The 68,804-nt window shown below is 64.6% G+C and overlaps 1 long non-coding RNA gene across 1 annotated transcript; it reads left to right on the top strand.

The window, feature by feature from the left end:
• Window positions 1-46,250: 46,250 nt before the first annotated feature.
• Window positions 46,251-48,755, top strand: LOC129653548 (uncharacterized). Its single transcript, XR_008715157.1, has 5 exons — window positions 46,251-47,501; window positions 47,591-47,714; window positions 47,795-47,901; window positions 47,981-48,108; window positions 48,188-48,755. It is a non-coding gene; the product is annotated as an uncharacterized LOC129653548 (long non-coding RNA).
• Window positions 48,756-68,804: the final 20,049 nt, after the last annotated feature.

The following is a 68,804-nucleotide window of genomic DNA, read 5'->3' as shown; positions in this document are numbered from 1 at the left end:
ATCTGTCACATTTGTACATGACTACTGGAAAAAGTGTTTGAAATTGTCCATCAAAATTGGGGGGGAAAACCCCATATTCAAATATCTTTTCAGGGACTGAAAAATACAGGTGTGCGATGTCAGCAAGGTTGGGGGAATGAGGAGGCTGGCAGGACCCGAAGCTGCGACATCTGCCTGGAGGCAGGGACGAGGCGGCGTCTGAGCCGAGAGTGCTGCTCCATGGCCCTGCTCAGCCTGTTGGGGGCTGCGATGCTCGAACATGTGAGTCCCGTCGGTGGTCTCGCCCTGGAGGAAGGTGCCAAGGCAGCCAGCTTCGACCACCTCGCGCTCCCCAGCCAGAGGGTCCCGATCCCTAGAGGTCAGGCATCTGATTCCATCTTTCTTGGACCAAAATTAGTCCTCATTCAAGTGCTCCCTCAAGTCAACGAACGCGGGTGCCCGCAGAGCATGCGGACAGGAAGGCAGCCCCGCGCGGGGGCAGCAGGCTCTGTGGGAGTCAGTGCTTGCCCTCAGGATGCTCTTCTGGATTCAGTGCCTGTTTCCAGCAACAAGCCGCCCTGTGGCTGCGGTGAGAGCCTCCAACCTGCCGGCTGTGGCCGGACTTCAGGATCCCCTCTACTTGAGGGCAGCGACGCAGGTCCCAGGTGCCCAGGGCCAAGACACTCCCCCTGAGAGTGCTTCACAGCTCTCCCAGCTGGTCTCTGCTCGATCACTCCCAGCCGCGGGGCACTCACTGCCTTGGCAGCACTTTCCTGCGTTGAGGGGCCATGGCTCTCGGCCGGCCCTTCTGTCTATGGAGCTGAAATCTGCTGCCCAGGGTGCCATCCCCACCCCTCTTATCGTGGGTCCTACGTCCAGAAGGGTGTCCTGTGTCTCCTCAGTCTGAGCCACCCCCTAAAGGCTGGGTATGCGTCCTTCCCTAGGACTCCAGCTGAGTGACAGGCCTGTGGGGGTGGAGTCCTGCCCCCCCCCGCCTCCCCCCCGTCGCTTGGCCCTGGTGCCAACCCCTGCTGCCCAGAGCATCCCGGCTTCTCTCCCGCCCTCACCCTCAGAGGCTCCTCTTGCTTCTGGCCTGGAGTTGGTGGTGGGTCCGGCTGGGCCCTGTCAATGGGACCTGGGAGGCCGCTGGAAGGGGCCGGACCCTTGACCCCCCAGGTCACCCCTTTCCCAGGGCCTTCCCTTGGGGAGCCAGGCTGGCGGCCGCCCCAGGCCCTGGCCAAGGACAGAGAGGATGCCACACCACGGAGCGAGGCCAAACAGTGCACCGGCGGCCTGGCCATGGCCGTCTGGGACCCAGCACCCCATCAAGGCCCCCAGGCGGAAGTGGGTGGTGCAGGCAGGGGCCAGTCCCAGAGTTCTCAGGACCAGGGTCTCCTCTGAACCTGAGAAAACAGGGCTCCTGGTCACAGAGTGGCCCTCACTGATGGGCCTCGCAGACGAAAATCTGAGCCGAAAGTGAGGTATGGGCTTGGGGCTCCGAGATACTGCCAGCCACCCTGTGTCCCTCTGTGGAGCTGGCGGCAGCCAGTCAATGCGGGCTCCCAGAGAAAACACTCAGACACACAGACACATGCGGGCAGCACACACCAGCACACCCAAGCACCCCAGAACTGGTTCAGCACAATATTTGCTCTGAGCCCAAACCAGACCCCAGGCTGGCTGCATCCCCTGGGGCCACACATGGGGAGGGCGGGTTGGTCCCCAGAGAGACCCCCCCCTTCCCCACAGTGCACACAGGCCCGCAGGGAGACCCCAGCCTGGACCCTGCATGTTCACTGAGGCAGTGGGGGGTGGACAGGACCCTGGACGTGGAGCCTTCTGGATGTGAGACGGTGGAGCGGCCTGTCTGGGGTCGAGGGAGGGACCCGCAGACCCGGGCAGCCTGGTGCATAAAGACGAGGCGGCGGCTCCTTTCTGGAAGGCTCCATCCCATTTCAGGCATCCCCTGTTGGGTGTGGCGGCCAGCAGCCCCCAGCCTCACGGGGAGACTGACCACAGGGAAGCCGCCTCACTTTCATGCCCTCCAAGGCGCACGGGCCCGGCCATGCAGTGTCTGACCTCAGGGGGCCTCGCCAGGCCCCAAACAGAGAAAGGCTCTGGATCTTTACGGGAGTCACAGAGCCCTGGGGGCCTCTGGCTGACTCAGCCCACTCAGCTATCAAAGAGCCCAGGGCTCCCTCAGGTGCGCCCTCTGCACCCACTGTAGGAGCCCCTGTTCCCCGGAAGCACCTTCCAGAGCAGGCAGAGAAAGCCCGGGTCTGCAGAGCCCGAAGGCCCCTTCTAGGAAGGAGAGTCCAGCAGGCTGGTGAGCATCTCAAGGCCGAGCCGGGAAGCGCCTTTGCTGGATCCATGTGCACCTTCACAGGCAGGGCCCGGAGGATCGGGTCTGAGCTCAAGGCTGCAGGGTCCCCACTCCCAGCCTCTGTCCTGCCCCTTCGCCAGGCAGGGTCCGCCCGGAGGGACGCGCTCTCCTGATGGGGAAGTGGCCCGGGGCTGTGCCAGGCGCCTTCCAGAAGCGGCTGCAGAGCCCACACTGCTCCGCCGTGTCCAGACCTGCCCTCAACCCCTTGGACCACAAGGTGAGGCTGAGACCCCTGAGCCTCTAGGGGGCCCCTCCTTGTCCCAGACGGATGCTCTGAGGCCTGTAGACCTAGAGGGCACTGGATGGACCAGGGCCAGCACACAGAGCATCCAGCTGGGGAAGCCTGCGCCAGTGCACGGGGGAGATCCGGGAGCTCCCAGACCGGGGCCCTCAGGACGTGAGGACAGCACCCCAGGAGGGCCAGGGTGCCCAGGATGCTGGGCACGGGTGTGTGCCAGCCCCACCCCAGCCTGGCCATGGGGAGACAGGACAGAGGGCGGAGGCCAAGCCCAGGAGGCGCAGACTCGTTCTAGTCCACGTTCCTCCACCCCTCAATCACTCCCTCAGCCATTCACTGAGTCACTCGTTCAATTGCTTGCTCACTCGTTAACATGCTCGTTCACTCACTCACTCACTCACTCATTCTCTCACTCACTATTTCATTAACTCACTTATTCACTCACACATTCGTTAAGTCCTTCATTCATTTGCTTGCTCACTCATTCACTCAGTCACTCACTCATTCATTCATTGGGTAACACATTCACTCACTCACTCACTCGCTCACTCACCCTGTACTCAGCCTCAGTGGACACCAGACACTGTTCCAGATGCTGAGATAGAGCTGTGATCAAAACAAACTCCTCTTGTGAGGAGCTTGCGTTCCAGGAGCAGAACCTTGGGACCCCCACCCACGCTTAACACCTGGATTGTGCCAGGTGTGGCTGTGGGATGGGGCTTCCCCTCCATCCTGGGGCAGCCTTGCCTCCAGCTGCGCCCAAGGAACAGAGAAGGACGCCCTCACCAGCTCCGTGCTCCGCTCAGAGCCTCGCTGACCTACCCTGTGCCCCCGCTGTGCACCACCCCCAAGGCGGGCACACACAGGAAGGGGAGACAGGCTCAGGATGAATGAGACAGATCAAAGGCACAGATAAGGCCACGCAGAGCAGGGTCTGGAAGCATTTAGGGCCTGGGGAGGAGGGGCTGCCGCCCTGGGAGCTCCATCTCCAGGCCAGCCTCAGCTGACTGCGCCCGGCTCCCATCACCAGCACAGAGAAGCCACGCCGGGGTATGGCACCCTGTCGGCAGGGTGAGGGCATCCAAAGCCTGCTGTCCAGCTCTGTAGCCAAGTCAAACCCCCACAAGCCCTGGGGGAGCCCCTACCCCCAAGCCTCAGTTTCCCCACCTGTCAATGGTGCCGTGCCCCCACCGGACCCCCACTGGGTTAGGGGCTCCCACGGAAGTTCTGTGGACAGATGGGGTGGCCTGGGGAGGGAGTGGGTGGGAGGACAGGGGATGGAAGGGTGTCGGGGGCTCAGGGCAGAGGCCCAACCTCCCTGGCTCCATCCCTGGGGCACTTCTGTCCTGGGCATCCTCTGGGCACTGCTGGGCACCGCTGGGGTGCCTGCCTCCTGCAGACAGCCACCCCTAGGGCCGCCTCTCCTGAGCTGCAGACTCACCTGCATGTCCACTCCACGTGCCCTGGAGCCAGAACCACCGCCGCCCTCGCTCGCACCTGGGGCAGCGCCATCCAGCCACCCCAGCCGGGGTCTGGGGCCCCTTCATGCCCGCTCTCCCTGGGGCTCAGGTCGAATCGAGCCCGCCCTCCTGATGAATTCTCACCTGTGTCTCCTCTTCCCTGGAAGCTCCTGCCTACGGCCTGCCCACGGGCCGCTGTGCCCTCTGGCCCCCTTCCCCCACCTTCAGACACACGGGCATGTTGCACGGCGCACTGTCTCGCCCCGTCCGAGGCCCAGTCCCTCTTTGTCTCTTGCACCTGGACCATCGCGCGGGCTCCTGACTCTGCTCTCTGGGGATCTCCCGGGGCCTGGCTAAGAGGCAGAGTTCTGTCTGTGGGCCAGCCTGGCTGCCCAGCTTGGAATTCATGCCTGCCGCCCCAGCACAGCCCGGAGGCTGGATTCGCCCAGTGCCCAGCACCTACTTCAGGCCACTGTCATCCTTCTCTCCAGCAACTCCAGCCCCCTCCCAGCCAGTGTCCACTATGCCCCTTCTGGTCTGCACTTCCTAGGTCCACACCCTCCATGTGGCCCCCAGGTTCCTGCCCGATGGACCCTGCCGGCCCCTCCAGGGAGCAGACGCTCACACCCTGGGCAGTGGGAGCCACGGAGAGCTTTCACCCGCGGCCAAGGTGCCGCCACATCTTCCCTGGGGCAGGGGCTGGGTGTGGGGGCGGGACCTCCTGTGGGCCTCAATGCCCTGAGCACCCGGGTCCCTCTGTGTGGATCTGAGCCACAAACTGCTGCCCCCTGCCCTGCCCACCCCCGTCTGCACCCTACCTGCCTCCCTCATCCTCATCCTCCTCTGGGCGGTCTCCCGGGTCTCCAGGGACCTGGAGGCCAAGGCTGGCCCTGGCGCCTTCCTGCCCTCCTCCTCAGCCCTCTCGCTGGCTCCATCCTTGACCCCCAGACGCGCCATGTCCTCTGCACTTGGCCTGCTCCTCTTCCTGTCCTTGCTGGTGGATGTCGCCCACCGGCAGAGCTCCAGGTCTCCCCGGCCAGTCCGCTGTCCCCTCCAGTCTTCAGCCCTGAGCCTGACCCAGCATGTGGCCAAGGGACGTCCCAGGGGACGGCCCACGAGCAGCTCGGTTTCCACCTGTCAGAATGAGGGGTTCCCTCTCTTCCTCTGGACGATGGAAGGGGGACAGGTGACCTGTGGGAGGAGCCTGGGTCCCGGAGTCCCACCTGGAGGCCCCGCTGAACACCCACCTGAGCAGTTACGCGAGCTGGAGGAAGGAGGTGGACTGTCTGAGAGGGTAGCTGGCTCCCCTGACGGGTTTCCCCCTGCGAGGCCTCGCCAACGGCTCGGTGCGCGGCTGACCGAGCGCTGCAGGCCCCGCAGGCCAGGGCGGCCTGATCCGCGGTCGCCGGGATGGGTGCAGTCACTTCTGTGGCCCTCAGTCGGCGTTGTCAGTCACACAAGTTCTTAATTTTTTCTTCCTAAGGCTACTTTTTCTTGTGTTTTCTAAAAAGGCTGAGTTTTGTGTTTTTTTTCAGGCTATGAAAATAATGTATCTTTGCAGAATGCACCTTGGACGGTGGCGAAGGAAACTGGAGAAGAAGAAATACTGCTCAGAACACGGAGGTGAGTGAGGCCTCCCACCAGTGCCGTCTCGGCCCTGTCTCATCTCCGTCACTCGAGCGGTGGTTCCGGCATTTGAAACGTTGGGGTGAGGAGGGGGCTGACGGCAGGCAGACAATGGAACTCGGGGTTATGACTGAGTTACTCGACGGAAGGGCCATGAAAACCCGAGGGCAACGCGCACACGCTAGGGACTTGAGCAAGAAAGCAGTCCCTTGTGGCTCCCAGAGAGAGGTGAGCTCCAGGGTGACCATCAGGTGTCCAAGCTGCTGGTGCGGGGCTGCCGCCACGGCCCTGCTCAGGAAAACCTGGGACCCCAACGGTGGAGCCGGGACGGCTGGATGGACGCCCCCAGGATGCTGAGTTTCCAGCCTGAGCCTGACGGGCGCTCTGAGCCTGCGTGGAAGCAGACCCCTTCCCTGTGAGGAGCCGGGTCCTTTCCTGGCTTCCAAGCCTGCTGCAAGCCTGGCATCACCGCATGACCCAGCCTGCAACCTGTGAGACCTTACCAGAGGGGAGGGAGAGTCAGACAGGGACAGACGGCGAGGACACGAGCCCTGAGTATCAGCAGTGGGAGGGTGACACCCACGTGGCTGAGCGTGTAGGGGAGCACGGGCTCGCCCGGCCGCGAGGGCCGACGGGACACGCACTGCCAACCAGGCTGGCGGCTCCCGTTTCCTATAAATCCGTTTACGATGCTGTTTTAGTTTCTGGTGTGCAGCAAAGTGATTTAGGTAAATATATGCTTTTTGTACTCTTTTCCATTACAGGTTATCACAAGAAACTGAATACAGTCCCCTGTGCGGTCCAGCAGGTCCCTGCTTTTGGTGTGTTTTATACGTACGAGTGTGTATCTGCTGATCCCAAGCTCCTACTGTATCCCGCTCCCTTCCTTTCCCCCTTGGTAACCTCAATTTCCGTTTCTATGTCTGTGAGTCTCTCTCTTTTGTATCATTTTCTAGATTCTACATGTAATTGATACCATAGGCTGTCTGTCTGTCTCTGTCTGACTTACTTCCTTAGTATGATACCCTCCAGGCCCATCCATGTTGCTGCAAATGCCATTGTTTCATTTTTTATAGGTGAGTAATACTCCACTGTGCGTGTGTGTGTGTTGTATGTGTGTGTGCGTGCACGTGTGTGTGCGTGTGCATGTGTGTGTGTTGTGTGTGTGTGTGCACATGTGTGTGTTACTCGCTCAGCAGTGTGCGACTCTTTGAGACCCCATGGACACAGCCTGCCAGGCTCCTCTGTGCATGGAATTCTCTAGGCAAGAATACTGGTGTGGGTTGCCATTCTCGTGACATATATACATCATGTCTTCTTTATCCACTCATCTGTCGGTGGACGATTAGGTGCTTCCGTGTCTTGGCTACTGTAAACAGGCTGCTATGAAGACAGGGGTGCGTGTATCTTTTCGATCATGGTTTTGTGCAGATATAAACCCAGGAGCGGGACTGCTAGGTCGCTGTTGTTGCTGTGCAGCCTCTAAGTCGTGTCCAACTCTTTGTGACCCCGTGGACTGCAGCACACCAGACTTCCCTCTCCTTCACTATCTCCCGGAGTTTGCTTAAACTTGTTTCCATCGCGTTGGTGATGCTATCTAACTATCTCATTCTCTGCACCCCCTTCTTTTGCCTTCCGTCTTTCCCAGCATCAGGGTCTTCTCCTATGAGCTGGCTCTTTGCATCAAGTGGCCCAAGTATTGGAGATTCAGCTTCAGCATCAGTCCTTCTAATGAATATTCAGGGCTGATTTCCTTTAGGATTGACTGGTTTAATCTCCTTGCTGTCCAAGGGACTCTCAAGTCTTCTCCAACACCACAATTCAAAAGCATCAATGCTTTGTGCTTGGCCTTCTTTATAGTCCAACTCTCACATCTATACACGACTACTGGAGAAATCATAATTTTGACTATATAGACCTTTGTGGGAAAAATGGTATCTCTGCTTTTAATGTGCTTTCTGAGTTTGTCATAGCTTTTCTTCCATGGAGCGCCTTTTAATCTCACAACATCACTCACTGGCCGCAGTGATTTTGGAGCCAAGAAAACACAGTCGGTCCCTAACCTTCCTTACTGGACCTTTCAGAGTGCCCTCATAGATCCAGTTGTTGGGATTACTAACTGCCAAGTGTCTCAATGTCAACTATAAATTCAGAGACCGTGAAAAGGACCGCTGAGTGGGTCTATGAGCCCAGTAGACCTGTGTAGCTGGACGTTGACCTGACTCTGTCTATTTATTGACCCCATGGGTCTCCTCGTTAACAGGGACCCATGGCAGCTCTTCAAGATCAGGGTATTGGTGATCTGTATTTAACACCCCCACAAGCACACAGCCTCTTGAGTGAATGGCCTTGGTTACTCAGGGGAACAGTCGAGGGACCCCAACAGCAGCGCTTACCGTGATGTACGGGACCTTCCCCTCTCCAAGCAGCAGGTTCTGGGTCTGAAAACAAACGCAAATGCAGCTGCAGGGCTGTGGCTGGGGGCTGTCACACCTTCAGCCTCTTTCAAGTCCATCCCTGATCCCTTTTGAGAGCAGCTCCGCCGAGATACAGACCACTTGTGGTCATTTGCAACTCACCGCCAGACAGGCTTGACACGTGTCAAACTCACACACACGTATGTCATGTAACCTGCAGCCACAGCTGGGTGGCATGCACACACGTGGCTCCCAAGGTGTCCTCGTGCCCCTCCTCCACCTGCCCCACTGCAAACGCTGACTGTTGCGTTTTCCGGAGCCTTCTGTCCTTGGAACCAGGCAGGGAACCCTCCTGTTCCTTTGGCTTCTTGCATTCCACACTGCCCCTGCCAGTCTGGGCTTCCCTGGTGGCTCAGCTGGTAAAGAATCCGCCTGCAATGCAGGAGGCCTGGGTTCCATCCCTGAGTTGGGAGGATCCCCTGGAGAAGGGAAAGGCTGCCCACTCCACTATTTTGGCCTGGAGAATTCCATGCACTGTATAGTCTGTGGGCTCCAAAGAGTCAGACACGCCTGAGCGACTTTTGCTGCGGCTGCTACCGCCTTCCTGAGCACTTCACCCATTCCTTCTCACTGCCCAGCGGACTGTGTCCCACAGAGTCACCCCTGTTTGCTTTCATGTTTTTCTGCTGATGGGCATTTAAGTTGTTTCCAGTTTGGGATTTTTCCAAATAAAGGTCTCATGAGCATCCACTTGCAACTCTTCGTGTGGACATGCTTTCTTCCTCTTGGGTAAACATTGAGGTGGTGGGTGTTTGGGGTGTATACGGGAGGTGGGGGGTGGTTGGGGTGTATACGGGAGGTGGGGGTGGTTGGGTGTATACGGGAGGTGGGGGGTGGCTGGGGTGTATATGGGAGGTGGGGGGTGGTTGGGTGTATACGGGAGGTGGGGGGTGGTTGGGGTGTATATGGGAGGTGGGGGTGGCTGGGGTGTATATGGGAGGTGGGGATGGTTGGGGTATATATGAGGGTGGGGGGTGATTGGGGTATATATGGGAGGTGGGGATGGTTGGGGTATATATGAGAGTGGGGGGTGGTTGGGGTGTATATGGGAGGTGGGGGTGGTTGGGGTGTATGTGGGAGGTGAGGAGTGGTTGGGTGTATATGGGAGGTGGGGGGTGGGTTGGGTGTATATGGGAGGTGGGGATGGTTGGGGTATATATGAGAGTGGGGGATGGTTGGAGTGTATATGGGAGGTGGGGGTGGTTGGGGTGTATGTGGGAGGTGAGGGGTGGTTGGGGTGTATATGGGAGGTGAGGAGTGGTTGGGTGTATATGGGAGGTGGGGAGTGGGTTGGGTGTATATGGGAGGTGGGGATGGTTGGGGTATATATGAGGGTGGGGGCTGGTTGGGGTGTATATGGGAGGTGAGGAGTGGTTGGGTGTATATGGGAGGTGGGGGTGGGTGTATATGGGAGGTGGGGGGTGGGTGGGTGTATATGGGAGGTAGGAGGTGGTAGGGTGTATATGCTAGATGGGGAGTGGTTAGGGCATATATATGGTAGATGTGTATTTGACTTTTTATGAAACTGTACACTTGGGGCTTTCCTGGTAGAAGAGTGGAAAGAAACCACCTACCAATGCTGGGGACAGGTTTGATCTCTGGTCCAGGAAGATCCCACACACCAGGGCAACTAAGCCTGTGTACCACAGCGACTGAAGCCTGCATGTTTCAGGGCCTGAGAGTCAGAACTCATGGGCCTCTGTGCCACTCCTCCTGACACCCAAGCGCCCCAAGCCAGCAAGTGGCAACTACCCAGCTCATGTGCTGTGGCTACTGAAGCCCATGCTCCTGGAGCCTGGGCTCTGCAATGAGAGAGGCCACCGCAGTGAGAGGCTACTGAAGCCCGTGCGCCTGGAGCCTGGGCTCTGCAACAAGAGAGGCCACCGCAGTGCGAAGCCCGAGCATGGCAACTCCAGAGTGGCCCCTGCTCTCTGCAACTAGAGAAGAAAGCCCGCATGCAGCAGTGAAGACCCAGCACAGCCAAGAGTAAACGAATACACACAGTGCTGTGTGCACGTCGATCTCAGGCAAAGGTTTAAGACATATTTTTTTAAAAAAAGAAGCTGCACATTGGAACATAAATGGATGCAGCCACCGTGGAGAACAGTGAAAGCTCCCTAACAGAATCACCATGCGATCCAGCAATCCCACTCTTGGACATACATCCAGAGAAAACTCTAATTCGAAAAGATACACGCAGCCCAGTAGCAGCGGTATTTACAACAGCCAAAACACAGAAGCAACCTAAGTGTTCATCAACAGAGGACTGGGTAAAGAAGATGCAGTGTATGTACACAATGGAATATCACGCAGCCATTAAAAGGAACGAAACAACGCCATTTGCAACAGTGTGGATGGACCTAGGGATGATCAGGCTAAGTGAAGTAAGTCAGACAAAGACAGCACCATGTGAGACCACTTATATGTGGAACCTCAACCGTGACACAAATGAGCATCTCTGTGGAACAGAAGTAGACACACAGGGATAGAGAACAGATTCGAGGTTACCAAGGGGAGGGGCACGGGGAGCCATGGGTCCCAGGAGGCGCTAGAGGTGAGGACCCGCCTGCCGACGCAGGAGACGTTCCGAGACGTAGGTTTGATCCCTGGGTCGGCAAGATCCCCTGGAGAAGGAAATGGCAACCCAATCGAGTATGCTTGCCTGGAGAATCCCACGGACAGAGGAGCCTGGTGGGTACAGCCCGTGGGGTCACCGAGTCAGACACGGCTGAGCGACTAAATGATACCAGTAGAGATGGAGTAAGCGATCGTGAGCCGCCCGCGAACAGTCGTGAGTGATTCCTAAGTGCCGGCCAGGAAGGACGAGCAGGAGGGTGACACGAGCCCTGCGACGCTCAAGGTCTGACCCGCAGGGGCTTTTAGGGGCCCGGTGGCTGGGGACATGTCTGGACCCTTCAGAACGCACGTCACTTCCCCTGTGAAGTCGGTCTCACGCGGCCCGGTGGGGCTCATCTCTGCAGAGAGTGCAGTCCCCACCAGGGGTTTCTGTGGCGTGTCTGGGGCGGCATGGAAGCCCCAGTGGGGAGTAGCGTGGCCTGGACCAGGAGACGGCCCTGCACACCCTGAGGCTGACACAGCACCCGCCGGAGAGGGCTGGGATGTTCTGCCCACGGCCCAGCTAGAGGGGCTCCTTGGTGAACATCAAAGGCCTTCGTCAGGAAATGCACGGATCGCTGAACTGAGGGGTAGAAGCAGGGGGCCACCGCCCACTCGCCACCCCACTCAAAGCCTGCCCAGGGCTGGGGCTGTGTCCCCAGCTCTGGCCTGGGCACGGCTGCCCCCAGGGCCCCAGGTCCTCATGTCCAAGGGCCAGGAGAGAAGCCCTGCTCAGCGGGAGGAGACAGGGCGGCCACTGCCCCGCATGGCCCTCCACACGTGCAGGACTCGGGTGGGCGGGGGTGCCTCCTGGTCCTCCCGGCCCAAGGGTAACCATGAAGGGGCAGGGGCGGCAGCCCCAGCCTCAGAAGGGCGTGCTCCGGTGCTCAGACCGCCCAGCCGAGGGGTGGAGCGAGCTTAGGAGCAGGGTGGTCTCGGTTGGGGGCCGCCGCAGCTGAAGGTCACACAGAGGGCAGCCTAAACAGAAGGGGTTTATTTCTCACAAAGCTGGAGGCCGCAAGTCCAAGTTGAAGGTGCCAGTGTAGGGAGACTGGTCAGGGCCCTCTTTCTGGTTCACAGACGGCACCTGCTAGCTGAGTCCTCTCTTGTGGGGAGGGGGCTTGGTGGGTCCCTTTCTCAAGGGCTCTTATCCCATTACGGGGGTTCCTGGCGTGGGTGAGAGGCCCTGAACCGCTCTCCCTCGGATGGGGGCTTTGGGAGGAGCAGGAAGAGGTAAGCTCAGCAGTGGAGGGAAGGCAGAGATGGGCTGGGGTCGGGCCACAGGGAGGCCGGAGGTCCAGACCACAGGTGGGTGGGCGGGAGTCAGAAAAGGAAGGAAGGGCCCAGAGGAGTGTGACGGTGGAGGGCGTGTGCGGAGCATTAATAACGGAGAACGGGTGTGAGTTACGGAGAATGAGGGGCGGCGAATGGAGCATCAGGAATGGAGTACGGAGTATGGAGAACAGGAAGTGGAGCATGGAGTAATAGTCGTGGCGTATGGAATATAGAGCATGGGGACAGGCGTGTAGTTAGTGGAGGAGGAGCATGGGGAATAAGGGACGGAGAATGAGACATTAAGAATGGAGTATGGATTGCAGCGTGCTATTAGCAGAGATGGAGAGTGGAGCATTGACTGGAATATGGAGTATGAAGAAGAGGGATGGAGAACGGGGTGTTGGTAACGGGACCTGCTAGCTGAGTCCTCTCTTGTGGGGAGGGGGCTTGGTGGGTCCCTTTCTCAAGGGCTCTTGACGGGGTGCAGAGAATGGAGCGCAGAGTGCCAGTGGTGGGCCGTGAAGTACTGGGGACGGAGCACTGAGTGGAGCAGCAGTATGGAGAGTAAGGGACGGAGCAGGGAGTACTGACCACGGACTTGGGCGTGGAGCACGGAGAATAAGGGATAAGGACTGGACTGTAGAGCATTAACAATGGAGTGTAAAGTACAGAGCATGACTAGTGGAGAATAGAGTGTGGATTATGGAGAGCAAAGCATGGAAAATGGAGTGTAGAGCATTAGTAATGGAGTGCGAAGTATGGAGAATGGAGTACTGAATGAAGTAGGAGTGTGGAGAACAGGAAATGGAGCATGGACTATTAATAATGGAGTGTGGAGTACGGAGAATAGAGTGTGGGGGATTAATGCTGGAGTGTGGAGGATTAATGCTGGAGTGTGGAGAACAGAGTACCCCCGCCAGGTGGCTCATAGGGTCCCTAGAGGTGGCGATCTGCTTTAGAAGCAGTGGCCCCCGGAAGGAACTTGAGGGCACTGTGCTCAGTCAGACGGGCAAACGCTCCATGATCTCAGCCACCTGTGGAGTCTAAAACAACTCAGGTACAAGGAAGAAACTGGGTTGTCCCAGGCTTGCCCAAATGGGCAAAGAGATCCCAGGTCAGGGGGCCCTTGATCAGCCAGGTCAGGGCCACAGATCGTAGGGCAGTTGAGGATGTGTGCAGGGTGACCATGCTCCTGCCCCGGAGTGGACACCACGTGGGCACTGCCATGAGGGAACAGAGGTGGGGTGGGGGTCACTGGGCCCTGGGCGAGCCGGAGGACAGTGGGGACCAGGGGCCAGAGGGGCGGGGTCAGCGCGGGGCTCCTGGGGGGCTGGGGCAAGGAGGGAGGCCCGGTCCCGGCACTCAGGGCTCGGGTTCCGGAAGGATGCTGGGTGCGCAAGAGAGAATCACCCAGAACGGAGGCAGGAGGAGCGTCAGAGGGCAGAGGTGAGCAGGCGGTAAGTGCCCAGGGCTGAGGGGAGACCTGAGGTTGGGAGGAGCACAGACTCTGTGCCCGGAAGGTGACGTGAGCCTTGAGGCTGGGAGGTCTCAGGGAACAAGGAAATGGTCTGGAAGCCCACTGGGGAGTGAAGAGGAGGCTTGCCCGCCTCCAGGCCGAGGGCCCCAGCCTCCACTGAGGCCCCTCACCCTCCTGAAGGCTGGGCAAACCTAGGTGTCCACTTGGCCGCAGAAGGAGCCAAGGTTCAGGAGAGGTGGGGCGACCCGCTCTCTGCGCCTTACAGACCCTGCTGCCAGCAGACACCCTACCTTCAGCCTCTTCTGCCGGGGCCCCTCTCCCTATCGGAGCCTCCCTCCCCACCCTCTCCATCTCTGGCTCCCAAGCCTCTGGGCGGGTTTCCACCAGCCAGATCCTGTCGAGGAGGACGGAGACTTGAGAAACTGGGACCTCGACGGCCCCTCCTAAAACCGCCTTAGCACACCCAGCCTTGCACGCCTCCACGTGACTCCGACCTTGGGGCGCGCCTCCCCACCCAGCCCACAGACACGCACCCGCCTGCCCAGCCCCGGGCCGGCCCCGCCGAGCCTGCACAGAGCAGCCACAGCTGACTGGCGGGGCAGGTGCCTGCAGCCCCCCGTGGGGCTCAGAGTGCCTATCAACCTGCCTGAGGCGGGAGGCTGGGCACTGGAGCAGGGTGGGGGGGGCACCTGCAAGCCATCACCCTGGGCCCAGGTGAAGGCCGCGGGAGGGGAGGGGGCGTTGCACAAGCCAGGAAGCAAAGGTTGGGGAAAAACAAATGTTATAAGTCAGCTTTCCATCCCTTCCACGAAAAGGCCCTCCATCCAGCCTCGTGGCAAGCAGGGCAGCCTGCCAAGGTTGCTCGCCCACACGCATCAGGTCCCTTCCAGGCCACCCCCCAGCCCTGAGTCTTGGTCCCACCCCGCCAGCAGTTCTCTCCTGAGGGGAAGGCTCTGGGGCCCCAGGAGCTGTCCGTTCCCTGTGCGGCCTGGGGCCGAGCCTGGCCACCTGCCGTCAAGCCGAGTGACGGTGACAGGCTGGGGAGCATGTCACGGGGTGGGAGTGGGGGCACGCCCTTCTCCTGCGCACCCGCGACCCGACCCTCCCGCCACAGGGAGGCCCCCCCGGGGGTTCCCCAGGGCCAGGCAGCCCCCAGACCACAGACAGGCTAAGACCTGGCCAGGACCCGCGAGCAGATGGGGAAACTGAGGCCGGGGAGGAGGGGTGGGAGGGCGCAGGGAGCACCCCGGCCCTGGGAACCAGCCCTCGATCCCGGGCTGGGAGTTGGGGCTGGCCTGGCGCTGCTGGTGCCCCCCAGCCTGCCCCCTCCTCTGTGCCCTCGTCCCGGGCCGTGCCAGGGTGGGGAGGGCTCTGGCAGGCGGAGCTGGTGTGACCGTCAGGGCAGACCCCACTGGGCTGGACTGGAGTCCGGCTGAGACAGCATCTGCTTCAAGACCTTGGGCATGCTGAGAAGGGTGGAGGTCGGCTGGGGGCTCCTGCCCCCACCCCAGGTCGCAGCCCCTCAGGTGGGCTGGGTCTGGCCCAGGTCCATGGAGTTCCCCCACCGGGCCTCCCTGGCTCCAGGCTCACCCCTGCTCAGGAACCTTCTATGGCTCCCCAACACCTGCTGGGGGACTGCCCTCCTGCCCCTTAAGTGGGGAGGGGCCCCAGCCACTGCACCCATTACCACCCCATTGCCCCAGGTCCCAGCATTGAGGCAGAAGGGGCACGGGGCCTGCTCCCACCCCGTGGGCTCCACCCAAGGTGTCCAGCGGCCTCTGGGAAGATCCCCAGAGAAATGGAGCCCCAGGTCCAGAGCCCGGTCCTTCCCTGGGGCAGGGGGGACGTCAGTGGGGAGGCCTCCTGCTGGGAGGGTCAGCAGAGTGCAGCTGAGTCTGACAAGCCTGGGAGTGAGGGGGAGCTGTGCCCACATCCCTAGCAGGCCAGGAGACTCTGGGAGCCCCACAGGGCCGTGGGAGCGTCCTGGGGACCTGCCCGACAGAGCTGAGCTAGGGGCTCAGCCCAGGAATGCCCCCCGCCCCCCGCCTTCCTGTCCTGCTCTGGCTGCTCTGTCCTTGCCCAGCAACCTCCTCAGACCCCCGCCCAGGGCCTCCAGCACTCGGGCCTCCCCACCCAGCCTCTCCCACGCTGCCTCTTCCAGGCTCCAGCCGCAGCCACACCCTGGCCCCCTCTCAGGCCTTTCCAGAGCTGCCCAGTCCCTCCTTCCTGCCCCCCAACCTCCACCCCGGTGGTGCCCGTGGAGCCCCCTTCCACCAGCACAGACTGGGTGGAGCTGCGGGCCTCGGGGTCTCAGTCCCGGCTGGGCCTCGGGAGGGGCCTCCACTACCCGACCCTGAGGCTTGGCCCCGTGCGGGGGGAGGGTGGCGGGGATGTGGTCAGAGGGCAGAGGCTGCAGGGCTGCTGGGGGGTGGGGGAGATGCTTGTCAGGAAGCCCTGGGTTTGGGGAGCAGCTGGGAGGAGTGGGCAGGGGTCCTCACACTGGGGAGGGAACTGGGGGTCCCCCATAAACTGGCTCAGCCCAAAAACCTCAGCCCACACGTGTCCTTCCCCTGCAAACAGCTGAAATGTTGTTGTCTCCTGCGCCCCCGTGAGGTCAGCGGACCTCATGACACCCACTTTGGCCTCTGAGGTGGGGTGTTTGGGGGGGTGCAGCATGGGGGACCCCTGCCCCTGTCCCAACCAGCCCCCAAGCCGGGCCTTCCTTCCTGGTTTCTCTGCCTGGGCGGCCCAGAGGCCTGAAAAGAAGGCAGCTCTTTCCAGGTGAGGCCCCGCCCCCTCTCCCTTCCTTGAAACTGGGGACCCTCTTGCCGGCCACAGAGACCCCTCAGCTCCTGGGCCCAGCAGGCCGGCTGCACAGTCCTAAGGGGAGCCCCAGGCCTGGTCTGGGCAGGACTCCAGCTGCAGGCTGGGCCCTGCCCGTGGTTCTCGTGTGGGCTGAAGCTTTCAGGGACACAGCACGACCTCTGATCTCCCGGGAGCAGAGCCTGGGGGTCACAGTGCTCAGCGTGTGAACGCTGAGCCCCGGCTGCAGGATGAGGCTCCCAGGAGACTGGTCTTGAGCTTTTCAGGCCGGCCGGCAGGCCTCAGTCTAAACAGAGGACGCTGATAAGAGGGTGGTGGCCAGGAGGCCCAGGCCACCCACCTCCACACGGCCTCCTGGGTGCTGCAGGCCTCCAGGGAGGGACACTCAGGAAGGACCGCCTGTGTGTTGGCCATTCAGCCCCAGCGGGGGAACAGGCCTGTGCCTGGGGGGCCTGGGCCCCAGGAGCCCGTTCCCTGAGCCTTGGATCACGGGGTGCGGCCCAGAGACAAGCAGACCAGGTCCCTGCAACGGGGAGTCACTAGGGAGAAAGAGGGGGCCACAGGCACCTCAGGCCCCGTGAGCTGCCGGCGGCGCCCTGAGCGCTCCGCCCGACTGGTAGGGCCTGAGGAAGCAGAGGCTGGATGCTGTCAGGGGGTGGGAGGAGGGGCGCTGGTCACACACGCCCACCTCCCCCAGGGCCAGGGGCCGCAGGACACGCAGCCCCCCACGGTGTGAACCGGGAGTATAGCAGCCCCTCCCTTCTGGGGGGTCTCAGCACAGAGGAGGGGCTTCCCTCATCCCCAGGGAGCCCCCTTCAGATCAGACTGTGCTTGGGGGCAGGGTGGAGATGGGTCCGTTGGAGGGGAGCCTCCAGGCAGGCAGGAACCCCGGACTCTGGCGAGGGGCATGTCAGAGTCCCTCAAGGAGGGGTGAGAGGAAGTCCTGAAGTGCCCCCCGGCTCCGTCAGCTGACCCTGCGAGGCTGGGGTCAATGGAAGCCACATGCCTTCCCAGAAGAGGGGCTCTGCGCCCCCCTCCCTGCCCCCCAAGCCCAGTCGTGCTCCACCGCCCCCCTCCCACCCCTCGGCCACCTCATGCCTGTCCCTCCGGTGCTGGTGGCCTCCAGGTGAGGCCACCTGTATCTTTTGCTTGGCCTCTCCCTGGCAGCCCAAGGTCCCTCCTCCTCGGCCGGTGGGTGAGGTCTGCTTGGTGGGGTCCTTCCATGCCTCCCTCCCTGGCTGGGCCCCTCCTCCCACCTCCTGGCGCAGGAAGGTGGAGGGACAGCTGGAGCAGGCCCACCAGGCGGGCCCTGGGAGAGGGTGTCCCGGCCACATGCTCAGAAGCACCCAGGAGCATCCCCAGGGGCTCCGACCTGCCCTGACAGCCCTAGGCAGATGTTGGTGGTGGGGCGGCCTCCTGGGGGCCTCCAGCCGGGCTGCCCGACCGTCCACCCAGAAGCCTGTGTTCCAGCTGCAGAGCCAGGCTCCCCACCAGCAGCGGCTGTGGACCCCCCCGACCCCAGGGCCCCAGGACCCAAGATCAGGACTCTGCAGGCCCACCTCCAGGGCCTTGCTGTAGCCCGCCCGCCCAGACACTCAGGATCCACTCCTGGGCTGACGGTAGCTCCACCTTGCCCTGTGTCTGGCCAACCCCAGGGGCAAGGGTGTGCCTCCCAAGATGCCCGCCCCCGTGGCAGAGCCTTCTGTGGCCGCACAGCCCCCTACACCCAGCTTCCAGGCACGGCCCAGGGGTCAGCTCCACATCACTTCCAAGAAGAGTACCCTAGACCCTACTGGCACCTTCGGGGCGACCTGCCATCCGCCTGTCCATGGGGCTTCCCAAGTGGTGCGGTGGTAAAGAACCCGCCTGCCCACGCAGGAGACGTAAGAGACGCGGGTTCAATCCCCAGGTCAGGAAGATCCCCTGGAGAAGGGAATGGCAGCCCACTCCAGTATTCTTGTCTGGAGAATCCGTTGGACAGAGGAGCCTGGCGGGCTACAGTGCATGGGGTCACAGAGACAGACACGACTGAAGAGACTTAGCATGCACGCAGGCACGTGGGCTTGGAAGGCCCGAGTGGCCTTCCCTCCAGCACCAGGGAGTCCCTGGGACCTCCTTGGTTGTTAGTACCGGGAGGAAGCAGAGTATCCCCCACCCACACACCTCTCCAGGGCCATGTCTGGTGACGTCGCAGACCTGGACAGGCCTCATGTGGCCACAGCTTGGGCTTTGCCCTCCTGGAGCTCAGGCCTCCCTGCCGGACCCTGCTACCCTGGCCACTTCCCTGGCAGACCTGTTTTTCCAGGCCAAGGTCACCGCTGATGAGGGCTTCAGCTGGACAATAATGCAGCATTATCTATCTGAGGACCCCAGCCTGCCCGAGGATCCCAGCCCTTTGGCCTCCACCTGGGGAGGGGGCATCCGCAGGGGCTGTGGGCTGGCACAGACCCTTCAGCCCTGAGCTTGAGCCCTAGTAAGGAGGGCCCCCACCTGGGTGGGATGGCCCCCAGGGATCTGCCTTCCCCAGGGCTGCAGGGTCCTCAGGCCCTGACCTTCCTTCTGGTGACCCCGGATCCTAGAGCAGGTTAAGGGTCCAGGCGCCCTCTGAGTGGAGTTACCTCCTCCATCAGACATGATTGCGTCCCCCACCAGGGACAAGACTGACCTACCCTGAGTGGCCTGGAGCACCCATGCCCAGGAGTCTCTGCTGCTCTAACGGGGAACAGGAAGGCCTTCCCCACGGGGGAAGCAGGCCCAGGACTGGGTCCCTGGCTGGGACCACAAGAGCCCCCAGCACTGCCCCATGTTTGTCCTGCACGGGTTCTGCAGCTCTGGGGTCGGGGGGACTGAGCAAACGCTGCAGACTCAGGTGCGACTCAGGCTGGAGACCCTGGCATTCAGGCACCAGGGCGGCCAGCCCAGGAACGACAGCCAGACGGCTCCAATCTCAGCTGGAGCCCCCGCACCCAGCTGGCCACCCACCGCTCCAGCGGGCACCCCCAGCCCGGCCGGCCGCTCTCCTCTGCCCAGCCTGCGGCACCCTCCTCCCCCTCCACCCCCCGCCTATCCTCGGTCCCTCCTCCCCGGGGGGGCCCACGGTCTCCGGGCTGTTCTGCCCTGGTCCTCATCTCCTGCCCCCGCTCAGCATGTCCACAGCCTCACATCCCTCCTGGCCCACCAGCCCCTCCTGGAGACCCCCGATGGGACCCGTGCCAGCCCCTCCACACGGCCCGCGACCCTACGGGACTGTCCCTCCCGTGGCCTCCGAGGCGGCTTCCTTCTGGGCCCAGCGGGATAAACACAGGAAACAGGATTAGCGAGGAAGGGGAAGCGGCCCCCGAAAAGGCCTCTGCGGGCCGGGCCGGGTCGGAAATACCTATCCTTGAGAAACAGCTGGCGTCGTGGACCAGGGACAGCCTTCCCGGGGCCGCATAGATGGGGGCGGTCAGGAGGGAGAGGGGGGCGCAGGCAGATGGGCCCTGCTGGGCCGTGGAGCCCACCGAAGAGCGGGCCTAGGGTGGAGCCTGGGCTGGGGGATACAGTGGGAGTATCCCCAGAGAGGCGGCCACCCCAGCAGGACAAGTGAGAGTGGGGAGCACGGCGCTGCGGCCCCTTGACGGCCCCACCCCCAGCGCCCGGGGCCTGCGGCCCAGCCGGCCAGCGCGCTCCGCCCGCGGGGGGCACGGCCCAGCCGGCCAGCGCGCTCCGCCCGCGGGGGGCACGGCCCGGCTGGCCAGCGCACTCTGCCCGCGGGGGGCACGGCCCGGCCGGCCAGCACGCTCCGCCCGCGGGGGGCACGGGACCCTCTTGCCATAGCAGCAGCTGCTCTTCCTGCTGCCCTGGAGCCAACGTGGCTGGTGGTGGGTGGCCTGGGTCCTCTGTCCCCACCTGCTTCTCTCCCTGCAGCTTCATGGGTCGAGGCCTTGGCTGTGGGCATCTCCCAGGTGTGGGCCTGGCCTTGCCTGCCACCTGTGGGTGGGCACCTCTGGCTGAGTCTGAGAGGCCTGGGAGCCCCACCCAGCCGCCTGGGGCCCTAAGTCTCCTCCTGGCAGCCCTGGGTCTGCCCAGGGGAGAGTTCTGGAAGGGCTCTGGGCTCCCCACTGGCCTGACCTGAGAGTATCTGCCGAGCCACCCCCCACGCAGAGAAAGCAGTGGGTCCTCCCTCAGCTGGTCCCTAACAGTGGGAACCCCAGAATCCCTCCGCTGGAAGCAGTGGGGCTCTGGGTGGCCAGCATTTGGGTTGGGCAGGTGGAGGCCCGTGTGCAGACTGCAAGGTGGGGGCAGGGGATGACCAGGAATTATAGGCTGGAGAGAGGAGGGGGGAGGTGGGGGGAGAAGGGGGAGGGTAGGGGGAGGAGGGGGAGGGGAGGATGGAGAAGTCGGGAGGAGGGGCCTCTGGGGGGTCAGCAGGAGGGCGAGTCCATACAGCGTCCTCAAGTCCGGACACCACTTGCCTCGCTGGGGTCCAGGCCAGGGGCACAGAATGTGGCCCTTGGAGGGGGGCCCTTTCAGCTTTGTGGGCTCCCGGAGGTTCTGGCTCCCCCTGTGTTCCTGGCCTTGGAGGGGGGTGCGTCCTTACGCTCCGGGCTCCGTGTTCCCAGACAGGCTGGTGGGGCTCCGCTCAGACCCACTCGTGGTCCCCTCTGGTCCCACAGGTGGCCTGGGACTCAAGCGGGTGAGCCCCCGAGCGAGGCACCCAGGGCAGCTGGTGGGCAGGCTCTGTCTTCCCCATCCCCACTTCTGCAGGCCTGTGGGCCCGCCCTGCCCAAGGAGGGTGCAGCAAGAGAGGGGCGAGGAGGAGCGGGGCAGAGTGGAATTCGGGGTGCCGAGCCTGGGCTGGCCTGGGGACCCAGAGGGCCGCCTCCAGGGAGTCATTTCTGGGTCTGGCTCAGAGCCTATGTTGCTGCTGCTGTCCCTACAGCCACTGCTCCTCACTGCCACCTGGAAGAGGCCAGGCCGCTCCTTTGGCCTTTTCTCCCTGCAAAAGACTTTGAGGGATTTCTTAGAAAGAGCAATTAGAGAGCTGCAGGCCTGGCACTCTGGGAGGCTCCCAGGCCAGCCCAGCCCGCGTCCTCCCCGCCAGGAACCCAGGGTCCCAGGGAGCCAAGGACGCAGGCGGCCGGCCTACCCAAACTCGGCTCACCCAGGAGAAAGGAGTCTCTTTCCTCTCTAGCGGGCAAAGGCCCTGCGTGGAGGGACCCAAGGCAGTCTCTGAGTGCACACCATGGATCCTTGGTAGACCAGCAAGCCCAGACTAGCAGGGGCTTCACAGCTGCCCAATAGGATAGCCCACCCCTGGCTTCAGTTCCCCCAGGGCTCGTGGGTCCTCCTTGGGACCAACCCCTCCAGCAGTGGGAACCACAGCGTCTTGGGCTTTGGCTTCAGCTGGGTGGCAGAGGCCAGCATGGGGTGGGGGTGGGTGCATGGGTCTCCCAGGAGCAGAGGGACCAGGAGGCTTCCAGAGGACAGGCCAGCGGGGGTCTCCCCTAAACAAGTGGGACGTGTGGTGTCTGCCCCAGAGAGCTTGGGCTGCGATGTGCTGGTTTCCAGGCACAGGGGGTGAGCCTGGTTGGGCAGGGACCTCCCCCTTGAAGCTTCCCAGGGATGGGATTGACTTGTTGAGGGGCTGCGAGTGAGCAGGAAGCCCCCAGGGACAGAGCAGCCATCAGGCGCCCTGCCTGTCCCCACACTCCAGTCCTGCGGGCTTTGAGGACCAAGCTGGGAGACAGAACATGTCTGACGTGCCACACAGCAGGGTCCACGGCCTCACGAGCCCGGGCCCCCTCCCTGGGCCTCCTTCCACAGGCACCCAGGAGCCCCTGCCCACTGCGGGGTCCCCGGGGCTGGGATGCTGAGCCCGGGAGGATGCCGCACCTCTGCGCTCAGACCGGACTTGGGTCCCACAGTCTCCAGGGCTCCCGGGCCGCTGCCCTCCTGCCAGACACTGAGCCACCTGCCCCGGGCTGGCAGGGCCTGCAGGACTCCCCTTGTCCTCCAGTGCCAGACCCGCACGTACAGTCCCCCCCGGAGCAGAGCCCAGGAAACCAAGGCCTGCACGTACGCCCTGTGCGAAGGCCCTGGGGCCTCAAGGGCAGCGAGACTGGCCCCCGAGGCTGAAGGGATCTGGCAGAGCTGCCCGGCTCCGGGGAAGCCACTCATCACGGCTGCAGCTCCGCGGTCAGCGCCCCAGCCAGGCTCCCGCCCCCACCCACGCTCTGCTTGCTGGCGGCTCCAGCTTCTCGGCTCCAGAAGGCTCTCTGAGCCTTCTGTGCAAAGCAAGGCCCCTCAAACCCACCCAGCACTCCCCCGTGACTGCCCTGCGCTGTGCCGACCACAGGGGAAGGAGGCCGAGAGCCTGGGCGGCCACTCTGAGAAGTCCTGGCAGTTGACCCCTACCCTGTGCCCACAGCGCTTGGGCACCCCGAGATGAGTCACTTCACAGAAAGATCCCTGCCCCCGCCCGCCACGGCCCCTGTCAGGAGCGTTTCAGGGGCGCCTTATCGTGGCAGCCTTTCAAGGGTGCTGTGGGGACGCTGGCGGTGCGCCCAGTCTGGGGGCTTCCAGTGGGAGGTTTCAGAGATGCTCCGGCCGGGCACCCTTGGCAGAGCGGCCGCTTCCTGGTGGGCACCGCACGCTCCTGGGTTCCAGGCGGGTGCTGGGGAGAGGTCCCTACGCTAAGCCCACATGCTCTCCTGGCCCAGGGCTGACTCTGCCCTTCAACCGGAGGGGACCCCTGGACGGACGGAGGCTGAAGCTGCAGGTTTGCCTGGGGCCCCCGGGGCCGGACTCCTAGGGAAGGGTCTGTCCCCGCTGAAATCCACACCCTGGGGCCCAACTGGCCTGACTTCTGCCCACGCCCCCACCCAGCCCCGGTCTCACCTGCTCGAGGCAGGCAGCTGGTGGGGGGAGCACTGGGACCCTGGCACCTGCTCCTCCCCTGCTGAAGGCCCCCAGAATGCTCCATCAGCTCTTGAAATAGGGCTCCAAAAAGCCCCCTTCCCACAGCCCTGCACCCCCTCGATGGGGCACCAGCCCCCCCAGGCCTAACAGAAGGGAAGAGGGGGCCCTGGTGGGAGGGTTGGGGGAGGATTAAGGCACGTGAGGAGGAGGTGGGCCCTGGAGCCCCCAGCAGCCCCAGCCTGCAGGCCCAGCCTGGCTGTGCTGGGCCAGGACAAAATCTCCAGGCTCGGTGGTCACTAGTCTCAGCCTTTCCTTCCCAAGACTCCTGGCCAGCTCTCCTGGCCTTGTCAACAGCAATGGCGACCGCAGAGCCAAGGCCAGGGAGCGCTGGCCCCCAAACCACGCCTGGCACCCCAGGAAGGGCGCACACGCCACTGCCCGGCACTGTGGCGTCCCTGGGAGTCCCGGCCAGCTGGCCTGGCCTCCACCGAGGAAGACTGCATGCTCCCTGTGGGCAGAGCCCCCACGGGTCCAGAACCGGAGCCTGGGAGCCCCTGAGCAGAAGGAGAGGGCCCGAGGTGACCCCTCTGCCCTGCCCCTGCTGTCCGTCCCGGGGACTCGGGGCTCCCAGCTGGCGCCTGTGGGGCAGTGGGGGCCGCTGCCCTCCCCGTCGGGAAGAGGGTGGAGAGCTGCTCCGGAGCAGCTTCCATCTACGGCCTGAGCGCCCGTGCAGCGCCCGTGCAGTGCCCGTGCTGAGCGGCCTCCCAGCGGGGGGCTCGGGGGCGCTGCGGGGGACAGGCCCAGAGAAGGCCCCACACCCAGCAGGGGCAACAGGGGTCTGGGGGCAGGCCGGGGCTGCCGCTCACAGGAGGCAGAGACCAGAGGGGACAGCTGGCAGGGAGGGACCGTGAGGCCGTCCCCTGCTGAGGACAGGACTTGAGGTGAGGCTGGGGCTGCGAGCCTTCCAGACCCAGGCTGGCCAGAGCCCACCGCTCTCCCAGCGGCCCCTCCGGCCCCCCGGCATCAGAGGAGAGCTTGGTGGTCCTGGCTTAGCAGGGCGGAAGCCTGGGCTCCCAGGCTTTGCAGGAAAAGAAGCCCCGGGTCCTCAGCCAGGGCCTTGTGGACAAAGGGCGCAGGCCCTAGCGTCCCACTGGGTCCCACGTCATCCTGGGCACCACACCACTGAGACCACCCTGCCCTGTCCGTGAGTGCCAGCCCCCTACTCTCCTGGCCCTGAAAGCTGGGGCGAGTGGGGAGAGTACAGGAGGAGGGGCTGGAGTGGGTGGGGGGACCCTGAGCAGGCGCTGCCTCCTGTGTTTCCTGGGGTCACCCAGCTGCTCGTGCCCTTTCTGGGGTCTCAGCTGGCCCCAGGGCTCACATCTCTGCCTCTCTGGGAAGAGAGCTGAGCTGCCAGGCTGGGAATAGCTGTGCCCTGAAGCGGCACTCGGGAATACCTGGGCATCGGGGCTGGCCACCCCAGCGCAAGGCTTGGGCACTGGGAGTGTCCCTCCTGCCCCGTGTCCTGGCTGTCCCTCAGCCCTGTCTCCCTGCTGCCCGGGGTCTGTGGGCAGGCCGGGTGCCCACCAGGCCAGCAGCTGGGGTGGGGGGCTCCTGCCTCCTCTTCCCACACAGACAGTGGGGGCCTCCCAGGGCAGACCAGGCGGGCGGGGCCAGAGCTGGGGCGGGAATGAGGTGGTGGGCCGGGGGAGACGCCAGGCCGGGGGGCCGCAAGGAGCAGCTTCGGACTGCGGAAAGGACGCCCTGCGGGCAGCCACACTCTGCGCGTGATGTCTCTCCTGGAGGCCCCGGCCTCGCAAGCTCTCACTTGCTGAAGCTTCTCACTTTCAACTGCTTCCCGTCTCCCTTGTTTGCTTTCCTTGCTCGGGGCGAGTGACCCGGAGCCTGCTCTGCACAGCTTGGCTCCTTGGGAGGGCGCTTCCTGGCACGCCCGGCGGGTCGCGCCCAGCTGTCCTGCAGCTGAGGTCAGTGGGGGCCCTGGAGGCACTGCCCACTTGCTCGGAGACCCCCCTCAGGAGAAGCAAAGGCAGGCCGGCTGCAGGGAGTGTGCCGAGAGCAGGGGGCTTTGCCGTGTGCGCCACTCGGCTCTGAGGCAGCAGGCAAATGCCTCCCTCTCGGGCCTCGGTTTCCCCATCGGTCAAGTTTGGGGTGGGGCTGGCCCTCTCTGGGCCTCTGGTACACAGGTGCCAGCACTGAGCACCCACATTGCCCTCCTTTCTGACCCTGTCACACACACCCCCCCTCCCCCCGCCCAGGAGCCCCCTGCCCACGAGGACCTACCTCCACACCGGCCCATGCGTCCTCCCCGCCCTGGCCAGCCCTCCCTGCCAGTGTGCACCTCTGCCCGAGACCCAGTTCTGCCCTGCCCCCTCCTCACTATCCCCTGGGGTGGCTGCACAGCGGGAACCCTGCACGGACCGCCCTCTCCCTGCAAATGTGCACCTGGTCCCCACGGTCAGCCCTCTGTGACGACTGCCCTTCCCACCAGTCAGGGGACCTTCTCACGGCCAGCCACCCACTGGCATCCCAGGCTGGGGTGCAGGCTTTGTGGCTAGAGTCCCACCCATGTTGGCCAGGACAGCCCCACCAGGCCAGGGCAGGGCCCCAACAGCCACCTGGGGATAGGAAGGTGGTTCCAAGAAGCCAGGAGTCAGAGCACTGACTGAGGATGGGAAAAGGGGGTGCCTGACATTTCCCAGGAGTCTCTCGTGGGACCCCCATGGGTGGCGTGGTTATTCATGCCAGTTGGGTGGCAGGAGCTGGAAGCTAGGTCAGAGGGCAGAAGACAGGGTCATGCTTACCCTGGGAGATGACGGTCCCCACTGGCGGGGATGAGAGATCATCCCCTGCATCTGGGCAGCAAGCAGTTGCAGCGGGCAGCCTTTCTGGCCCAGGAGGCTTAGAAGGGGTGGATTTTGGAAAGCCTTGAAGACACTGCACAGACACACAGGCAAGGTGTCTGCAGGTTGGTCTAGACCAGCTGTCCACAGGAGGCCAAGGCTTTCTGTCGACATAGCTCTCCTGAGGCCCTCTTGAGTGACCAGACTTGCCAGCCCTCCCTCAGGGGAAGGTGGTCGGCGGGGCAGGTTGAACAGACCCTTGATCTCTGCTGGACATGCACAGAGCAAGCAGGGCCTCAGTCACTGGAACCCCACCACCCACTGAACTGGTCCCTAGAAATGTGTCTGTTGGCTAAAGAGGGGCGTCTGGGGTGACGAAGCCTTTGGGGTAAAAGGACACAGTAGTGGCTCTGGGCTCACAGGCCCCTGTGCCCACCTGTGCCCACCTGGGGAGGGGAGGCGCCTGTGCCCACCTGGGGAGGGGAGGCGCCTGTGCCCACCTGGGGGGGGAGGTGCCTGTGCCCACCTGGGGAGGGGAGGCCCCTGTGCCCACCTGGGAGAGGAGGTGCCTGTGCCCACCTGGGGAGGGGAGGAGCCTGTGCCCACCTGGGGAGGGGAGGAGCCTGTGCCCACCTGGGGAGGGGAGGAGCCTGTGCCCACCTGGGGAGGGGAGGAGCCTGTGCCCACCTGGGGGAGGGGAGGAGCCTGTGCCCACCTGGGGAGGGGAGGAGCCTGTGCCCACCTGGGGGAGGGGAGGAGCCTGTGCCCACCTGGGGGAGGGGAGGAGCCTGTGCCCACCTGGGGAGGGGAGGAGCCTGTGCCCACCTGGGGGAGGGGAGGAGCCTGTGCCCACCTGGGGAGGGGAGGCCCCTGTGCCCACCTGGGGAGGGGAGGAGCCTGTGCCCACCTGGGGAGGGGAGGAGCCTGTGCCCACCTGGGGAGGGGAGGCCCCTGTGCCCACCTGGGGAGGGGAGGTGCCTGAGCCCACCTGGTGGAGGGGAGGAGCCTGTGCCCACCTGGGGAGGGGAGGAGCCTGTGCCCACCTGGCGGAGGGGAGGAGCCTGTGCCCACCTGGCGGAGGGGAGGAGCCTGTGCCCACCTGGGGGAGGGGAGGAGCCTGTGCCCACCTGGCGGAGGGGAGGAGCCTGTGCAGGACCACACCTGTGAGGCACAACCAGACCCCCACACACACACCCTTGGTTTTCTGGCCACCCTGATCGGGTTGGCAGCTAGGAGAAGTTTTTATTTCTCTCCTTTGGCCAAGTAGACACATGTGACCTTGACCATCCTTCACGCCATCCAGTGGGAAACTTGAGCCGCCAAGGCCGCAGGAAACGTGAGCACCCTGGAGAACACGGGCCAGGTGTCAGAGGGAGGAACGCCTGGACGTGGGAGGCCGGGGCAGGAGGACGAGAGAGAAGAGGAGGACAGACACCCAGCCTTGTGCGGGGCTGGAGGCCATGCCAGCTGTCCGCTGGAGGTGAGCCTGGGGAGGAGCCCCCCGCCCCCAAGGGGTCTCTGTGCAGCCTGGTCACCGGCTGGCCAACCAGCTGGACCAGCTCCCCAGCGCCTCCCAGGGCCTCCTGTCCACACTCCTTCACTGGTGGGGTCCCACCTCTAGCCCCCTGGATGCCCTGCCCCTTGGGAGCAGGTGCTGAAGCACAACCTCAGCTCAGGGCCCCAGACTGCCCCCCAGGAACAGGGGCAGCCCCAGGGGTGGATGAAGGCCCCGTCTGCCTCTTGGGGCTGGTAGCCCAGCCTGGGGTCCAAAACCCTGGGCTGGGGGCGGGGGGTGGTCCCTGCCAGGAAGGCACATAAGGGAAAATGGGGTCTGGAATTATTTTCTTTGAAAAAAAATAAATTGAAGAGAAAACTTGCCTTAAAAGGGGAGAGACTGATGTCCATGGTTTCCTGCACTTGGTCTGGGGCCAATCAGGTGGTTTCAGGAGAAATGGTCCTCTCCTTGCTCTGTTAAATGTGGCCAAGCACAAGCTACATTTGCAAACCACAGGAGACCCGCGGGCAGCAGAGCCCACGACTGGCTGGGCCACATGCAGGATGGGCCCCAGGGAGGACCAGGGCCAGGGCCAGAAGGCAGCCCTGCAGAGGACCCAGCACCCTCGCCACTCAAGCTGCCCGTCAGCGTGGGGGAGCCAAGAAGCCGGGATGGGGAGGGGGTGCTGGGAGCCCTCACACAGCCCCTTGCCTCCAGGTGGGGCTGGGGAGGCCCTGCTGAGTCCAGGCCTGAGCCTGGCTCCCCCCGCCCCATCTCCCGACCCCGCCAAAGTACAGCCCACCATCTTCCACTGTCCTGGCCCTGTGATGTCCCTCCTCCCCGGAGAGGGGGGCAAGGGCCACGTCTCAGCCAGGGGACCACGGCTCAGGACGGTGACACGTGGGAACCGGGCCCCCACTCGTGGTAGGGGGTCGGCCCTCATCCATCCCGTCCCCTGTGATGCTGGCTCTCCAGGCCTGTGCCTCGCCTCCCAAGGAAGCGCGTGAGTGCACACGTGCACAGACACACTTGAGTGCACACACCTCCACACACACGGCTCGAGTGCACCCACCAGCAGGAACCCCTCCGGCCACATGTGACTGCGGACGTCTTGACAGATTAAAATGAACTGAGCCACGTCTGGGGGTCCCTAGGCCTGACAGCACAGACCCAGAACCCCCAACCACGTAAGAATCTTGCTTGGGAATGAGGTTTGTGTGTCTGTCCCCAGGATGCTCAAGGCGGTGAAGGGTGCTGAGAAATCAAGAACCTGGATCCTGCATGACGTCCCTTCTCTGTAGGCCCTGTCCAGCCAAGCAGGTCTCCTCTCTGTCTCTGACAGGTGCTGGGCACTTGGAGGAGGCCCAGTCAGGACTGGCCGCCTGGGTGGGAGAGAGGAGGCCGAGATGAACGACAGAGCCTCCCAAGTTCATGGGCACAGGGGTGTGGGGCTGCTCAAGAACTCACAATGGCTGGTTCTCCTCCCTTCTCTGTGTCCAGGGATGCCTGCTGTATCTTGAAACCAGCACGATGGGACTATTTAAACTATTTACACCAGAGTGATGGGCCAACACCTCAATTCAGGCGCCCTGTGGCCACAATCCTGTCTTCACTGAGCACATCGGGACCCCGCGTTCTCTGGGAGGCAGTGTTCCTGAAGACCAGAAGCTGGCAGCTATTCCCAAGAATTTTACTAAAGGGACAGTATTTGCTCCAGGTCAGACAAGGACAGGAGAGCTGACGCCATGGAGGAAGGCCGTCGGCCCTGGGTCGACATCCGAGGGCCAGAGCGCTCCACAGTGGTGGCGCTGGGGGTCCCTTCCACCTGTCACTCCACCACCAGCCCCCAAGACCCCACTGAGAGTCCATCTGCACTCTCTGTACAGAGGAATCGTAATAGGAGGTTCACCATAAAAGGTGTCCTCCCAGGACAGCTTCCATGAGATGGACCAGGTTGGAACCAGCAGGGTGGGGGCAAGGCTTAATCCCTGGAGGTCTCCCGCAGGGCTTCCAGCTTCGCATCTCCCACCTGCTGGCCGTCGCCCTGGGCCCGGCACCCCGCTCCCGTCTCAGCTTGTCAGCTTCTGGGGGCTCAGGGCCACTGCCTTCTGTGCCTGGGGGCTACGTGAAGGCTGGGGGCCTCCCAGAGTGAAGCTTCTGCAAGCCTGTCCCCGTCCCCACAGCTGATGCTCTGAGTCAGAGGAGGGAGTTGACTCTTGTGGTTGGGGGACACGCCACGTGGAGGGAAGAGGCCACCGCCCACCTCACTCCCGGGAGGCTGGTCACAGGAGTCCCCGCTGCCCACCTGGGAGCCCTGGGCGAGGGGCAGCCCGTTCTCTCCTCCCTCAGCGCCTTCTGCGTCGGTCACTGGCCTGAGATGTCCGGGTCCAGCTGAGCCAGTCTTGGCAAGGGCCAAGCCTGCCGCGGGGAGGCTGGGGGCCGTGGCCGCCCCTGGGCCTGGGGAGCCCCTCCCAGGCTGCACTGCCGCACATGCCGCTATCACCGGGCGCCATTCACAGGGGCGCTCTGTACACGCAGGGTCTACAGCCCCTTTTACTGTCATATAAAGGGCAGGGGGAGAAGGCTCCAACCGCAGTGGAACCTCTGCCAACGAGGCTGGTGTCGTGAGAATCCCAGCCGCTTCGATCCACGCACCTCGGCCTTGAACCTGAGGGACGGGGGTCGCACGGCTGAGCTGCAGGCCAGGCTCCCCGGGGTGCCTTCACCCAAGCTCGGTGGAGGGGGACGAGGGCCCCGAGAGCGCCCTGCGCTTGAGCTTTCGCCAAGGCCAGAAGCCCTTAGTCCGGGCTTCCTTCCCAGCACATGGGGCTCCATGCAGCCCAGGCACCCAGATCACAGGGTCTCATCTCCCTGCAACTGCCCTTGCTGGAGCCCCCCAGGTCTCGGGAGGACCCTAACACCCACATCTGGAAGAGGGGTGCGGCAGCAGCCTGGGCCCCCTCACCTCCGTGCTAGCCAGCACCCCAGCTCAACAGAAGTCAAGACAGCGGAGAAGAAGGACGTGCACCCAGCGTCTCCTGCGAGAACTCCAAAATCGCAACTCGCTGCTGAACAACCTAGAGGAGGATGTTGGAACCTAAGAAATACCGATACTGCATATCCAAGACAACGGAGAAGCCGCAACAGAAGGCTCGGAGGGGCACAGAATGTGAAAATCAAACTCACGATCCCGGGCCCGCTTGAGGCTGCCACCCCCGTACTTCTGGGCTTGGGGCTGAAGGACAGATGGGGAGGCAGAGACCCAGGCCAAGACAGACCCAGGGCAGAGGGCAGCGGGCCTCCACGCTGGACTCCGCCCCAGGGACTGGCCCTGGCATCCCTGCGGGCTCCTCTCACTGGAGGCAGCCTGCGGGCAGGGGGCGCCTACCAAGCTGTCCCTTGGGCTGGAGGGCAGAGGCCACCGAGGCTCCCTCTGGAAAGATCCAGAGAGGCGGCCGGCCCACAGGCCGAGGAAGACGGGACTGGCGGATGTGCGGGGGCATCTCTCCTCGGGTCTGTCTTGCACTAGCCAGCACCCCGGACCAACTGTGGTCAAGGCGGCAGAGGAGAAGGGCATGAATTCACCTTCTATGAGAAGTCCCGCATCGCAACTGGCTGCTCAACAACCGAGGGGAGGATGCTGGAACCTACCAAAAACAGACACCCCACGTCCAAGGCAAAGGAGAAGCCACCACAGGAGGCTCGAGGGGCGCAGCGATGGGAAAATCCAACTCCACACCTACCGGAAAGCGTGGCGTGCTGCAGCTATGGGGAGGAGAGTGGAACACGACTTGGCGGCTGAATCCCAGCAACGGCCCCTCAGGGCAAAGCGGGGGCCGGGGGCCTGAAGCCAAGCGCTTCTCCCCTGGCCTGTGGCCTCAGAGCAGTCCTGGAGTCTGACCCCTGACAGCCGTGTCCCTCAGGTCGCCCTGGCCCTGGGGCTGGAGGGCAGAGACCACTAGGAGTCCCTTGGGACAATCCTGAGTGGTGGCTGGCCCAGAGCAGAGGAAGGCGGTTCGGTGGTGTGCAGGGGAGCCCCTGGGTGGGGGTGTCTGGGAGCTCGGAGTGAGGAAGGTAGGCGGTTCAGCTCCAGGCCGTCTGGGCAAGATGGCCCCTGGCTGGCTGTGTTTGTGAGGCCCATTTCCGGGGACCTGGGGGCTGCAGCAAGGGCAACAGCAGAGCGTCCTCCTCCCGGGGGGTCATCCACGCTAAACTCACCAGACTCTGACAGTTGTCTCGTGCGCTTAAGACATCAAAGCTCTCCCGAGTTCAAAGACGTCAGAGGGCAGAGGTCACGTGCCCCGCGTGCCCTCCGTGTAACCTCAGTCCCAGTGGGAGACACAGGGTCTCCCTGTGGCCTGGCCAGCCCCTGCCTTGTTCTTGCAAAAGCAAAGGAAAACAAAGATCCTCCCTGAGCAAGCCCCCACCTCAAATAAACTGGGCCCCCGCACAGCGGGCCGGCTGCAGGGGTTGTTTGAACCCCAGGCACACCGCAAAGAAAAATAAATTCCTTGCTTTATGATGAGAAGGAGGGAAGGGGGCACAGGGTGAAGGAGGGAGATGGGAGGTGGGTGTTTGCTTGGTTTTCCTTCTCAGTTTTCAGGCCCTTGTGGCCTGGGTGCCAAGACCCCAGCCTAGCCCTGCTCGGATACCAACCCCCGGGCCCTGGGCCCTGGCAGGGCAGAAGGAAGAAGATGAGGGTGGGTGGCAGAGGGCTGAGGGGTAGGTGTGAAGCTGGCCATCGGCCCAGCCACCCACCTAAAGCCCCCAGAGGAGGAAGGTCCCGAGGAGAGCCAGGGCTGGGCTGGGCGTCAGGGGAGCAGGACCACAGGCTGCCGCATTGCAGAGGGCATGTGGAGACAGGGCTGGGCCAGAGTGAAGGGACTGCTGCAGAGCCCGGGGACGGGACTGAGCTGAATGGCAGCACACAGTCTTGCGGGCAGAGCTGGGCTGCCCAGCACCCGGCCCTGACAGGGGAGCTGGTAGGACGGCCGCTCTCTGCTCCCAGTGGCCCAGGCCTGGCCAGACTCGTCCAGGGGTTCCAGGCCTGGGGCCTCTTTTCTTGGTACATTCAGGGCCTGATGGGAGGGCAGCTGCAGAGGGAAATGGCAACCCACTCCAGTATTCTTGCCTGGGAAGTCCCATGGACAGAGGAGCCTGAAGGGCTGCACTCCATGGGGTCACAAAAAGGTCGGAAATGACTTACCAAGTGAGCATGCGTGCTCAAGTGGGCAGCGGGTCCCCCTCCGGGAGTTACTCCCTGGGTATCTCACACCATGGGACATCTCTGAGCCCTGCAGAGCATGAACAGACCTGAGCGAGGGGCAGAAGACCCCTCCCTACTTCACCTCAGATGGCCCTTGAGGATGGGGTCCATGCCCAAGCCCTATCCCCAGCCGCTAGGCCCCAGGAGGACGTTTTCAGTGTGGGCACTCTGAGCACTGCCCATGCAGAGCCAGCCCAGCTGCTCTCCACTGGCCTCCAGTACAGCCAGCTCACTCCAGGCCTGACCAGGCCAGAGTCCCAAGGCCCCAGCAGGAGTCCCAAAGAGCACCCAGTGCCTGTGGGGGGAGGACTTGGCTGCCCTGTGGTGGCCAGCAGCTTATGTGTCCAGGGAGACATCCCGGACAGCATGGAGCCTCCCTTCTGGGGGGAAACTGTGTCCAAGTTGCCTGCACCCCAGGGCAAAATCCCCGGGGGACAAGCACGTGGGGCTACTGGAGGCCCCCTGGACCAGGGCTCCCCTGAAGGCCGGTCCTCCGGCCCAGCAACTCCAAGCTAGCAGGAGGCCCTGGCGTGATTGCTCAGAGAAGGGGTGGGCAGCCTCCACCCATGCCTGGGTGGCTGCTGGGGGTGCGTGGGGCAGCGGTGGGAAGACTTTGAAGACCCCCAAAGGCCCTGCTGCGGGAGTGAATTCTGGGAGCAGTCCGCCAGAGGAGGGTGCCCGGCTGGAAGGCGGGGCCTTTGGGGACCGTGAAGACACGTGACGGAAGCAGCCCCCAGGCCATACATTGCGAGGCTTCTTCGAGAAGGGACATGCATGCCCTCTACCGCACACGTGACAGGCGGCCACTGTGCACTCCCATCCACTCTGAGGAGGCGCCGGCCCTCCTGCCCAGGGGACAAGATAAGGATCCTGAGCTCTGCCTCCTCGAGAGCCAGCTGGGCTGGCTCTGCATGGGCAGTGCTCAGGGTGCGCGCCCTGGACACGTCCTCCTGGGGCCTAGGGGCTCGGGATAGGGCTTGGGCGTGGACCTCAGTGAGGCCGGGGGAGCATCCCACATGCCTGGGCAGGCTCTGCTCCCTCACCGGCCCTGGGACTCGGGGTCCTCATCTGAACACCAGGGGGGCGGACCCTGCAGAGGCCCCTGTCCAGACCCGGAAACACCATCACCAGGTGCCCAGAGGAGGGGCTGGAGGCGTCAGTGCCGGGGCAGGGTGAGACTGGAGAAAAGACTGGTGGGCACTGTGGCGGGGGTCCACCAGGGCGCTAGAGCACAGAGGGGTTCTGGGGGCCGAGGGTGTGCTTGGTCACCCCAAAGCAGGCTCACCAAGTCCTCTGAGGGTGGGCGCATCTGTGGCAGGTCTGCAGAGGGGGACTTTCCCACTTGCCAACCAGCAGGGCAGCCAAGACACGGCGGGGGACCCGAGACAGGGCAGGAAGGTCGCTGGGCAGGTCTGCATGGCTGTCCCTACAAAGTCCTACAGACCCACGCAACCTGCAGACTTCTGTTTCCTCCCAGCCCTGGAAGCTGGAACCCCAGCCCCAGGTATGGGCCGGGCTGGTCCTCCTGAAGCCTCTCTCCTGGGTGTGCAGACGGCCGCCACCTCTCAGGGTCATGCCTTGGCGGGTGTGTGTGTATCCTGACCTCCTCTTCTCGTGAGGACCCCCATCCTGTGGAATTAGCCTACCTTAGTGACCTCCCTTGAATGGATTCCCTCTGTCAAGAACTCCGTCTCCAAACTCAGCCTCAGTCCGAGATCCTGGAGGTCAGGACTCCAACATGGGAATTTGGTGGGGGACACAGGTCAGCCCATGACAGTCCCCACCACAAGACCTGTTGCCAGAGAAGATGGTGAGGCCACTGCTGGGGCCCGGGAAGGCGAGAGGGTGCCGTGTCTGTGCAGCTTGGGGAGGAGAGGAGCCTGGAAGCTGGGAGGAGAGGAGGGCTGGGGGTCTGGGAGCTGGGCCTGGGAGGGGGCTCCAAGCCCTGGGAACCAAGCCAGGGCCAGGTGCGTGGCCGCGGGGAGGAGAGGGGAGCCTGCTGAGCCTCAAGGCCCAGGAACAGGAGAAGCCGGGGGCGTGGGGATGGCAGAGTGGGTGGAGGGTGGGCCCAGCAGGGGACTGGAGGTGCTGTGGGAGCCTGCTGAGTGCCAGGGGCCCTGGGTGGAGGTGGAGGGGCCGCCCCGGGACTCAGACCCTCTTACACGAGCCCTGGGGTCCCGGCCAGCAGATGGGGGGCCGGCCTGGGTACGGGGGCGGGCCCGGTGTGCGCCCAGCCGGCCTCTCCCCTCAGCAGCCCCCAGGCACCCCCAAGGGGCCCCGTGTGGGCTTGGACAAAGGAAGCAACTCACGAGGACCTTTCCTCCACAAGAGCTCATCAGCTCATCAGCAGAGCCCAGATGGAAAAACCCGCCTCCGTGGAGCGCCTCAGGGCTGGGAATGATTTCTTTCTGGAAATATGTGGCCTGAGGGGTGAGGCAGAGGACAGCCCGGGATGCTCCTAACAGAAACGGGGGTCTCCACCGGCTGACAGCCCCTCCTCCCCGGGACCCTCGTCTCCTCACCGACCCCCTCTACCCCCCACCCCACCACTGGCTGCCCTAACTCTCTGTGCCGTGGGGCAGAGGGTCTGAGCCCAGGTCCCAGGAGGGCTTACTGTGCCCAAACCAGCAGAGCCACGGAGACGGGCGGCCTCCATGCATGCCCCCTACCGTCTCCTCTGCCACCTCAATCCACCACCCCCGTGCTCTCCCAGGAGCAGCAGGTCCTGCTCCCGAGGCGGGCTGGTCCCTGTCAGGTGGGGGCTCTGCTCCAGGAGTCTGTGGGGCCCAGGTCCCCGCAGCCTTGTGGCTCCACACACCCAGTGATGCTGGAGACGCTCCCCATCTCGCTGGGGCAGAGGAAGAGAGGCAGAGGGTCCCTCTGCAGACCCGGGACGGAGGCGCACCGCCCCTGCCGCCCACACATCCTGTCCTTCTCCCTGCGGGGCGCTCACCTTGCATGGGACTGGGGCCCCTTCTGCCTGCACGCCCCAGCCCTCTGCTCCCTGGCCAGACCTCCCACCATCCCCGCGAGGCAGCCACCTGGTCTTTGCAGGCGGGCCGGGACCCCACCTTCATCTTGGACCATGACCATACCCCGCCCGCCACTCCAGGGCTCCCAGCCTGGCCCCTCTGCTCATGGTGGGCAGGGAGCCTCCTTCCCTGAGTCTGTTCTCAGGGGGCTCACAGTCCGTGCAGAAGAAAAGACTTAAATGGGGCATTAAAGTGCCAAGCACAGGCCCCCCCAACCCTAGCTGTGAGAAGGGCAGGAGACAAGAGCCTGAAGGGGGCCACCGGGGCAGGTCCGAGGCCTCCCCGAATCTGGGCCTGAGTGTCACACGCTTGGGGCAGAGAAGGAGCTCAGATGGGCGAGGACCAGAGCCGGCAGGCCCTGGCGTGGATGTGGGAAGGGAGACAGGGCAAGAAACCCCACTCCCGTGTCAGCCCCAGGGGCAGGGAGGACAGAGGGGAAGCTGGGCCTCGAGGCGGCTGCGGGCCCGCCTGGCCTCCCAGCCCCCGGCCCCTACGTGTAGCCTCAGTCTTCAGGAATGTCCTGTCCTTGGCGGGAGCTGCCAAGGCAAATGGACAGGGCCCAGGGCGGGGGCCAGGCAGGTGGCTGGCGGCTCTGACGTTTTCCTGGCCCGGGCCCGCGTCCCCCGTGGACGCTGCTCCAAGGCCGTGGGGCGCTCCTGCATCTGGGGGTGTGGGAGCGCAGCCAGGCCTCCGGCCATCTGCTGAGGCTCCCCCTTGGAGGGCCGTGCTGAGATGTCTGAAATATTTGTTTTGTAAAGGATTAACTTCCAGATGATTCTAGAAGGGGCTGGGAACAATGGTCCTGGCTGCAGCAGGAAGGCCCTTAATCCCCGCTTGGAATCTGGAGCAGGGCAGCACCTCCGTACCTTGAAAAGATGGAGCCATCTTCTCTTCCTCTCTTGCAGCTCAAAACCCCTCAGTCACTCGTTCACCCATTCGTTCAACAAACATCTCTGCTGCGACACAGACCTGCAGGAAGGGCTCAGGGCCCCGCCTGGCCAAGTCCCCCTGCTTTGCCCACCCTGCGGCCTCTCTCACACACGCCCCCTGCATCCTGGTCCCAGTGCCCACGAAAGGGTCAGCGTCCCCTCTGCCCACTCCCTTCCCATCGCCCTTGGGGGGTCCCTTGGGGGAGGAGAGAGGCTGGATGCCTCTCCTCCGTGAGGCTGCTGTGCGGAGAGGTCTCTAGTCCCTGGTGTCTGCTCTGCGGGGTCCACGGGCCCTTGCCGGGAGGCAGGGTCCCCGGGGGGTGAAGGACGGAGGTCGAGGAGAAGACCCTGCTGGACCAGCCAGGTGGGGGCCAGTCTGTGAGGGAGCGGGGAGAGGTCCAGAGGACAGGCTGTCTCTGTGGGCAGGTCGGGGGCGGTGGTCAGGGTCCCGGCACTGGTCAGTGGAGAAGACCATCGGCGCAGTGGCCAGCAGTGTGGTCCTTGGCTTTGCATCCCCTGAGGATGGACTGTCTGGTCTAAGCGCCACGCTGTGGGCTGAGGATGGAGTGAGTGTTCTACCATGGACGCAGATCAAACGACAGGGGCACTTTTTAGGGACCTGACTTTGGCAGTGATGGAGGCCTGGGCGGTCTAGGAGGCACTGCTGCCCCTGGTCTGGGCTGGGGCCTGAGGCCGGCAGGGCAGGCACTTGAGAGAGAAGACAAACAGGGCGTGGGAGGGGGCCGGGGTGGATTCTGCCCACTGGGTCCTGCATGGTTACCCACCCTTGCTGCACGGGAACTGGACTTCTGGGCCATAGGAATTAAGGGAGGGTGGGCATGAGGACTGAGCTAGGCCATGAGGTCCATCTCCGGGACCCTTGCTGGGACCACTGAGAAAGGAGCCTTCTTTGCACTGAAGCCTGTCCATCTCCTGGGGCGGCGGCAATAGAACAAGCTAAAAGAAAACTCAAGGAGAGCATCTTCCACGTGTAAGCTTGCAAAGGAGGAACAGGCTGTTTGGTTTCCAGCAGTTCATCAAAATGTCTAGTTTCATCATCCTAGCAGCACGTGGGACTTCTACCTCCGATAAGGGAATGCTTATGCTCTGCATCTCCGAAAGGCCCCCATCTCTTTCCAGATGTGGGGATGGCCATTTGTTTTGTGACCTTGGTTCTTTGATGGGTTCACAAAAATCTGTCTGTCCAGCTTTCTTCTTGTGGTCAGCATGGGACTTAAGTTGTTCAAGCTCTTAGGTTTAAGCGCAGCTTAAACAACAGGAGTTCATCCCCCCAACCCCAGTCCTGGAGGCGGGAAGTCCCCAGGCCTGCAACCTCTCCCCTAAAGGCTTAGGGGAGGGTCCTTCCTGCCCCTTCCAGGCATGCCTGGGCTTGTGGCTGCGTCACCCCAGTCTCTGCCTCCATCCTCTACTGGCCCCCTCCGTGCCATTGCTCTCTTCTGTCACTTCTAAGGACACTTGCCATTGGATTTAGGGCCACCTGGGTAACCCAGGATGACCTCCACTGAGATCCTTCATCACAGCTGTGAAGATTCTTTTCCCAATAAGGTCACACTCACGAGTCTGGGGATTTGTTGTTCACTCACTCAGTCATGTCCAACTCTGCAACCCCATGGACCACAGCTCGCCAGGCTTCCCTGTCCATCATTATCTCCTGGAACTTGCTCAAACTCATGTCTATTGAGTCAGTGATGCCATCCAACCATCTCATCCTCTGTCGTCCCCTTCTCCTCCTGCCCTCAATTTTTCCCAGCATCAGGGTCTTTTCCAATGAGTCAGTTTGGGGATGAGGATGTGGACATGTCCTCTGAGGGCCTCTTTGGCTCACTAGAGATGCTGTGCTGCAGTGGACACCATGGCCTGGGGATGGACAGTCTCTGAAAGCAGGAGTAAATGGGCATCAGGGCGGGGAGCTGCACAGGGGCTTGTGAGGGGCCAGCTCTAGGATCCGGCTGAAGCCAGTATGACTTGAGAGCCTGCCTCTTGCAGTCGAGTCTGATGGGTCTCGGTGTGGGTCACAGAGGGAGAAAGAAAAGGATGGGGTGGGGGTCAGCTGCCTAGGAAGGGGTCCTGGGGGGCCTGCCTGATGCCTGACCAGGACACTCTGCCCGTGGGACCAACAGCCGTAGGGAAAACTTGCCCACCCTCATTTAGGCAGCAGAGATGCCCTCCAAGGGTCAGAACAAGTGGTCTTTCTTTCAACCGAGCCCCACTTCCAGGAGAGGGTGGGCTGGGTGTCGTGCAGTGAGGGGGCTGGGTGTCGTGCAGTGAGGAGGCTGGGGAGAGGCTACCACTGGGTCCTGTGGGCACCAAGGACCAGGCCTGTGTGGGCAGCAGCTGAGGAAGAGGAGAGAAGGTTCTGAGCAGGAGTAGGAGGCGGGAGCCAGGGCTCACGAAGGCGTTAGGACAGCCCTGTGACTGTGCCTGGGCATGGCGGCTGGGTGGCCATGCAGGCAGGTGAGTGAGGTGCGGGTCTGTGCTGCCTGCGCGCACAGCGAGGCAGCGGCTCCAGGCCCAGACGGTGGCGGACGGTCCGCTGGACTGGACACCACACAGGAGACAGGGCATTGCGTCCTGAGGAGCCTGCAGGCCAGGGTGGAGGAGCCCGTGCCCCTGGCTGGCTGGCTCAGCTCCCTAAGACTGCATCGCCCGGCCTCTCCTGCCTTCTGCGTGCCCAGCCCTGGGGGTGGCATCCCTTTGGGCCCCTGGGGAGGAAGGTGCATGGGTTGGCATGGCCACACAGCTGCAGGCTCGAAGGCCAGCACCGCGTAGGAACTGGCTGAGGAAGCTGGCCAGGCCTCCCTGGGGCAATATGAGATCTGAGTGGGAGGGTGCTGGGGGATGACATCCGGGTTAAAGGGCATGGTCACAGCGTGGAGGCTAGGGAGGCCAGAGTGGCCGAGGGCATATCCTGGAGCCTTGGCAGCCACAGTGAGAAGGGAGCAAGGGGTCCTTGATATATGCTGGAGGTCAGTCCAGTGGGCGCCGGTACCCAGAGAGGAGGTTGGCACTCGGTGGAAGAGTGTCATGGAGTACTGCCAACGGAATGCGGGTGTAGGGAGAGGGCAGGGAGGTGGTTCAGCCCATGGAGATGCAGTGAATACCTCCTCGATGACTGGATTTGGAAGATGAGGGGAGCAAGAGTGATGAGGGTGGGACCACTTCCATGAAAGAAAGACTGAGAGAGGCGGAGTGGAGGAACGAGTGGCCGTGACTGGGGCTGGTGGGCTGGAGGCACACGCGGGGTGCTAGGCGGCACACTGGGCACCAGTGAGTCCTGAGGCTTGAGTGTCCGGGAGTCTGAGGGCCTGGGAGGCGGGGTGCAGGCAGTCGGCACGGCTGTGCGTGGGCCGCGGGGCGCGAGGGGTGAGGGCAGCCGAGGCCTGCACGTTCCTGTGCCATCCTTGGCTGTGCCCCAGCCTGAGGGCCCAGCTGACCCTCAGTCCTGAACCCTCCGCCACGCCCGCCCCCCTCCCATTCTCCTGCTCTCCGCCCCTCCGGACTCAGTGACTTGCCTTTGTTCTCATGAACGAAGCCACTGGCCCCCACCCCAGGGAGTCACTCTCAGCTATCAGGGAAGCCCGCCGGGCGCCAGCAACAGAGAAGGCCGCTGTGCTCCCGGCCTCACGCCCCAGGGCTGAGTGAGGGCCTCTCTCTGACACCCCCCCCGGGCACTCAGGTGGCAAGCCCCTCTCCACCCACCCTTAAGACTGTGGGTGCCTGCAGGCGACGCCCCTGCGCGGCACCAGTTAGCACCGTCCTCCAGTTTCTGTGTCAGCAGCGGTTCCTGTGTGTGGCCTGCCCCGGAAGGAGTACTGAGCTCGAGGGCGGATGTGCACTCCTACCTGGCGGCTGAGGGGTGCACGCTGGGTCCCCAGGACACGGCTCGGCGGTGGCAGTCTAGGCTCCGTTTATTTTTCCACTGGTTTGGCAACTAGACTGGAGCAGCTTGGGGCCCAGGGGCCAGCAAGTAGCCCTGTGCGGCCCGCACTCAGGTGAGGGGCGGAGGGTGGCGCTGCCTCCGTGCTGGCACGGTCTGCGTCCTGCTCCTGGGCACGCGGCGGCGTTGGAGACACACGTGGTGGGACGCCGGTCCAGCCTGGGGCTGGAGGCACCGGCAGCACACGTGCGAGACTGTCAGGGAGAGGAGGTCTGGCCACGACAGCCCACCGCCCTGGACTGGCCACGCCCGAGGCCGCGTCTGCTGGCGCTCTCCAAGCCCCTGTGGGTGCCGGCCCGCGCACCGAGAGCAGCACCCTCTGTTGCCACGGCCAAGACCAGCCTAGCGCCAGAGGTCCCGGAGCCCTGGCAGCCTCTCCATTGGGGAGCCCGCCCTAGCTTTGGAGACTGGAAGCTAAAGTCTAGCCTGTCCTCCCAGTCCTTCCACAGAGATGCAAATAACCCATTAGGATGCAAATAGCTGCCGGCTCTCTCGGCAAATACCTCCATTCCCCCAAGGGCATCAGTGAGCAGAAACAGTGGCCACCCACCCCAGAAAAGTGTGAATCTAAACCAGAAGGACCCCCGGATGGGCCCCGGCTCGGTGACGGGAGAGTGGACAGAAGGGCCCACAGGAGTGCCCCAGGTCTGCCCAGGAGCCCACGTGATACAGCGAGCCTGACCGCCAGGGACAGCGGGTCTGGAGCGCGAGCACCAGCACCCACAGGAGGCTGAGGGCAGGTGCACGGGGCAGAAAGCGAGGCCCTGCCCCGTGGCGGACGTGACCGGGAGCCCCTGGGGAGGCCTGTCCAGGGACAGGAGACCCTGTCCAGGTCCAGAGGGGTTCTGGGGGCTGCCACATCCAGCGCAGAGTGTTTCGGGGTCTTCTCCCTTGGTCTTGGGCTGATCTCCCAGCCCCATTGCCTCTGCGAGGGGTACTGAGAGGCTGTGGGTGTGGAGACAGACGCGGCCGCGGGGCGGCAGTGCAGGCTCACTCATCGCCACCGAGGTGGCCGCGGCGGGGTCTGCCCACCACGGGATCCGCCCGCGCGGCATCCCGGGTCCGCCCAGGCCGGATACCACAGTGGTCCACAGGGTCATCAGGGAGATGGGAAGCCTGTCCGAGCTACCCCATTCCACCCCAAGTCAGCCCGAGCGGCACTGTTGAAGGTGGGAGAGGAGACGGAGCACTCGGGACAATGAGGGATCCCTATGCCTGGGGCAACACGGAGCCACCTTCAGAGAGAGACTTTTTCTATGCGGCCTTCGGCAGCCCAGGGTGCTGGGTGCCGCTTTGCCGAGGGTGGGAGGATTTCACAGCTCTTCTCTCTTTGTCTTGAGCTGACCCTGCCGGCCCATCACAGCCCTGAGACAGAAACCAGCGGCTGTGAGTGTGGGGACAGAAGCGGCCGCGAGGTGGCGGTGCGGGCTCACACATCAGCGGCCGGGGTTCGCCCACGCGGCATCCCGGGTCCAGACGTGCGGCCATATACCGCGGTGGCCCCGAGGGTCACGTGGGAGACAGGGGGCTCATCTGAGCCTCCTGAGGTGCCAGGTCGGGCCACACTGCAGCTTCAGCTACACTCACAGCCCCCGCCTCCCCACCGAAGTCCCAAGGGGTGGGACCTATGTCTTGTCTCCAGGCTGGAGGATGGCAGCCTGTGGCTCTAAAGCCTGGACTCTGTGCTTCCAGTCCAGCCTACTGCCTCCCCACCCCAGACAGACCTCCAAAATTCTAGGTCTTTTATTGAGCCGCATCCTCCTTCAAGGGGAACATCAGACCCTAACAGCCGGTCATTAGCATCTCCATGCTGTTCACTGTTTGAAATGCTGAAGGTCTGGGCGTGTTGCTGCCTCTGGGTTCAGCCGCGGCTGGTCTGCGGGTTGCTGAGCACCCCCCAGTGTGGGTTTCATCGGGCACCCTAGTCCTGGGGTCGTTAAGGGGTGGGCATCTGGGCTGGGTAAGCGTGCTCGGTGGCTGTTTAGTTCCACACACTGTGCTCTGGGACCCACGCAAGACCTTGGAGGCGTGTTTCCCAATTGACAGGAGCTGCCCTGGAGCCCATGAGCTGTTGGGTGTGGACCCCACTGCACCCTAGTCATGGCCCCAGGTCACCAAGGTGGGGGACAAGTGGGGGTAGGGGAATAAAGGGCCTCACATCCAGGGTGGCAGGGATCTGATGGGGAGCCTGGGTGAGGCACAGCCCTAGCTCCAGAGGGACCCCTCCTGCGCCAGTCCCTTGGTGACACAGGGCACTGTGAAGAGGATACCGGGGTCCTTGCCGCTGTATCAGGGGCCACCTCCCTATCTAATCCCACCCCAAAATAGGGCTGTGTCGTTGTGGGTGTGGAGACAGACGCGGCCGCGGGGCGGCAGTGCAGGCTCATGCATCACCACCGAGGTGGCCGCGGCGGGGTCTGCCCACCACGGGATCCGCCCGCGCGGCATCCCGGGTCCACACCGGCCGGATACCACAGTGGTCCACAGGGTCATCTGGGGGATGGGACACTTGTCCAAGCTACTCCGTGTCACCCCAAGTCACCCCGGGCAGCACTGTTGAAGTTAGGAGAGGAGACGGAACACTCGGGACATTGAGGGATCCCTATGCCTCGGGTGACGCTGAGCCAGCTTCAGAGAGAGACTCTTTCTATGGGACCTTCGGCAGCGTAGGGTGCTGGGCACCGCCTTGCCAAGGGCAGGAGGATTTCGGGGGTCTTCTCTCTTTGTCTTGGGCCGACCAAATAGACCCATCACAGTCCTTGAACGGAGCCCCGGGTTGCGGATGTGGGGACAGAAGCGGCCGCGAGGTGGCGGTGCGGGCTCACACGTCAGCGGTGGTGGTTTGCCCACGCGGCGGCCCGGGTCCATGGGTGCCCAGCCAGAGACCTTGCTGGTCTGCACAAGCCAGATATCACGGTGGCCCATGAGTGTCGTGGAGGGAACGGGCACTCATCTGAGCCACCTCAGGTGCCAAGTCGGGTCACACTGCAGCTTCAGCCACAGGATCCCCCCCCACCCCCCCACTGAAGTCCCGTGGTGTGGGACCTAACTGACGTTTCCCTGGCACGAGAATGGCAGCCTGTGCCACTAAAACCTGGACTTTGTGCTTCTAGCGCGGTGTACTGCCCCCCACCCAGACAGACCTCCCAAACTCTGGATCTTTTATTGAGCTGCGTCTGCCTTCAAGGAGAGCCTCCAACCCTAACAGTATGTTATTAGCATCTCCATGCAGTTCAGCTGTTTGAAATGCTAAAGGTCTGGGCGTGCCGCTGACTCTGGGTTCAGCCGCTGCTGGACTGCTGGTTGCCGGAGTACTGCCACCAAAGCGGGTTGCGGCAGGCACCCTAGTGCCGGGGGGTCATTAACCGGTGGGGATCTGGGCTGAGCAAGCGTGCTCAGTGGCTGGCCATTTCTCCACGCCACGCTCTGGGCCCTCACAGTCTCATGGTGGTGGGTTTCCCGACCAATAGAAGCCCCTGGGTCTGCCCAGGAGCCCGTGAGCTGTTGGAAGTGGGCCCCACAGCACCCTAGAGACATGGTCTCCTGTCACCAAGGTGGGGGACAAGTGGGGATAGGGGACTAAAAGGTCTTGTGCTGGGGATGACAGGGATCTGATGGGGAGCCTGGGTGAGGCACAGCCCTAGCTCCAGAGGGACCCCTCCTGCGCCAGTCCCCTGGTGGCACAGGGCCCCGGGCACCGCCTGCCCAGGGCAGAGGATCCCGGGGTCCTCCCCGCTGCATCAAGAGCCCCCTCCCTGGCTGGTGGCCCCCCAGATAGGGCTGCGTGGTTGTGGGTGTGGAGATAGACGCGGCCGCGAGGCGGCAGCGCGGACGCCAACATCACCACCCGCGGCCGCTGTGCCTGAGGTCCGATTACAGCCAAAAGTGGGAGTCTGCCCACGGTAAAGTCTAGAGTTTTCTCACATAAATCTGACGGTTCACCCATGGCTAAGGCTGGGATTTTTTCAAAGAAATCTGGGGGTTCACCCATGGTCAAAGCTGGGATTTTCCCACTTAAATCTGAGAGTTCACCCATGGCCAAGGCTAGAGTTTTCCCATGTAAATCTGGGGGTTCACCCATGGTCAAAGCTGGAATTTTTCCACGTAAATCTGGGGTACACACATGGTCAAGGCTGGAGTTTTCCCATGCAAATCTGGGGGCACACCCATAGCAATGGTTGGAGTTTTCCCACATAAATCTGGGGGTCCACCCACGGTCAAAGCTGGAACTTGCCCGTGTAACTCTGTGGGCTCACCCATGATCAAAGCTAGAGTTTTCCTAAGTAAATCTGGGGATACACATAGGGTCAAGGCTGGAGTTTTCCCACGTAAATCTGGGGGTTCACACATAGCAAAGGCTGACCGTCAGGCATGGCAGGGATCTAGGAGAGCAGGGTCATCTCAAGGCCCTAACTGAGGTGGACTCAGAACTGGAGAGCTCTGGGTCCCTTGCTGGGGCGTGCCCCCCACCTCATGGCCCCAGCACTGTAGACTTGGTGGCCAAACCCTCCGGATTGCTGGTCCCCAAAGCCCCCCTGAGGCCGAGGTGCTTGCCCCAGGGATGGGGTGGCTGGGGGGTTCAAGGCTCTGGTCTTTGTCTGGATTCTGGATGTGAGCCGCGGGCTGCGACGGCCGGGGAGGCTGTCGGGCTCACCGCCCCGGTGCGCCTGTGAGCGCAGAGGACAGCGGCACGCCTGGCCCCGACGTGGGGCCGACCGTGGCGGGACAAGATGGGGCTCCCCGGCCACGCTGGGGACCCTGCCCCGCACAGGGCGCTGTGCTCACAGCAGGGTCCATCGGCCAGATGGCCCTCGAGCAGGAGAGTCGGCTCCCACCGGCCGGTGAGACCCGGGGAACTTCCCCCGGCCTCCCGGAGCCCTGAGCCCCGCATCCCGCACCCCCCGCACCCCAGGCTCCGGAACCACGGCGTGGTCTCAACCACAGCGGCGGCAGGAGGCAACCCTAAAGTCGCACGGGGCATCCGGCGGCTCCCGCCCGGACCTCCGTCCGGGGCAGCGCGTGCCCCTGGGGGTTGGGCGGCAGCCGCCTGCGGGGACACAGTGTTGGGGGGGGGCTCTCGGGAACAATGCCAGAGCCTCCCCACCGGATGCCAAAGGAGGGGTGCGGGGACGGCCCTCTTTGGAGAATTCCAGGACGGGCGAGGTACGTGCGCTGGACCGTCCGGGGTGGGGGCGGGCCTCGCGGGGGCCCCAACACGGTCCCCGTGCCTATTGGCTGGCCGGGCAGGGGCGGGAATGCTGGGCGGGGCCGCCTCCAGTTAGAAAAAGCCCGGGCTAGGGCCCGAAGAGCAGGGTGTGGGAGGGGGGTGGTGGGAGGGATGGGGGGGCACGGGGGAAACTGGGGGAACTGGGGAAACTGGGGGAACTGGGGAAGCGGGGGAGCGGAGGGGTAACCGGGGGAAGATGGGGAAGTGGGGTGCAGGGAAGTTTGCGTGGGGTGGGCCAAGGATCACCTTGGACATCTGGAGCCTGGCAGGAGCGGACTCACAGAGGGGCTGGCTTGGGGAGGGCCGCGGGGCGCCCGGGAGCCTTTTGGGGATCATTTTTTGCTCCCGGGCGCCCCGCAGGCCGGGCAACATCTGCGTGGGAGGGTGAAAGACCCAAGCTAGCAGCGCGAAGAAGAAGAGGGGGGAGCCAGGCATTCATCCCGGTCAATTTTGGTTTCAGATCGTGGCGACTGGTGGACAGGGGGGCTTGAGAGAGGCTCGCCCCGGGGCTGGGGCAGCGGAGGCATAGCTGGCAGCCGCGGGCAGGTGAAGACAGCGCTCTGCCGGCCAGGTGAGTCCCCTTCTCCTCGCTGGTCCTTGCTCTCCTGGTCTCCTGCAGAAGGAGGTTCTGGGGAGTGCGGGCCAGCGAGGTGGAGAGGCTGGCCTCCCGGCAGAGCAAGACGCAGGCTGGTCAGGTAGCACAGGTGATACCGTCTCAGGGGGAGCTGAGACAGGGCGGGCTGGGGGGCCGCGGGCTGGGGGGCCGTGGGCTGCCCCGGGTGGCAAGGGCATTTCCAGAGAGTCAGGCGGGAGCGGAGCAGGCAGGGCTGCCAGCACGTGTAGGGGGCACTCAGGCCCCCGGGGCGAGCAGGACAGGGCGGGGACTCAGGACAGAGGGGTTCCCAGCCGCCACTTCACCCACTGTAATTCATTTAGTAGTAGGTCACAGGAGCGGCTCCGGCCAGGCGTCATCAGGCCTGAGCCGGAGCCTCGAGGGCCGGAGAATGAGAGAGAAGGCAGCGCAGTGCGCGGGCAACCGCGGCGGGGTGTCATCTGGGGGGCGGTGGCCGCGAGACAGGCCCGGAGAGATACCCGCAGCAGGGAGGCTGCACGGGCCCAGCCCGTGGACGCCAGCCCCACGCAGCACTGCGGCCCGGGAGCCACGCGGGAGGGCCCCAGTGCACTTGGGGACACTGGGGACACTTGACCCGAACCGCTGGCCCCTGGGATGGGCATGATAGATAGAACAGCACCCAGGGGAGTCAAGGACACGGGCGAGACCAGGCTAGGTGGGGCGGGTGGGGTGGCGTGAATGTGCACTCTCGGGGGAAGGGAGGTCAGGGCACAGGCAGGGGCGAGGGGCCAGAGCCGGGCACCGAGCCAGTGGGAGGGGCACTGGACTTCGAGCTCGTGGCCAAGGCGGGCCTCTGCGGGCGATGACGGAGCGGGATCGGTGCCTCTGAGCTCGGACCGGAGACGAAGGTGAGTGTCCAGCCCGCTGCCCTCCTGATGCCCTTGGCCACCTCTGCCCACTCAGTCAGCGCCCCCCACCTCTCTCTCTCTGCCCACAGCCATGTCTCCAGTGGGGTGTTGGTGCCTGCCAGCCACGGAGGCCGGGCGGCCAGGACGCGCACAGAGGGATATGATATGGTCCGGTGTGATGGAGAGAGCAGGCGGGACCGTCCAGCCTCCCAGGTGAGTGCAGATGCAGGCGGTGCCCCCTACCCAGGGCCCGCTGACCCGCACTGAGCCTCACAGGCGCCTCTCTCCCGTAGAACACTGGCCCCGCGGGGAGCCCGGATATCGACGTTCCTTTAGTCTCCTGACGGAGCAGACACACCACTGCTGCTCTTCAGACACCCAGAACCCTCAAGATGACAAGGTGAGAGGGCCCGCCACACGCAGGGTGGCAGGGCGCACAGGCCCCAGAGGTGGGTGCTCACGCTCTCCCATCCCCGCAGAGATGGTGCTACCCAGCTCATGCCTGGGACTTGGAACATGGACTTCTTCAAGTCTTCTAGCTCTGACTCGAGAATATGCTGCATTTTGGAACCACTACACACCCTAACTCAGGAATCAGCTCTGGAAGGTACTGTCCCCCTCAAAGTGCCCCCGCCCCGCCCCCCGGCCCAGCCTGCCCCGCCCTCACGCCTTCTCTCTGTCCGCAGGTTGACCTAAAGGAACGGACGACCCACACCACCGGAAGAGCGGCCCCCGCGGCGACACCCACCCCGGCCCGGCGACTCCATCTCTGTGGCTCCCCCCTGCCCCAGCCCCAAGACCACCGACAGCCTCCCTCCCTCCTTTTCCTCCTTTTCTGACTCTATTTTCTGATCTTCTCTCTGCTATTCTTTGCTCAGGAGACTCAGAGCCTCCAGAGCCCCGTTCTCCCTGTCCCCCTTGAATCAATTTGCACTAAAAGTCGTTTGCACTGGTTGGGGTTCTGGAGCCAGCCCTGGTCTCTGAGCGTGTGTAAGCGCGCGTGTGTGCACACTGCTGAATGTGTAGGCCTCCTCAGCCCGTGCCCCCGCCCAGCACCCTCCCACCCTTGCGGGTGCCTGGGAGGGGGTCCGAGTGGGGGGGCCCGAGTGTGAGGGGCCCCGCCCGCCCACACCTAGTCTGGAGGCTCCGAACATCAGGAGCACACACCAGGCATGAATGTGTGTCCATCTTGCCCAGTGTCCCTCCCTGCCAGGGCCTCCTCAGATGCCCTGGACTCATCAATAAACTCAGTTACAGGAATTTGTCTCAGGACTCTTGCATTCGGGATGAACGGGGTGGGGGGGAGGCGCTGGGGGGGAAATGGGGCGGGGGAACACGGGAAGGCATGAAGGGCTGCATACCGCGTGGGGGCAAACCATGGGTGGGGCCACGTGGAGGGGAGGGGGCGGCCTGGAGCCAGCACAGAGTAGGGGGCTGCGGACACGAGGGGGGCGGGGCTCCTGTGGGAGGGGCGGCTGAGGGGGCCGGGACACAAGGAAGCGGGGCAAGCACCACGTGGGGGCTGGGGTGAGGGGCAGGGGGAACAAAGGGGGCCGTCAGCCCTGAGAGAGCCCCTCCCGCTCACGACGCCCAGGCCGCTCTGAGCTGCCGGGCAGAACCCCAAGGCCTGGTCTAGGAGGCTGCTTTCTAGAATCGTCCCAGGAGAGTGGGCTTGACGTGGGATCAGGCGAGCCACAGTACTGGCAGGAGGCGGGCCCCGCCTCCAGGAAGCCCACCGCCCCCACTCTCGTCCCCAGCCCTGCGCACTGGGCCGCGGCACAGCAGCCCCCCCACGTTCTCTGCTGTGGTGGAGCAGGGAGGGGGTGCTCAGGAGGCCACAGGCAGGAGATCCATGGAATCTGCTCGGCTGCAGTGGGGGGCAGAGCGGGGCTGGGGGATGAGCGTGCGTCAGGCGGGCGACAGTGGGGCGCGGTAGGAAGGGGTGAGGGTGACAGGGAAGAGGGGGTGCACAGAAAGAGCCTGCCCGGGGCCGCGTCCTGCTGGCGTCTGGCCTTGGGGGTGCGCCTGGGGTGCACGGGCAGCCCCCATCTGCTGTCCGGGTATGAGGCAGCAGCGGGCTGGGGCCGCCCCTCTGCCTCTGACCCCCTACCCCCACCCCAGGCTTCCCAGCTCCTGGGCGCCAGGCACAACGCTGGGAACCCTTGGAAGGAGGGCTGGGTCCTTGGCCCCTTCCCGTGCTCAGGGCAGTCAGGAAATGCCTTGCGGGCCGACTGACCGAGAGGAGATAGCAGAGGCCTGGGAGACCCCCAGCGCGTGCCTTTCCCAGCGTCCGGGCGGCCGGCCCTTGGCTGCCCTGGCTCCAGCCCCAAGAGTCGCCCCCACCCCCACACACTCCCCCCGGGCTCCATATCTGGCCTCTCTGGGCCCAGCTCCCCCCGAGGGGAGACGTGCAAATTCCAGGGCTGCAAGGGGGGACAGTCCCAGAGCAACCGGGCGGGTGGTCGGCACGATGCTCCGGGATGAAGGCGTTTCATGACGTGCTCGCCCATGGCGCACGTGGGGGGCTCCTGAGAGCCTCCTGCCACCTACCCCGGGGGCTTTCACGGGCCCCAGCCGGCAGCTCGTGGGCAAGACCTGTCCCTCCCTGGGCCCATGGCCCGCTGGACTTGCCCCCGTGGGTTTTGCCAGCAGGACAAAGAAATCTATCCTTGTAGTCTCTGCGAGCCAGTCTCCCCTGGAGCTCTGCAGAGCTGGCCTCAGAAGACGAAGCCCAGTCTCCCGGGGCTGGAGGTGGTGTAGTGGGCGCCACAAGCGGGCTCAGGGGCCTCGAGAGTGACGGGCCGTGGCGGGGTGAGCAGGGGGACCAGGGCTCTGAGCCCCTCCTGCTCACACCCGCTCTTCTGCTCCAGGCTCCCCCGGATCCTGAGGCTCAGCTGGGGGTGCGGGCGCTCCTCACCAGGCCTGCCCAGGGAAACAACCCAGGCCCTCAGGCCCTGCCCGACCCCGCCTCGTCCACCCGCCTCCTGCCCTGCAGACACCAGGCAGCAACCACGCTGGCCGCCCCCCCTCCACCGCCCCTGCTCTGCTTCCAGGCTGGTTGCCTGAGCAGCGACGAGGAGGCCCTGCAGGGGTGCAGGCAGCACGTGGGGAGGCCCGGGGTGGGCCTGGGGCCCCGCTGGGGCTGGAGAGCTGGTGGCCAGCGCAGTTCCCCTCTGGGGAGCGGGGACCCCAGGTTGAAATGTGTTTACCTCTGGCCCAGCCCCGCTTCCTGCCTTAGAGAAGGGGCCCAGAGGGGGCTGTGAGGCAAGCTGGGCCCCCACCCAAAGCCACCTTCAGACGCCCCTGTGTCGAGGTGGGTCCCCAGGCAGATAGGGGCTTGGATTCCATGCCCAAGCCTCGCAGGGGCCTCACACCTAGGCCAACCCGCAGTCACGCTGCTCTGGTGCATTTAGGCTGAGCCACCGTCCAGCCTCTGGCCTGCGGAAAACAGGACTTCACGTGTGGGTGTGCCCATGCTCCCGTGTCCACGCGTGTGTCCATGTGTCTGTGGTCGACATGTACACCCGTGTGTGTCCCTGCGTGTGTGTGTTCCTCTCAGCATGTCCTTGTGGGCCTGTGTACCCGGCTCAGCTGTCTGGCTGTGTCCTCTCAGCCTATATAGGCTTAACTGGCTGCCTCTCCTGGGCTGTGTGTCCACAGGTCTTTGGATACAACACGAGTGAGGAGGGTCTCTGCTTGGGGTCGTTAACCAGGCCGGTCACGGTGGAGGGGCCCTGTCCAGTTAGGGGTGCTCTGCGGGGCCTACTGGCTTTTGCTTGGCCCTGGCTGCATATGTAGGCTTGAGCTGGGCCCAGATTTCATGACCTCTGGGCCCACCTTCAGGCCGAGATTGTGGACTCTGGGGTGGGGTGGGGCCGGCCATCCTTGTAGCCCTGAAAGGTGACAGGAGAATCTCCAGTGGTCCAAGAAGTGACACCCTACCAGAGCCAACATCATGTCTGGGGTCAGCGGACAGGTGTCCTGGGAGGCTCGGTGAGCAGGGTGGGCCTGCCACATGGCTTTGTCCCAGCCTGGGCTCCGGGCTGCTCCAAGCGCAGGCGCAGCAGACACGGGCCTGGGCTGGAGGCTGGCAGGGCGATGCTCCTGGGGTGAGGGGGCCAAGAGGCTTGGCCCCTGCTCAGCCCCAGGACCGCATACCTGGCCTGGGCTTGGAGCCCTTTTCTGCAGCTCCTCCTGTGTTTGGGTCTCTCCATGTGTTGTACATTTGAAAAGACCCTGATGCTGGGAAAGACTGAGGGCAGGAGGAGAAGGGGACGACAGAGGATGAGATGGCTGGATGGCATCACCGACTCAATGGACATGGGTTTGGGTGGACTCCGGGAGTTGGTGAGGGACATGGACGCCTGGCATGCTGCAGTCCATGGAGTCGCAAAGAGTGGTACACGACTGAGCGACTGAACTAAAGAGAACTGATGTGTTGCACAGACAAGCCCCCAAGCCAGGGGCCCCAGCAGAGATTGCGTGACTCTGGAAAGGGCAGACAGAAGGTGCTAGAAGGCATGTGGTCAGCTCAGGCCTCCCCTGAGTCCGTGGTGACCATGCTGGGCCGCAGCCCGGGCCACTTGCCCGCCTCCCTTCCCGGCCCCTCTCCCCGCACCTCTCCCAGACTGCGCCTGGTGACACGGCTGGCCCTTGGCCAGGGGTTGGGGGGGACCAGGGGGCCCCTTCCTGGAAGCCCACCTGCAGGCCGGCTTGCTGGGAAGGGCCCCTCCCCGCGGCCCCCCGCCCGCACCGTTTCCTGGAAGCGGTCACTGAGGGTATTCTGTTCCTTGTCAGCACCATGTTGCATGAAGCAGACACCGTGCTCCAGCACGGAACACCTGGCCGGACACGAGCGGGCAGCTGGGGCTGCGGGGAGCGACGGGGGCCTGGGGCCGGGCCAGCGGGCCGTCCCAGCGCCCCCCGGCGGGGCCGTCCTGGGGGCCACGATGCTGCGGGCGCAGAGCTGAGGAGGGGGCAGGGGTGCAGGGGTCGGCAGGCCGCGGGTTCCCACGCTCTGCAGAGGCCTCAGCAGGCATGGAAGGCCTGCCAGGAGAGCCTGAGGGGGCGGAGGAGCGGGGTCAGGAAGCGGGGCTGGAGCGGTCACCCTGAACCGGGTAGGAAGAGGCCCCTGGAGGGAGGGGAGGAAGGGGAGGACAGCAGGCTGGGAAAAGCGCTCCTGGGGACAAGGAACCAGGAGGGGCCAGACGGGTGGGTGCCAGGAACAGGGCGGTCACGGCCGTGAGGGGACTCTGGGGACCCTGAGTCACCAGGGGGCTGGGCCGGGCCTGGGCGAGCTGCGTGCCCGGGGTGCGGGGCTCACCTGAGGGGCTGGGAGCAGGGTGGGGGGCCTAGGCAGGGCTGCGGGGCTGGGCTGGGGACATGGAGCAGGCATAGACGTTCCCGAGAGATGCTACAGAGTGTGGTCTCAGGGCCCGTGATCTGCAGGGAGCTCCAGAAGATAGAGGAGGGTCCATGGGGTCAGGGGCGCTGCAGGGGCGGGGGCGGCTCAGGGCCTCAGATCCGAGGACAGAGCAGACTCGGGACACGGGCGTCCCCACACTTCCCCGCCCTCCCGGGTATCTCTCACATGTGGGCAGGAGACAAGGCCTGGGGGAGAAGAGCGTCCCTTGGGTTTATTCAGGTGGCTTTCAGACTCTGCCCCGTGCGTGGCGGGGCCCACGGGGTGCAGAGCAGCGCACACAGAGCCCCAGGGGTGCCCCGCTGGCTGGGAGTGACATCACCTCTATGTCAACACCGAGGAGTCGACAGCTTCCCGCCGGGCTTTATGGAGCGGGACCTGACTGGCCCGGGCCTCCACCCACGCCCCACGACACACACACTGGCCCACTGTCCTGGGGTCTGGGGTCTGGGGCCCCCAGGGCTCCATAGGGCTGCCTGTTTCTGCATCCGTTTTCCAGACCTTGGCGCTCCCCAGCAGAGAGCGTTGGGGAGAGTGTGGCCTGGCCTCCACCTTCACCTCCCTCTGTCCAGAGAGGCCTCTTAGATGGGCCTCAGGCCCAGCGTGGCACAGCGGGCTCCAGTAGGCCCCTTCCAACACCGGCTGGGCCCCCCCAGACCTCAGAGAAGTCAGAAGGGACCAGCCTTTCCCGGCCTCCAGCTCTGGTGGACACCCAGCCTCAGACTGGGGGCCCGAGGGGAGGGGGGAGAGCCACCATGGGGACAGCCGGCCCACCCAGTTTGGTGACACCCCTGCAAGTGAGACCTCTGGGGCCTCCTCTGGGGTCGGGGGGCTGGCCGGCCCTCTGCAGCCAAGCCCCCCGTCTCCGGGAAAGTGTGGGGAGGCCCGGGGCACAGGCAGGGCAGCGCCTGGCCCAGAACCCCTGTGTGTGACAGGACCCCTCAACAGAGGGGAGGCAGATTCTGCCAGGCTAGGGGACCCTAGAAGGCCTGGGGTCTGGAGGCCTGGCCTCAGAAACAGGCCGTACTTCCTCCATTCCAGGCCCCCGGCTGCCACACCGCCATGCAGGCCTGCGAAGGGCTTGGATTTAAAGCTTTTGCTCCACTAAGGTTATTCTTTCTTTCCCAAAGGTTTCTGGGACCCAGACAGGATGAGTTGGCCTAGCGTGGCTAGACAAAGCCAGGCAGGAGGGCCCTCCCATCCCAAGAGCCTGGTGGCCTGGGGCAGGCCCTGGAGCCCCCAGTCTGGGGTGGTAGACAGATGGGTGGGTGAGTGGCTGAGCGAGGCCAAGAAGGTGGGGGATGAGCGGTCACCAGGGAAGGGCTGGCGAGCAATAGGACGGCTCCGGGGCTCTCACCACCCAGGCCCAGCTCCACTCAGCAGCTTCCAGCCCCTGCCTCTCTGCCGTGCGCCCCCCACCCCCCATCCCCACCCACGGCCCTTCCTGAGACTGACCCCGAGCCCAGGGCTCACAGCCTGAATCCGTCTGTCCCTGCAGGCGCGCTGAGGGCCAGGGGCCTACAGCCTCTGCCCCCCGTTGGCCCGTCCAAGGGTGAACGACCTCACCTGGGACGTGGGGGCAGAGGGCATGTGTGCCAAGAGTGGCCCCCGAGGGGCACATGGCTGTTTGCAGGTCGGGAGGTGCCTGAGATAAAGCGGCTGTTTTCCCAGTGGGCTCGGAGCCAGAGGGGGCCGTGGGGCCGCCCCAGCCAAGGCCAGGGCACTGCCTCAGGCGCCCCTCTGTGCGGAGCTCCGGGGGGAGCAGGAAGAGGTGGTTGCACAAGCAGGCCCACGCTTGCCAACCAGGGGGACCAGCCCTGCCTCCCCCAGCAGCAGCCAGCCCCCCCCCGGCTCCCAGGAAGCCCCTGCCCCGCAGCCGGTTAAGAGGGTCTCAGAGTATTAGCCTCCCACATGTGGGAGCCTGTCATGCGACGACTTAATTAAGGACAAATTTCACGGGTCCTGGATTTGGTGGGCACAGCCCCTGCCCACCGGGGCTGACACACCGGGCCAGGGGAGGGGGCTGAAGGGGCTGGGGAGTGGGAGGCTCCAGGCCCGCAGGAGGGAGGCCGGGACGCTGGGATTAAGGACTGACATGATGTGCCTGTCACGGATAAGTGCTTGTGTAGAGGAGGGGCGGTGGGGGGCTGGGTGGGAAGCAGGCAGGAGGGGTCTGCAGGAAATGGGCTCAAGAGCCAACCCTGCCCGCCCGCCCGGCCGGCCTGGGAGCCTCTGGAGCGGCAAGAAGGCCTCGGGTCTGGAAGCAGACCCCCACCCCAGGCCTCCACAGCCATCACGAGGGGGCCCAGGGAGCCACCCACACTTCCGCTCCGAGCCAAGCGAGGGGCCCAGCCGAGCCAGCCGGACGCCGTGCTCAGCCCTCCCGGGGGAGGCTGGGGCCGGTAGGAAGAGGCCGGCCGGAGGGCCGCGGCTGCCCAGCCTGGAGGGAGCCCACGGGTCAGGACGGGCCCCAGACGTCCCCGCTCCCTCGCCATCCATCACGGAGCTGTCACCCAGGAACGTGCTCCAGACGCGCTCCCCTCGGGAGGAGGCCCCAGGCAGGCTCCGGTCCCCCGCCCGCCCCCTCAGCACACACCCGCGCTCTGTGAACATGGTGCCCCCTTCCCAGCCTGGGCCCGTGACCCTGCTCTCATCGTGGACATGGGCCTCCGCACTGTTCCAGCCTTCCCCCAAGGAGCCCTGGCCTCCTCCTGCTCGATGGCTGCCTTGGTGGTGGTGGGGAGGCACCCACAGATCCAGACCATGTTCCCCAAGCCTCGAGAGCAGGCAGCCAGTCCAGCCTGAGCCAAGAGCAAACAGCCTACCACGTCCAAAATGGCAGTACTGTTGCTCAGGGTGTGCCCACTGCTCTCGGGCCGGCCAGCCTGGGGAACAGCCCTTGAGCCCTGCCTCCCCCAGGCTGGGTCAGCTCGGGGGGCGGCAGAGGCCCAGGGTTGGTCCCACACAGCGGCTGCCTCTCCCCAGGAACTCTGCCCAGAAACAAAGTAAGCCAGGGTTGAGGATGGAAGGGGAAAGGCCCAAGGAGGGTGCTGGGCAATGTCTCCGAACTGGGGGGTTTCCTTGAAAAGGGGATGCCCCCGGCTGACCCTCAGCCCCTGCGACCTGGCCCCTGGTGGACAGAAGCTGCCCACCTGTTGGGGGCGGCTGTGGGCCTGGTTTGCAGTCCCCCTAGGCCCTCACCCCTGGCACACCACACACAATCTCCCTCTTTTTCAACACTTGCCCTCGGCAGACAACCAGCCTGGGCAGCCCGACCCTCCCTCAGCCAGCCCCGTGAGAGCACCCACTCAGCCTGGCCCGAGTCCTCTGTCCCCTCTGGGTCTGGTCACTCCAGACCGGGGGCACCCCATGAGGGATAGACCCAGCCCCTGTCCACCCCTGCCCACTGGGTGGAGGTGCTACTGGGTGGTCTGGGGAGACTTCCTGGGAGAGGGGCCGGGGGTCCCAGACCCAGGGTGACTCTGGTCTCCAGATGCCAGTTAGGAGTGTGCTTTGGCCTGCGGTCCCCGCCGCCAGAACCTCAGGCAGGCCTCGGGGAACCGTGTCTGTACTAACAGGACCCTTCTCCTGCACACCAACTGCTCCCTTGAATTCCACGGGGAGGGGGAGAGGACCCTGCACCCCACAGACACTGAAGGGACCAGCAGGACATGGGTGCAACTGGTTCGGACCCCACCTCTGGCTTTGTGTGCACTTGTGGGTGGGGGGGTCACCGCAGGCCCGGAGGGACAAACTCCAGCAGGAAGACAGCCCAGGAGTGTGAGCGCGTGAGAGGGGCCTGGGGGTGGACAGGGGGCAGAGGAGAAACCTCCTGGAAGGTCAAAGGCTTCCACGGCCGAGCCGGAGAGAGGCGGGCTCTGGGTCATCCCACCACCCGCGGCCCACTCCCCAGCCCCGGCACAGTGGGCGGGGCGGGCGGGTGAGGAGCGCGTGGTCCCTGGGGTGCAGCCCCCAGGCAAAGTCCTGGGCACTGACCTCAGAGCTCACACAGGGCCGGTGGGGCCAGGCCCACCCCAGATGGACAGACGGTCAGGGTCAGCACGTCCGCAGCGGAGGGAAGTGTGCCAAGCTGCTCTGGGGGTGGACAGGCAGCCTATCGGCCGCCTCGCCTCCCATGTCCTTCGCGCTGTGTCTAGCCCAAGGGCCTCCTGGCATGGGGTGGGGGTCTCCTGCTGCTCGTCCCCCAGAACAGCCCAGCTTCAGGCTGCCACAGCAGTGCGGTGTCTAGGGGACACGGTGGGCCACCCCCCTCGACCCTTACCCAGGAGGACCCTCTCTTTCTGAGGCCTACTGCTCTGCTCAGCAGGGGCCCTGGGTTCCGTCCAGTGGGAGGGCCTTGCAGCCGGGTTCCCAGCTCCCTGGGGTGCAGGGGAGGCACATAGCATCTCCATGCAGCATCGGAGCCATGAGGGCCCCCAGGAAGTGCCACCCCAGGCAGCTTCCGCAGGGGGTGCATGGCCTGCGAGCAGGCCGAGGTGGGCCCATGCACCAAAGCCGGCTCCCTTTTCCCCCGGCCTGTCCGGCCAGGGGGAGAAGCGGGTGTGTGTGGGAGAGGCAAGTGAGCACCACTTCTAGACGCCGCAGGGCCACGGCGGTGTTCCAAGCCATCAGGCCGGTGGGGGTCCACACGCCCCCCAGACTGACAGCCCAGGGCTTGCTCACAGCTGCCCAGCGTGTCACAGCATGACCGTCCTGTGGGCAGTGGGCAGCAGGCAGGCGAGAGAGACGTGATGCCCAGAGGTCATGGTTTGGCCTAGGTTCAGATGACCCTGGGAAGGTGGGAGCTGGCATGGGTTCCAGGAGGAGAAAGTATGGTTGCCCTAGTGGACGCTGTGCTTGGCAGGGGGTATGGTGGAGGGCAGCCCCCAGGAAGCCCAGAGCCTTCAGGTTCTGGAGCTCAGGAAGGAGCCTCCTACCCCCCTTCACTGAAAATCCAAGAGCAGAGGTGGCAGCGGGTGGGGATCTGGGCCCCCCAGAGCCCTGGGCGTGTAGGTAAAACAGAGGCGTCAGGCCTCCGGGAACCCCACGCAGCCCCTGGGCAGTGAGACTAGCTGGGCCTGCCTGGACCCGCCCTGGGACAAGGGAGACCCCCGCTCTTTCCCGGCCACCTCCCTAGCCCTGGGTGCCCACGGGGGCACCCAGCCTCTGGAGCCGTCTGTACGGTCAGGGAGGCCCCGCCCTGGTGGGCCTTCTCAGTGGCAGGGCCCGTTCCGGGAGGCGGGGGGGCCAACCTGGCTGGAAGACCCAGGCCACCTGGACCCCCAGACGCTGCCTGCCTGCTGCTGCTCCCTAGGGACCTGGGGCAATCAGAGAAGCGCCAGCAACACTGTTTATTTTCAAATGACACTTTTTAAGAAAAACAGCCTCACCCAAATGCTTGGCCCTGAGTCTGGAATGCGAGAGACCAACAGCTGTCCCCCCTCCCCACAGCTGGCCCAGCCCTCCGGGTGGGGGCAGGGGCGGGGGCTGTCCTGGGGGATGCCGTGTGCACGCGGGCACCGCGTGGAGCCGGCCCTGGGCCCTGGCCCTCCTCAGGCTCCCGTGCCCTCGTGGCCCCGACGCCCCTGTAGACCCAGCAGGGTGAGCTTGTCTTGGCCAGCCCACAGGCCCCAGCGCCCCAGGCCCGGAGCTCTCAGACACTCACTCCAGCTCCTGTGTTCTCACATCCCACGCCCGGGGGAGCTGCAAGCTTCCAGTCCTGCTGGGCTCCCAGCCTGTGTCCACCACGGCCTGCAGCCTGACACAACCCTCTCTGCCCTCCGAGCCCCCACCTCCAGGAAGCCCCTGGGAAGAGCTCAGGAGGGCCTGTTCCCGGTGGGTAACTGGCAAATCCTTACCCCCACAACCCGCCGCCTGCAGCAAGGCCCTGCCCACAGGCCCTCAGGCAGAGGCTGACCAGTCGGGCACACTGGGGCCCAGCTGGCTCCACGGCTCCCGTCCTCCATGATTTCCAGGAGCCCCTCCCCAGCTGTGCCTGCTGGCCCTTGTCCCCCATGTGTGACCTCCACCCACAGGCCACGGGCTGGTCTGGAGTCCCACTGGGTGGCAGCGACTCAGTGAGGTGGCCCAGGGCCTGGGGCTGCTCCTGACGGATGCTGAGTCCCTCCTGGAAACTGCTTTCCAAATCTGGCTTCCGTGAGGCCCTCTGGCCCTTCCCGCCCTGCAGCGCCCAGCTCTTCCAGAGGATGCCCATGGTCTGGGGAGGGGTCCAGGGTGCTAGAGGGAGGCCCATGGAGCTGCCAAGGCTCCTTGGCAACCAGCCTTCCCTCCCCGGGGAGGAGACCGGCCCCTGGGTCCCCAACAACCCACCGCAGAGGGGCGGAGGCGCCCAGCTCTGCCCTAAACCATGGCTTCCGGCCTTGCAGCCCACGAGGCACTAAAGGCCGGCAGGTCCCGGGACATCAAAGGCCCCGGGAAGCTCATTGTATTGAATTAAGTATAAATGAGCCCGAGGCATGTGGCTTGCATTTCCCACAATTACCCTGCCCTGGGAGGGCTCCTGGGCTGGGGCAGGCTGGACAGGCTGGTGCCCGGGAACCGGCCCGCAGGGCCCCACTACGGCCCCTTGCCCCTGGGGGACGCCCAGGACGGGGCATAAAGAAGCCCTGTAAGGCAGACCCCATTTTGACCCATGAAGAGAGAGGACCAAAGGCCAGGACGGGTTGGGGGGCCCACACTCCGGGGCCTCTGCCCACACAGGTGGGCAGCACGAAACCTCCGCCAGGCCCGGTGCCCTCTGGGCCCAGGCTGGCCTCTGGGGTCGCCTCACACTGAGTTTCCCACCCTTGTCTGAGCACAGCGACCATGTGCCCTGCACTCAGGGCCACGGGGGACAGAGCGGGAACCCCTCCTGCTCCCCTTGGGGGAGCGGGCAGGCAGGCAGGCGCCGGGATACGGGGGCAGGGCCTTTTCCCAGGCACCTCTGGAGAACCGAGCGGCCGGGAGGGGTGGGCAGGGAGAGGAGGCCAGTGAGGAGGACACAGGAGGGGGCCCGGGAGTCAGTGACCCAGGGGATTGTCTGCCGGGTCTCTGCAAAGCTGGCTGAGCAAACGCCAGAGCCAGGGGTCAGGGGTCAGGGAGACGTGGCTGGCGGCCCCTGCGGGCCCCCTCTCCCTTTTCTGGAAAAAGCTTGTTTTCCAGGTCAAAATCCAACTCCGGATCCGCCCCCTCAGGGTCGGATGTTCCGGGCGGCCTGGTGGTCCTGGCGCCCTGCTCCTCCCCTCTCCCCATCCCCTGGGCCTGCAATCCTCGTGGAGTCACTGGTCCTGGGGGCCCTCTGTCCCCAGGAGCAGAGCCCGCCTCTGCCTGCGGGGGCGGTGTGGTTTTCTGCGGCTCTAGGGCTGCAGATTAGCTCAGGCCTGGCGGGGGGCAGCTGGAATCTCACATCCCAGTGCTGCCTCCGTGGCCCAGGGACGATCTGGTTTATGTAGGGTCATCAAAGCCCTGGCCGCCATGCTTGGTTCACTCCAGAGGGAAGGGGCACCTCCCTGAGACCCCCCAAGAGGGGACGGGGCTGGTCCAGGCAAGCCGATGAAGCTGGTGCAGGCCAGCAGGGTGGGGCGTGGGTGATGGAGGAGGTGCCCCAAGCCCCTCTGGGCCCCCACGAGCAGCTGCTGGGCTTAGCCAAGGCCCCACTCCCCCTGGTGTGAATATCCACCACAATTAATCACGGAGGGCTTAGCCCAGGGCTGGCCGAACCTGTCAGCCGGCTCCAAGCGGCAGGGCCAGCTGCTGTTCCAAGGGTTCCCAGGGGCCAGACCCACCAGACAGCGGCCTTAGCTCCCCCCTCTTACCGGAGGGGCGTCCCCACTGAGGGCCCAAACTGGGGGGGCTCCAGCCCTTGAGGAGAGGGCTGGAGAGGAGACAGAGCTGGTGGAGGAGGCGGTCAGCGGGGTTCAGCCTTGCCAGCCGAGGACCCCACGCCCTGAACGCCTAGGGCCCGTCTCAAGCCAGGGCAGCCTGCGGGAGCAGACCAGGCCCAGGGTCCAGCCCCAGCAGCCTGGGGTCGAAGGTGTCCAATGAGATGCCAGCAGGAGGGGGCCAGCTGAGGGATGGGGACAGCTGCCCCCTTGGCTCGCCCGCACGGATGGGCTGCCTTCTCCCGCCGGAGCCCCGGCCGCCCCATCCGTCATAGCCCACCCAGGACTGCATCCACCCCCCTCCTCCTCCTAATCCCCCGGCCGGCATCTTCCCAGTGCTCCAAGCAGTTGGACACATTTTCCAAATTCTCGGGCCACTGATGCTTCCTCCTCAAATTCCTCAACCCCCCCCCACCCCACCCCCGCCATGGGAAAGGCCGCGGTGCCCGGACACTTGCTCATCTTGGCCCAGGGAGGGGGAGGAGCAGCTGGCCGGGTCCGGCAGCTGTGAGGTGCGGGGGTGCCAAGGAGAAGAGCCCAGATTACGGGGGCGTCATGGGAAAGCTGCAAGGAGATGCTCCCCAGACCCCTCCTGCCCACAGCCCCGTTCCGCTCCTTCACAGGATTTCTGGCCTCCGAGTGGCCCCTGAGGGAGGCAGATGGGGCTCCTACAGGAACCACTGTGTCCAGCTGGCCACAGGCTCTGCCCCGAGAGTCCATCCGCCTGGGCAGAGCTACCTGGCTCAGGGCACGGGGACCAGCCCTGACTCCCACTCGTGGGACCCGGGATGGGCCAGCCAGCCCTGACACAGCCTGCAGGCAGGCTCCACAGACCGGGCCCTGGATGCATGGAGGGGGCCTCCCACGGGGCCAGGCGCCCTCCTGGGAGGGCTAGCACGTGGTCTGGGCCACAGGTGTGCACAGGGCAGGCACTGCTGGGGGCTGTGACCACCCCCCAACTCAGGCCCAGCTCGAGGGTTCCGGGGCCCGGAGGACATATTTGCACAGGTACAGCTGGCAGTGAGGTGCCCGACCCTGCAGCCCAGGGTGGGCTCCCTGCCGACGACGGGGGAGCAGGAGGGGCCTGACTGCAGACCCCAGGCCTCCTCTTGCACGTTTTTCCAGGCCCGCCCTGGTCTCCATCAGCCCAGAGTTGCACAACAACTCTGGATCCATCTGAAGTTGCAAGGCCAGCACTTTTCTGCTGGACGGTGGCCCGGGGTGGGCTGCAGCAATGCTCAGGTCTCGGGCCGCAGGCAGCGGCCCCTATGTGGGCCTGGACCCTGGGCCTCCCCCGGGCTGGCCGGCCCCTCCTCGCTCAGCTCCCAGCTCCTCCACCTCGCAGCTCCAACTTGACCCTCTTCAGCAGCCATTTTCTAATTCTTCCTGTAATAAAAATCAGAATTCCGTCTCCTGACTACTGGACAGAACCCTGAGGCAGTGTGGCGTGGTGTCCACCTGGGCTGACCTCGACCTGCACCAGGCCACCTGAAATTTGCGTCTGTGACCCCCTCGCCTTTGTTCGGGCAGGGAACCCTCTCCTCCTGCCTTTCTGAACTTCTCAGAGTGTCCCCCCCTCAACCCAGACTCTTTCCACATACACCCTGCAGGCCTAGTCAGTGCACCCAGATACTTTCCTGGAGGACAAATCCTCTATTTCCTGGGGGACGTGCAGAGGGAGCCCCGAGTGTGTCCCCACGTCCCACCCATCAGCGGCAGCTGCTGGCCTGGGCCCGGGCTGGGCCACTCTGAGCAGGCGGAGTGAGAGGAGACTCCCCGTGGGGTCAGGTGGAGCGGGTCCAGCGGCCCCAGGGCCAAGCCAGTGGGACACCCCCTTGCTGCTCAGGGGTGCTGCTCCCTGGGGAGGGCGGCGCCCACAGACAGTCCAGAGTGCATCTGTGCCACAGCCCCATGAGTGCTCTTTGCTTTATTGGGGTGAAATATATGTAACAGAAGCTGTGCTGGGCTCATCTGTCAGGGCTGGGGTGGCGGCGGGCACCCTCCCGTGTCTGGGCAGCCATCGCCACCGCTCTGGGCTCTTCCTCTTTGCAAGCAGAAGCGCCTTGACTCACCTGGCCTGCTGGAACCTCATCCTGGGAGGCACACAGGCAGGGAGGCCGGTCAGTGGCACCTCCTCAGGGGCCACGTGAGACAGAAATGTCAACTAGTCTCCCCTAGTCCCCAGGCTGGGTCATGGCGGCAGGACCCCAGGGGGATAGACTGGGGGGACGTAGTGCAGGGGCCCACATCTGGAGGCAGGGGCCAAGCGACCCACTGCCGGATGAGGCTGGGGCCTGGCTGCCCACCTGCCGGCCAGAGGGTCGGCCACACGGCCCTGCCAGCAAAGGGGGGTCTCGCCTTGCAGCCTCTGGCTGTCATTAGCTGCTCCGGGGCAGGAGGTGGGCCCTACAGCCAGCGAGGATCCAGGCTCGCAAGGGGCCACCTGGACCTCATTACTCGTAAGTGGTCAGGTCTGAGAGTGGGCCGGGCGGGGGACAGCCAGCCCCGCCCACACCCCTCCAAGCCCACACTGTGGCGGCTCTGTCACGGAGTAAAACAGAACCAGGCCCATCCCAGAGCCCCAGGAGGGTCCTGTGTGGGAGGCTGCGCCCAGCAGGGGACAGACCAGCATGGGCTGGAGGGGTGCGTTCAGGAGCAGTGAGTGCAGACTCTGGCCCGACCCTTGGGGTCCCTTTGGCAGCCCGCCCCCACCCTCCAAGGGAACCTGCAGTATTTGGCAGTTTACGCCACCATCAACGTCCTGTTTCTGACAGGTGGGAGGGTGGGAAGGACCACAGTGCCCTTCCCGCCCACCTCACCCTGGGAAGGACCCTCCTGGCTCTCCCCCATGTCCCATCACTCCAGGAAGCCTCCAGCAGGGGAGGGAGCCAGGAGAGTGCATGGGGGACCCTGGGGCCCCCAATCAGGCAACCCAAGACCCCAGCTCTGCAGCCGCAGGAGTTCCGAGTGCCCAGATCCCCTCGAGATGAACTTCAGCTGACAGGAGATGCCTGGGTCCCAGGTGGGAAGGGGCCGGGGTCTGGGGAGGCTCGCAGCTCGGGCAACCACATGGAGCGGATATGCCCGGGAGGAAGGACCCTCAGGGCTGGGGACGGAGCGGCGGCCAAGCGGAGTCCTGGGAACTGGCTCAGAGGTGCACGCAGAGGGTCCCCACGCATCCCATCCCTCCGAAGGAGCCCTCCTGGCTGACGACAGGAATGTGCAAGAGGGCACCGTGGGGGCTTGCGGGCGTGGCGGTGAGGGCGTGGTGTGCCGTGGTGGGAGCGTGGCGTGGTGGGGGAAACGTGGCGTGGCAGTGGGGGCATGGCATGGCAGGGGGTGTGGCGAGACAGGGGGCGAGGCGTGGCAGGTGGGGACGAGGCGTGGTGAGGCCGTGGTGTGTTGGGGCATGCCGTGCCATGGTGGGGGCGTGGCGCGGTGATGGGCGTGGCATGGCGGTGGGGGCGTGGCGTGGCGTGGGGCGTGGCGTGGCGGGTGGGTGTGGCATTGGGGGGCGTGGCGTGCCGATGGGGGCGTGGCGTGATGGGGGCGTGGTGTGCCGTGGTAGGGGCGTGGCGGCCTCCGAGCCCGCTAAGTAGAGGGATGGGAGCGCGGCCGGGCTCCTGGCATCGCCACCTCCGTGTTTGTACCCACTGAGCAAATATACACTAAATGAGACTCAAACAGGCACAGCCAAAGGAACGGCCGATTCTGTCCTTTCTTCTTAATCCCTTTGGCTTAGGGTTTCCCGGCCTGGACAGCCTGTCCGAGGGGAAGGCTGCCCAAGGGCACCCGGGCATCCGTCCGCGGACATTCAGGCAGTGACCAATCCCCGGCCGTCCTGGCATGCGCCCTGCATCGTGGGCCATTTCCCAGCCGGCCAGTGGGGAGAAGGCACTGTGGGTCCCCGGGTCTTGGTGAGATGGTCAAGGATGGACCTGTGATGGAGACCGGCGTGCGGCCATGTCCGTGCGTGAAGAAGGCACTTGGGTTGGGACGGAGGACATCTTTGCCATCCCCTCGGCCAAACCATGAAAAGCAACCCTCTCCCCCCATCCCCCAGCACCAACCCGGAGACCACCTTGGGCTGGAGCCCAGCACGGCCACCACCTCGTCTCGGCTGTCCAGCTTGGGACAGGTCAGTTCCCAGATGTCCAGGCTGGAGCTAGTCCTTGAAGAGCCTCAGGTCCAGCCTGGCACAAGAGGGCCAGGTGAGGGCCTCTGTGGGCTCTAAGGATGTGACCGGGGGTGCTGGGGTGCCTGCTCTGGAGGGGGTGATGCCTCCCCTCGGCCATCGCTCCCTGAAGGAGAGTCCCAGAGTCCCACGTGGAGGCGGCTGCCCCTCTGCCAGCCCCCAGCTGGGACCCTGGCACCCAAGTGTCCAGCCGTAGCCCCTGGGGGAGCTCAGCCCCACCCCAAATCAGGAAGTGTCCCCAGTCCCACGCAGTGTCAGCCTGTTCCCCCCCAGCCTGGCTTCCAGGAGGTAGGGAGTGCAGCTGGTCCTCCAGAGGCTCCCTGGTCCCAGAAGGCTGGTCTGTTCCACCCTCTCACACCCTGCTCCCACTGGACAAGTGGGCCGCCGCCACGGGCCTTGTGTGGAGTCTAATCGGCTTCGGGGATAAGCAGACGCCATCAGGGAAAGGTCCCTGTGCCCCTCACCCTATTTCCTGAGCCCCCAACCCCACGGGGCTGGGGGCTCTGATTTAAGCAAATCATTAGCACCAGCTGAACAAAGGCGCCGGGGGTGGCGGCCCAGCCCTCCACCTTCGTCCTGCGCACCACCCCCCGCCCCACCCTGCTGCCCCGACTTGGGTCTTGAACGCCACAGTCCTGTGCATTTTGTGGGGTTTCTCCAGACAGCGTCCAGCCCCAGCTCCATGGACACAGACCGTCCCCTCAGGTGAGAGAACAGAGGCCCAGAGAGAGGGGGCCCGTGGCCTGGTGCGGTGGGGTCCGCAGTGGGCTGCAGGGCTCGGGCCCCGCTGGCCCTGAGGGCAGTGCTCGTGCCACCCTGGTCAAGTGGAGGGTCCTGGGAAAGGGGCAAGGGTGAGGGGGCAGCTCTGGGTCTCTAGAAGTCTCCTCAGCGTCTCCTCTGTCTCTTCTGATTGAGCGACTCGACACCACTTGGCCCTTGGGATGAGGCCCCCTTCATCCGGACCCCGGTCCCCAGCACCCTGCCCTCAGCCTGGGAGGGAACACGGGGCAACTCTGGAGACCACTGTCTGTCCATAACCCCGCCTTACCCGCCCCAACCCCCATGTTGCCCAGGGACACCCCAGCCTCTGACGGGGCTGCCATGAGGGCAGAATGTGGCCAGGGACTCCCAGCCCGTTGTACGTCCCCCACCTCCACTGACAACCTCCTAGATACATACATCTCTTCCAGCTTTGTGTCCGCCGCTGGACGGGACCCCCGCTGCCCATGTGGATGGCAGGGGACGGGGGCGCCAAGGGCCCCCACAGCCACACACGGCTGCACAAAATGGCTCCCATCTTGCTTCCTCAGCAAGAAGGAAGATGCTGCTCTTTGGATGGACGGCTGCTGCCCACCCCATGCCCAGCCCCTCCTCTCCCCTGGAGTGGCCGTCAGGACGCTCTTCCCTCGGCCACGGGGCTCCGTTCCCCGCCCCTCCCCACCCCGAGTCCTCTGCCTCTTTCAGGCTCGCGTTTGTCCCCTTCCCCAAGGCCCCAAGCTCTCTCTCCCCCAAATCCTTCCTCTTCTCCTCCACGTCCCCTTGTCCCCACGGAACACCCTCTGCCCTTCCCGAGCTCTCTCTCACGCGTGGTGCAGTTTCTGTCTGGCCTCCTGGCTCCCTCCTTTCCCCAGAGGTGCTCCGGGCCACCCCGAAACTCTCACCCCCTTCCTGCTCTGCCTCTCAGAGCAGTGGGAGGGCAGCAGGCGAGAAAGATGTAGTGAGACTCTGGGCCATGACGGTGGTGGCCTGGGGGTCCTGGGGGTCGAGGTTGCTGACTGACGCCCCAGGAAGCCATGCCGGCGGGTGGGGACGGGTGCGTAAGCCATGGGGGCCAGGGGGTTTCTCTGTGGAACCGCTGGATGGAGAACCTCAGCCAGGGGCGGCTGCAGCCTGTCCTAGGACAGGGGCGGGTCTCACCTGGCGGGGCCATGTCTGTCCTGGGCAAGTGAGTGGTCACTGCACTGGGGCCTGAGCATCTCAGGAGGGGCAGCTGAGCCCTGGCGGCTGCGGGCACCTTGTGAGTTTGGCCGAGGCCGCCATGTTCCGGCGCTGGGTGAAGGCGCGCTGCCGCTCACCTTGCCACATGACCCTGGGGCCCCACTGAATTGCTCATGAGCCTCAGAACCTCGGTGGGATTGGACTTGGGGTCCCTGGAAAGGCAAGGGCACTGGGGATCCAGAAATAACGCGGTCCCCCAGCCAGCAGGGCCACGGCCTTACTCGAACAGGTCTTCCCATCCCAAGAGACCTGCTGGCCTTTGTCTGGCTCCTGTTCCTGGGGGCCATGGCCACCTGCGGGGCTCCAGGCGGGTCCAGGTGCCCTCCTCCCAGGGCTCGCCTGCCTCTCTCTGCAGCCTGGCCAGCGGGTGGGGGGGGTGGGTGCAGTGGGGAAGAGGGTGCCCTGGCCACTTTGCTCCCCCAGGAGTTGGGGAGGGTCTTGGGGTGGCCAGGAGGGGCGAGGAGAGATGAGAGGCCCCAGAGAAGCGTGGTGGGAGGCCCCTGGGGAAGATGGCTGGGCCATTTGCTGTGTGCGGGGTTTGTAGCGAGCGCGGAGCTCTGAGCCCACAGGCCGGGCCCAGAGGGGACGGGAAGGAGGCAGCTGCCCGGGCACTGCTGCCCTGTCTCCCATTTCCAGGGCACCGGGGCCGTCAGCCCTAGCGGCTCTGTGCCTGGGGCGGGCAGGCCTGGTCACTCGGGCCGGGCTGTCCGCGTCACCAGGGAGAGGGTTACATGTCCACCGTGCGTCAGACATCCCGGGCGGGTCCCTCACTCAGGCCTCCTCCGAGACCCTGCTCCGAGCACCTTTCCCCTGGGAGCCGAGGGAGGAGGAAGGAAGCGGATGAAGCCGGAGGCCCTGCCGGCCCCGAGGGCACCTTCCCACGTGCCCCCCCTCCTGCCCGTCCTCTGCCCCCAGTTCTCACGGGGCCCCCTCCTGACGGAGGAAGGCTTGACCTCAGGGCTAACTGGCGCCTGGAAGACGGGAGCTGAAGGGCAGGGCTCGGCCCCAAGGCAGGGTAGGGGCACTGGGGGGGCTCGCAGAGCAGCCCAGAGGCAAACCACCAGGGTCTTCCCGCAGGAGGAGGCCTGGTGGGCATGGGAAGGGCCCGGGCGTGCCCCGGTGGTCACTCTCGGTGGGTCACCGTGGTGACAGTGGGCAGCACTGGGGCAGGAAGTCGAGAAGGGCCAGGAACCACAGGGTGGGGGCGCGGGTCCGTCAGGGACCCCGAGGGAGAAAGAGGGGAGGGCTGGGGCCACAGATGGGTGAGCTCATCTGGAGACGAGGTGAGGGCAGCGTGCTGGACCTCGGGGAGGCCGCTTCTGTGTGCTGGCCGTGTCTGGGGCCGCGGGGAGGTCCCAAGAGGGAAGGGGGTCTCGGATCAAGCCTGGTAATTCCATTCCCCAAGGAACAGGCTGTGAGGGGCAGGACGGAAGGCCCAAGAGGGACCCCGGCTGTAGAGGAGCGGCTGGGGGACCCGGGGCGGCGGGCTGGGCAGGGTGGGGGCTGCTCTGTCTCACCAGGAGGGGTGTGTGGGGCTCGGTGGGGCTGGCAGGAGGCTCCTGGGGGAGGGGCTGCACCTGAGGCCGCCCCTCACCCTTGGGGGAGCGGGCAGGGGCCCAGAAGGCGCAGGGCCGCGTCCCAAGTGGGAGCAGGCCCACAGGCCGAGGACGCGGGCCTGGCCGACGTTGAGGATGCTCAGGACGTGGGGAGCCCATCTGGACTCGGGCCCCAGAGGTGCCGGCTGGCCTGCGGGTGATGAGGGAGCCCCTCTGCTCAGAGCTCCGGAGCTCGGGTGGGGCTGGACCAGC

The sequence above is a fragment of the Bubalus kerabau genome, chromosome 5 (genome assembly GCF_029407905.1).
Source record: "Bubalus kerabau isolate K-KA32 ecotype Philippines breed swamp buffalo chromosome 5, PCC_UOA_SB_1v2, whole genome shotgun sequence".
NCBI lineage: Eukaryota > Metazoa > Chordata > Mammalia > Artiodactyla > Bovidae > Bubalus > Bubalus kerabau.
The sequence above is the reverse complement of the archived record's forward strand: the minus strand, read 5'-3'. Positions and strand labels throughout refer to the sequence as shown.